This window comes from Erythrolamprus reginae, chromosome Z, assembly GCF_031021105.1.
Source record: "Erythrolamprus reginae isolate rEryReg1 chromosome Z, rEryReg1.hap1, whole genome shotgun sequence".
Classification (NCBI taxonomy): Eukaryota; Metazoa; Chordata; class Lepidosauria; order Squamata; family Dipsadidae; genus Erythrolamprus; species Erythrolamprus reginae.
In genome coordinates, this window is record NC_091963.1 from 116,579,266 (window position 1) to 116,651,354 (window position 72,089).

The window sequence follows — 72,089 nt, forward strand, 5'->3', positions numbered from 1 at the left end:
CCTCACGACGGAATTAACAGTGAGGGGAGACGCCTGAACGTGGGAAGCAACCGGCGGGCTGCCGCCCCATTTTGCTTGGTCAAGACCGGGAGACTTGGCTCCTTTGGGAGACCCCCCCACGCGGGCCACTGCGCAAACCCCTTTCCTTTCCCGTCCGTCCGTACCCATTTGGGCCGCCCTTGGTGCTGCTCTCGGCGGTCCTACTTGGGGTAGATGCTGAGGTGGAAAGGGACGGAGGTGAAGGAGGTCGGTTTCTTTAAAGCCTCTGCCTTTGGCCGGACTCCAAGTCCTACCCCCTTTACCTGGCCAAGAAAGTGGGGAAGGAGGTAGGCGTCAGGCAGGCACGAACTGGGTCCACCGCCACTCGGGAGCCACGGAGGCCCCTTTCTGCTCAGGGTCTGGGCCGCACGCTCTCCGCCCACAGCAGAAAAACAGAAAAAATAAGGGAGAGAGAAAGAGAAAGAAAGAGAGAGAAAGGAAGAGGAGAGATAGAAAGGGGGAGAGAGAAAGAGGGAGAGAGAGAAGGAGAGAGAGAAAGAGAGAGATACAAAGATAGTGAGTGAGAGGAGAGATAAGAGAAAGAAAGAGGGACAGAGAGAAAGAAAGAGAGGGACAGAGAGAAAGAAAGAGAGGGACAGAGAGAAAGAAAGAGAGGGACAGAGAGAAAGAAAGAGGGACAGAGAGAAAGAAAGAGGGACAGAGAGAAAGAAAGAGGGACAGAGAGAAAGAAAGAGAGGGACAGAGAGAAAGAAAGAGAGGGACAGAGAGAAAGAAAGAGGGACAGTGAGAAAGAAAGAGAAGAACAGAGAGAAAGAAAGAGGGACAGAGAAAGGGAGAGAGAGAAAGAGAAAGAAAGGTAGAGAGAAAGAGGGAGATATAGAAAGAAAGAAAGAAAGAAAGAAAGAGAGAGGGGGGCTTGTTTGTATATTTTCCCAATTCCCCTAGGGCAGTGTTATTGTAATAAATATTTTAGCCTACTTTTTGGCTCAAAATATTTTTTTTCTATTTTCCTCCTCTAAAATCTAGGTGCGTCTTATCAGCAGGTGCGTCTTATAGAGCGAAAAATACGGTAATTAAATTGAGTTTTAGCTCTAGTCCATAGATAACACAGAAATAAAGGGAAAATTAAAAGCTAGAGTTACTTCATGTACCATCAGGGCCATCAAATTTAAAAACTTCATGAAAGTACTTTTTGTCTTTCACACTCCCAAAACAATTCATAACATTGGTTTTTAGGGCAGGGCCAAAACATACATAAGCCTGATTGCATAAATAGAGATGCATAGATAGAATATTCAGCTGCATCCACACACACACAAATAATCTATAGTAAATGAAGCATACTAAAAGCTGAAGGCATCATCTTGAATTTTGACTGATGGTGGCTTTTTGGGACAAAAATCCTGGAAATGTTCAGAGAGCAAACAAAAACTTTTCACTTAAAATTCATCTCCAAGAAGGATAAGGGACATGCTGCTGGCCGTATGGACACTTCTGAGAGAGAGAGCAAGCTCTAGTTTCTTTATAGAGACCAGAATTTATATCCTTGTATAATTATTCAGGCATATTAGATTCCAATGGGGCTTCTTCCAAACTCTGCCCAGTTCAACGCTCATTCTTGGGTGGCACAAGTATTCAAGCTGGCAGCAGACATTGAGCACTCTTGATTATATGCACATCAACAGTAGTCTTGTTACCTTTCTAAATTGGGCAGCCCTAAAAAGGTATCATTTTTCCGACATTAGTGATCAAATTCATTCATTCTACAATTTCATGAGATAGTTTGTTTAGTTTTGACTTCGCATTTCTTATGACTTCTATCACTGTGATTAGTAATTCACTCTTCATTTATAGTTTATGCAAATCATGGTTAAATAAAGCATGGCTTAGCACATGAAACCAAGCATCAGGCAAGCAGGAGGCATCTGATAAAGATGAAAGTGCCAGAATTTAAATGGAAAGCAAATTCAAGAAAATAAATTTGCAGGGAAGGCTCAAGAATACCTAGTTGCATGTAAAGCTTACATACATCCCATCTCAGTGGAAATTTTGCATGAATTAATCATTGGGCACAATAAGGCACAGTACCTAGGACCAAGGTATAGGGTAAGCTGTAGCAATTGTTTTATGCAGGACATTAAAAGTGTAATTCTTCACCAACTCTTCTCCCTTGAACACTTGGAATCATGATGGGTAAGTTTACACTCTCTCTGTTGCATATATCATTTATCCTCTTCAAAGGAGTCTACAATCCATCATCCAGATGCCAAGAAATTATTCTGAGTTTGGGGCGTACAAATTCAATCTGCCCCAAGCAAAGAAAAACTAAATTTAAAACCAGACAGACCTTGTTACTTTTCTTTGTTTAGGTTTCATTTAGTTATTGTTGAACCAAGATATTACTTAAAACAAAAAGACAAATATATAGAGCATTTTATTAACTTTATCTTATTTGTCCTCACAACATCCCTGTGAGGTAGGTTGCCCTCCCTTGAGAATTGCCTCATTCGTTCAAGGAGTCAATGACTAGGGCAGGATTTGAACCCAAATCCCAACTTTTGCTCTCAAAATGGCAGACCCCGCTGCCTTTTCTCCAAGGCTTCTGTTTTTGCTTCCAAGAGCCAAGGCCACATTCTATATGGATAACTGAGGGGGGGGGGGAATAAACCCTCCCTTTTATCGACCTGGTAATACCTTAATTTGGGAGAGTCAGGGCATCTGGATAAAGCTGAGCACTTACTGGCCGTATGCCCTTCTTGATGCCATGAAGAGATTACAGCAGAGATATCTGCTGCTACCAAGGATTCAATTCTCAAACCTTGAGAAATATATTTTATACATACATGCATGCATACATACATGTATGCACGTATGTATGTTTGTACATACGTATGTATAAATATATACAGATACACACACAAAACTCTCCCAGATGTCATTTGTCCATTCTACCGTCGGCTAGTATGTGCAGCTTCTCCCATAAGGCTGGGTACCTCCCAGACCTGACAGATAGGGAGCATTTCCATCCAGGTGTGACAAAGGCACGGTGTCTTCCTCGCTGACATGCCACTCCAATTCAGACTTCAGAGATGGACGCTGATTGTCAGGAAAAGCTAGGGAGAAGAGAACCTCAGGCTCACAGACGAACTTGTACACGTAACGCTCGCCAGCCACCTATGTCACAGAAGAGGGAGAGAAAACCAAGCACTAAAGCAGGTGTTCTGTCCTTTGCAAATCCTTCCCACCCCCTTATCACACACATACGTCCCCAAAAGGGACAACTGTCTTATGTTGCTTCTTCGTTCGACCCCTATTCTGAGCTCAATTCGGTTTCCTAGCAAACCAGGTGATTTCCAAAAGAGTGGGATAAAGATATGGAATAAATACTGGAAAAGCACTGGCCCAGACAGACTTTGGGGCATGCCGATGCCCTCAGCCACTGTCCCCTGCCAGAGCTACTGGAAGACCCCACATTTGAGACCCTCGTGCTTCTAATTGACTGCTTGGACTCTGGCCCAATAACCTGATTTGAGGTTGCACGCCCCTCTACCAAGGGGGGACACACACAAAATATAATATAATGTGCAGATGTAAATGCTGTGTAAAAATTAGCATTTGCAAACATTAAAAAAACAATCCAGATGGGAAGATGCTCAACCAGGATTTTCTTAAGGTGGATTTATGTCTCTCGTGAATAAGGAATAAAATCCAAGAGCATCAAGTGCTCCACAAGATTATTAAAACAAGCACTACAAAAAGGACAATGCTTCGTTATATCTTCCTGTACTCTTGAGACAATTCTTATGTTCTGATTGAGCCCCAGTTCACGGTGCTGCGTGAGACAGATCTCTTGACCTTCCTACACACCAAGACCTAATCCCTGCCTGAAGCATTAGAATTTTGCATTGTTGGTGGTCCTTCTCTTCAAATGTATGCCAACTTAGATTGCAAAATGTGCCATTCCAACTTGTATTTTTAATCCAATGATCAATGTTATTATTTTGGCACGTAGCCCTCCTCAAAATATTGAATAAAAACAATGAATAGATATTTAAAACTAAAATCATCTGTGTTCAAAATGCCCCTGCTAGAATTGTTGATGAGATTCTGGCAGTTCTCAGACAGATGAGTGCCCCCTTCCCAAATTTAAATGGCATGTGCCAAGCACGCAAACTCTAGACCAACCTTTTGCATAATGCCTTTTTCATAATAGTAACGAAGGGAGCGACTCAATTTGTCATAATTCATAGCTGGACGATTCTTCTGAAAGCCCCAAAGTTTTGCCACCTGCAGGACCAATCCATAGTGAGATCACATTTATATGCAAAAAAATTGGGACTAGGTTTTAGAGAGACAAATAAAAACTTTCTATTCATATATGGGCTATTTCTCTTAAACATCCAAATGACAATTGATAGACTATTCTGTGCACAATTACTTCCAGCATATCCATTTTTATTTAGTTTCCCCAATATTGACACTTTTGTCTATGGAGATTCTCAATTATCCAGATCATGGTTGTCCCCACCCAAAAGGCAGCTAGATTTTCTTGATATTTTTCTTTTGAAAAAAATTAGACTTCTCATCAAAGAAGCTTCTAGAAGCAAAAGGTTTTCCAAGAAAGTCCAGTTGCCTTTTAGGAGGAAAAAAAACCCTTTTTGGGATTAGCAGTTTTTGTAAGTAAACTTCTCCAATATAATGATTTTTAGGCTATCTACTTTGAACTCATATATATGGGCTTGAGTTACAACTGAAGTAGGAACTTGAAAAAACATAAGATTAGTTTATAACTGGCTTCATATCTGCCTGCCTGCCTGCCTGTCTATCTACTTATCTACTTATCTACCTATCTACCTACCTACCTCTATATCTATAGATAGATAGATAGATAGATAGATAGATAGATAGATAGATAGATAGATAGATATCTCTATCTCTATCTCTATCTCTATCTCTATCTATCTATCTATCTATCTATCTATCTATCACATGTTTTTTGCTGAAATTTTTATAATTAAGGGAGACTAGGATGGCACCATTTCGGCCTTATATAGAGATATAGATATAGAGATATAGAGAGATATATAGATATATCTTTACAAATAACATTTGTATTGAAGAGTCAAGTAAACAAGTCTACTTTTTAATTCAGAAAACCCTCCTCTTTCCAACAACTCCATTTTTGTAGGGTTCCAAAGCTGGTTTTCTTCAATTAGAAAGTTAGATATGTGCAACTTTTTCTGAGCCTATAGCCCATATGTGGCCAATGACCTGATACTGCCGTCAGCAAATAAAACTGTACTCTTTTTTTTTATCACAGTATAGTTTAACAATTTGAGGAGGATAGTGTCTGCCCTGCTCAATATTCCAAGATCAGATAGGGCTTTCACTAGGTTCCTGTAATCCACAATCAATGATGTGTAATATAAGATCATTTCCAACTTAATTTTTTTTAAAAAGTAAAATAAATTCTGACCTCTTCTGGTTCAATGAGTTTGAATTCCATTCCTCGACCTGTCCAGGCGATAAAATGGGAATTGCTTGGATCATCCAGCAAAGTCAGCAGGAACTGCCAAAGCTGCAGAGAACCACGCCGTTGATAAGGTGGGCCCTCGCGGTATCTTTCTTGCTTAACATCCCCTATTAAGGGCAATATATACAGTACAATAAAAGGGAAAAAATAAATTATTTTAAAAGCCCTTGCATTTTCTGGAGAAAATTCACAGGGAGCATCAATGCCATATCCTGAAATCAAATTTCTACATTTTGCTTCCTCTACAGGCAACCCCCCCCCCCAAAAAAAAAAGGGATTCTATTGTATCTACCAGCTTTCTCCAGCCTTTTGCTCTCCAGGAATACTGAGATGACAATTCTCAAACTTCCTAACAAACCTGTCTAGAGAATGGTTGGAAATTACAATCCCAATTAATTTGGTGAGGCTGTTATATTTCAAAATATTTCTCCTTTATTATCACACCATCTACGAGGAAACTTAACTGGAATTACAAATAGGTACGTTGATAAAGATATAGAGCACGGGTGTCAAACTGGCAGTCTGCGGGCCAGATGCGCAAGCCACGTCCACACCAGCTCCGCAAATGGAGAAAATGTTGTTAAATGTTATGTGACAACAACATAATGTGGCGAGTTTGACATCCATGATATAGAGGCAGTTAGAAGCAAGAGGGAACTATCAGAAAGTGAACCCCCAAATTGTCAAAAGTTAAAAAAACAAATCTAGTGTCAGCCCTGAATTCATCTTTAACTTGAAATCTTCAGAGCTGCCACAGCAGTCAATGGCCAAGCTGTGGGAACTGGAAATTAGGGGTGGACACAGTGTGGGGTGTATAGCCATAGCATTTTTCCCTTGGGAGTCAAGGATATTCAGCCTGCACCTGGGGAGGCGTGACTGGGAGACAGAGTTGGGACAGAGGCCTAAGTGGACCGTGTGGAGGCAGGGAAAGGAATTTTGACTTTATTCTGGGTGGGGTAAACCCAGGGGCTTCAGATTCGGATTTTCCCGGACATCTCTAATAAATTTAAGCTTTGAGGAAAATGCCTGCCTTGGAGTTTTGATTTTGTTGGGGGTGTTACTTGGAACCCTGACATGTAAATTGTAAAGTTGATATTTACAAATCTAAGTTATTATGCTTCACAAATAGCATGAAAAAGTGGATTCCATCTTGGATAACGAACAATCCAAATATCTACTGTACCTGTAAAATATATAAAGCATGATGTAAGCCAGTGATGGTGAACCTATGGCACGGATGCCACAGGTGGCAAGTGGAGCCATATCTGCTGGCACATGAGACGTTGCCCTAGCTCAGCTTGAACGTGCATGTGTGTGCCGGCCAGCTTATTTTCACACAGAAGCTCTGGAAGGGTTTTTTTGGCTTCCAGAGAGCCTCTGGGGGGATGGGGGAGGGTGCTTTTACTCTCTCTTGGCTCCAGGAAGTCTTTGGAGCCTGGGGAGGGTGAAACACAAGTCTACTGGGCCCACCAGAAGTTGGGAAACAGGTTGTTTTTGTTGGCGGGGGAAGCTGTTTTTGCCCTTCTCAGGCCTTGAATTATGGGTGTGGGCACTCGCACATGCACAATAGCGCACACCCATGCTCTTTCAGCACCCCAGGGAAAAAAGGTTCGCCATCACTGATGTAAGCTGAAGTCTAGCATCTGTAAACTTTGCAAAATTAGAGTGGGGGGTCTACTATAACTGAAGAAGTAATGCTTAGTCCATTGGTTCCCAATCCTTTTTTCACCATGGATTCCCTTTAAATATCTTTTGTGGTCATGGACCCCCCAAGACAAGGTTTAAATCTTAACATTTCTTCAAGCCTTCACGAATTCCTCTGCAATGGCATTGCTGAACCCTTTGGGTCTATGTAGCACAGGTGGAGAACCGCTGGCTTAAGGGAATACTATATTTATGAAAGATGTATTCTTAGTTCAAATGCTACTGTGTCTGACCTTCAGACCTCTCAGGAACAACACAAGCATCTTCTGCAAATGGTTGCATTTGTTTCTCATAACCATAGCCTGCAAAATAAAATAAAATAAAATAAAATACTACCCCAAAGAATAACAGGTAAATATCAAGAATCTGATCTGCATTTCTTCTAAATATATTTAAGTCCCTACCATTGAGAGATTAACTACCCATGATTGATCGCACAGTAACTGCTGGTCCTTAGGCTTAACCATGTGAGACTTTCTTATCAATATAAAACCTTCCATTGTTAATTTTACTAATTATTCTCCCAGAAGTTAAGATAACTGTATATTCAGTAGGTGAGCTTTTTCTTTCATTGTTTAGTTGTGGGTGGGGAGGTGATGCTTTATAGATACTATGGCTGAAACCAGAGTAGGGAGAATTGTCTCTTTCCTAAAAGTTTGAATCTGCCTCTTATAACACACATCCCAAATCCCTTTTGATATTGTTCATTCCAACTAGCAATAAGTCCATTAGCAAACAACTCTGTATCTTTTCAAAATGAATGTCTACCTACAAGTCAGCATTTGGTGTGGAATATACTTAAATATAATTGATGCAACCCTCTTGTGTGGATATTTGCACTCTCTTAGATAAAGTCTGAAAGAAACCGAATTTATTTATTTATTTATTTATTTAATTTATTCAATTTTTATGCCGCCCTTCTCCTTAGACTTAGGGCAGCTTACAACATGTTAGCAATAGCGCTTCTTAACAGAGCCAGCGTATTGCCCCCACAATCCAGGTCCTCATTTTACCCACCTCGGAAGGATGGAAGGCTGAGTCAACCTTGAGCCGGTGATGAGATTTGAATCGCTGACTTACAGATCTACAGTCAGCTTCTGTGGCCTGCAGTACTGCACTCTCCCTGCTGCGCCACCCCGGCTCATTCTAAGAATAATGTGGTCCATAATGCTAAGAATAATGTGGTCCATGTGCTCTTGTAACTAGTGATAGGCGAACCCAATGGTGTTCGGGTTCGGCAAGTTTGGACGAACTTTACGCAAAATTCGGCCGAACCCGAACCGAATCTGAACCCGAATGGGGAATCCCACCAATAGATTCCGGGGGCGGAGCTTTGACGTCATGTATACCGGCATGTTGCTAAGGACAGCAAGGTGATCACTTCCTGGATTCCATGGAATCCAGGAAGTGATCACCTTGGCATCCTTAGCAACCTGCCGGTGACGTCAAGGCTCCACCCCCGGAATCTCTTCGTGGGAGGGATTCTCCAGCACCTTCAAAGGGAGGTCTTCACGTAAAAATAAACATTGTTATTTTTATGTGAAAGGACATCGCAGTGGCGCTGCAAGCAAAGGGCGGTCCTTTCACGTAAAAATAAACATGTTTAATTTTATGTGAAAGGACCGCCCTTTGCTTGCAGTGCCGCTGCGGCGTCCTTTTTCGTAAAAATAACAATGTTTATTTTTACATCAAAGCTCCGAACGTGACCCTGAACTTTGCCTGAAGTTTCAAAAAATTTCGTGTTCGTGTTCGGCATACCGAACACCGCAAAATTCGGAACGGACCCGAATTGTGAGGGTTCGGTTTGCCCATCACTACTTGTAACTGATTGTTTAGGAGCTTGCCTTGCCTCCTAGGACTGAGTCTTAGAATCAGTTACAAGTTCAAGCCCTTTTAGGAACCCTTCAGGGTGGAACTCTTTTAGATTGTCTTGTCTCTGCTATACCTTCTACTTGTTTGATGTCGGATAAAAGAAAGGCTTAAGCTCACTTCTTGCACTCCACAGATTTTTCCATGCAAACAATCAAAGCAGTATCCACTAAGAATCTTGCAAGATTCTTACATGAATCCTACAAATTCACAGAGCATGTTTGCTTTAAAAAGAAGTGGATTTTTTTCCCTGTGAAATAATATAAGCTGGAATTTGTTCCCATTATCCACTCAAGCATCCAAATCTACTCCCAGAACAATCATAACTGGTCATATGGTCAGCCAGATGTTTATACTGGATTTGGCATTTTATCCACTTGTCATGTCATTCCTTGGGACCTGGAAAAGGCAGTTGTTGTTATTGTTATTGCCATCTTAAAGAGAAAATTATACCAGGAACCCTAAAATTATTTTTCTCACCTAATATGCCTTCAGAACTGGAACAACTTGGTAGTCCTTCTGTGTTCATATGCATTGAATGGCAACTTGCCACATCTGTAACTCAAACAAAAAAAATGAGCATGGAATAAATAGGATTTGCTGGTCTTGTTTCAGAGGTATAACTGTTGAAGCTGTCAATGCTTTTATTGGATACCATTTTGGGAAACAAATAGGATATGAAATCCGAAATGAATTAATTCTTATTGGAACTCACTTCCATCCATATTTTTATAATTAAGATATTTTAAGGCCAATTTTACTATGGTTTTTCTTCAGGACACTTTTTTTTGTTCTAGCTTTTTATTTTTAAGAATTTGTTTGACATTTGTCTGATTTGAATGAATGAATATTATTAGTTTAAGTGGAGAGGAGTTTTTTTTAAAGTGGAATATAAAATGATTAAAATAAATTACAATGTATGAGAGAAATATGCCGTGCCTTTTTTATAAGGTCTGGAGATCCTCTGATCTCTCAATTGCTGTTGAACCATTACTCTCAGAAACTCCATCTAAACTAGCTTGCTATAAGGGGTGCTGGGAATTGTAATTGATCAACATCTGGAGGGCCTTGAATTATCCATACTTACAAAAACATCTTTCAATAGCGAAATCCATGATTCACTGGACACTTTCCGCCTAACAGGGTTTTTTTTATTTACAAGTATACAAAACATAAAAGACAATCATAACAGTTGACAATTGAAACCTAATACATTACAATATGTCTGGATGTAAAAATATAACAATCAATAAACATATAGACTTACAAAAAGAGGATAGAGAGAAAGTAGAGAGGAGAAGAAGAAGGGGGAAAAAAGAGGAGAAGCAAAGAAGAGGAGAGAAAAAGAAAAAGAGAGAAGGGTGGGCGAGTGTACAGTGGAGCTGTGTTAAGAATATGAACTAATTTTAAATTTATTAGCTCATTACCTTAGATCAAGATTAGTCATATAGATGGGAAGAAGCAAGCCTTGAATTAATCACAGCATAGAGATTTTGGAACTAGAAGTAAAATTTCATATTTATATATCTAATATCTCTTGCAACTATTGAAAAAGAAAAGGAAAGGTTTTATACCAGATTTCTGTCTGATCTAATATATACCCATTTTGCACACAGCAGGAGGGAAAAATGAAAGCAAGTAAACATTTATTCAACATTAATGGGTTAAGTCCTGAAAAGACAGCTCTGGTGGATAATTCAATCTTATTCTTTTCCTAATCGCTGACACTTTAAGAAGTTTACAGCAGGAGCAAAAGCAAGTGAGGAAAGACACTAATGGCAGTCCCTGGGGAAACGTGGAGCTGTAAAAAGGGTCAGGGAGGGTGTGCATTTCTCCTCGATAGCCAAAGGCTTTCCTACTTCAAACGCCAGTTGGATGCTTCCCTCCCAGGTCTGCAGGTGTCGTTTTCTGTGCATGCTCCCACTTTCTCCGGGCAGTGAGCCAAGCTTTGGCTTGTGTTACTAGCCTGCCGGCTGATTTCAGTTGCACCACTAGGAGAGCATGAGCGGTGAAACCCAAAACTCCTTATCCGGAGCCCAGTTCCTGTGCATCCATTTTGTGAATGAAATTCCTTTCCATTCCAGCCAGCCACAGAGACAGGCTCTGGGCCAAACCAGCAGGAAGGTAGAGACTCAAGGTTATGCAATGCTTTGCCAGCCCTGGGGAACAGAATAGTTTTTCCTCTTTCTTTCCAAGCATTTAAAGGTCAGGGAATCCATAAAAACCTCTCTTTTATAGGCAGAGGTGGTAGAAAAAGAAACATACTTGAAGTTTAATGGGTATTTTTTGGGGGGGGAGGCAAGCAACTTAAAACATTTTAACATACAGGATTTCTCATGAGCTGGAGAAGGGTTGGCATTTTTCCCTCCTGCCAAGCTACATCAAGCTAGATAAATGGATTGGGCAACTGCCCATGAATCAAGGTAAACTCCATACAGTTTTCTTGCCAGCCTTATGGAAGAGATTTCCCATGGTAATCTTTTGCATTTCAAAAAAATTGTTAAGTTATGCTACAGACCTGGTGGTTCCTCAACCAATGAACTCACTGAGGTTTCAAGATCAGCCAATGGAATTAAGGGTGCTCTATGTCCCCTGTACCACAATGGCAAGAGAGCATAACACCAGAAACAAACATCCCTCTGCATGATTTTTGTTCTTTCATTTATGTATAAAACTACTACAACAATATCAGGTGTGTATGAAAGAGAATCTGAACAAAACGTACAATATATTGGGAATACACAAAAAATAGTAATATAGTCAAACCTCGTCTTACGAACCTAATTGGTTCCAGGGGGAGGTTCGTAAGACGAAAGGTTCGTAAGAGGAAACATTGTTTCCCATAGGAAACAATGTAAAGTCAATTAATCCGTGCAACCAAAAAAAACCCCCGCAAAAAAACCGCTGCCGTCCGGCTGTCACCTTTTAAAACAGCCTGGGGGCTTCTCAGCGACCTCCCGAACGCCGAACGCCAAACCCGAACTTCCGGGTTCGGCATTCGGGAGGCCGCCGAGAAGCCCCCAGGCTGTTTTAAAAGGTGACAGCCGGGCGGCGGGGCTTCCCAGCAGTCTCCGAACGCCGAACGCGGAAGTTCGGGTTTGGCGTTCGGCTTCGGGAAGCCGCGCGGCTGTTTTAAAAGGTCACAGCCGGGCTGGGGGGCTTCCCAGCAACCTCCTGAGCCCCGAACTTTTGCCGAACTTCCGGGTTCGGGGTTCTGGAGGTTGCTGGGAAGCCCCCCAGCCCGGCTGTGACCTTTTAAAACAGCCGCGCGGCTTGCCAGCAGCTTCCCGAAGCCGAACGCCAAACCCGAACTTCCGCGTTCGGCGTTCGGAGACTGCTGGGAAGCCGCGCGGCTATTTTAAAAGGTGACAGCCAGGCTGGGGGGCTTCCCAGCAACCCCCCGAACCCGGAAGTTCGGCAAAAGTTTGGGGTTCGGGAGGTTGCTGGGAAGCCCCCCAGCCCGGCTGTGACTTTTTAAAACAGCCGGGCGGCTTCCCAGCAGCTTCCCAAAGCCGAACGCCAAACCCGAACTTCCGCGTTCGGCGTTCGGCGACTGCTGGGAAGCCGCGCAGCTGTTTTAAAAGGTGACAGCCGGGCTGGGGGGCTTCCCAGCAACCTCCCGAACCCGGAAGTTTGGCAAACGTTTGGGGTTCGGGAGGTTGCTGGGAAGCCCCCCAGCCCGGCTGTGACCTTTTAAAACAGCCGCGCGGCTTCCCAGCAGCTTCCCGAAGCCGAACGCCAAACCCAAACTTCCGCGTTCGGCGTTTGGAGACTGCTGGGAAGCTGCGCGGCTGTTTTAAAAGGTGACAGCCAGGCTGGGGGGCTTCCCAGCAACCTCCCGAACCGAACCCGGGGTTCAGAAAAATTTTGCCTCTTTTTACGAACTTTTTTTGAGTTACGAACCGGCATTCGGGAGGCTACTGGGAAGCCCCGCCGCCCGGCTGTCACCTTTTAAAACAGCCGCGCGGCTTCCCAGCAGTCTCCGAACGCCGGTTCATAACTCGAAAAAAGTTCGTAAGACGAGGCAAAATTTTTCTGAACCCCGGGTTTGTATCACGAGTTGTTCGTAAGATGAGGGGTTCGTATCTTGAGGTACCACCAGTGTTCCCTCTAATTTTTTTTTGGGCTGGGCGGAAAAGCATAGTGTCTGAGCGGCAGGCCCTTCGGGACTGGGCGGCACAGAAATAATAAATAAACAAATAAATAAATAAATAAATGCTGTGTGTCTATAACAGTGAGCTCATAATAGGGCAACTCTATCAATATCAAAATGCCACTTAAATAGTTGAGCTAGTTTCAAACTAGATTTTGATTTTCTTTCTCTCTTCCTTACTCCCATTCTTTTTCTTTCTCTTTTCCTTCCTCTCTTTTTTCTATCTGTTTCTCTCTCTTCCTCTCTCTCTCCTTCCCTCTCACTCTTTCCCTCTTGGCTTCTGGGCAGGTTTGGAAAACTCTGAGTTGATGATGATTTTTAAGTGAGCGATTGCTCACTGCTCAGCTTAGAGAGAACTATGGGTACCACTGTACTGTGTGGAAGAAAAAGATATCTTCCAGATCAAGTCCCAGATACACTGGATTATGACTTTGCTCATCCCCTACCAGAATAAGGGGGTGGTAAGCATTGTAAACCACCATGTATGGCATGCCTGTGTTTGGCAGAAGATTTAAATCCACAATCCCAGAGTTTCTGGCTGGATGTATCATTGGGAAATACAGTTACATACAGATATAAATCTTGTTCTATGTGCTCAGTTTTAGTATGTTCATAAGTGAAATCAACAAATGGCATCTTTCAATAGCAGCAAGGATCCAAGGTTTTGGCAGGACCAGTATTGAGGCCTCCCCACTTCTTTTTCACTTTTTTTGGGTGTGTGTGTGTGTGTGTAGTATTACAAGTAATGGCAAGTAAACCCAAATGCTTTGATTGTTGATCAGCGTAGCTGCACCAAGCAAATTTCAGACTGTTTCTGTGGCAGGTAAAAGATAAACCAGGTCCAAAGAACTAATGCTAGTCCTAAACTCATGCACACACATATATACACACTATATCCCCACTTTCTTGCACTCTACCTGTGTCAAAGGCATAGTCCACTTGCTCCTGTTTTATCACCACATCAGTTGCATACTGGGAATTGTCTACATCTCCCAGCGTGTTCACTTGATCAAAAATGGGGTCGTGGAATTCCTGCTTGAAGCCCTGTGGGGGATATGGCACACATGGGGCAGACCATGGACATTGATAAATGGAAGGATTGTCTGATACCAAGGCTTGAGAGGCAGAGAAGGACTGGCTGGTCTCACCATGCAGCTGGTACAAGGAACTAGAAGGAATGCAGAAGAAGCCATAATTGTACAGGCAGATAAAAAAAATTTAAAAACCCAGTCATTTAATCACCTGATCATCTCTAACAGTACACAAAGGAACTGGGGACCCAAAATTGCTTTGAAAAGAGTCCCAAGATCAGGAAATGGAACACTTATGCTCAACCAAGTTTACCAAAGCAAAGTTCCCATCATCCCCTTTTCAACATGCACTTGAGATTATGGGATCCTTTTGAATTATGAACCAAGGTAGCTTATTTAGTACCCTCCATTGGACATGTCACATAAACAGGGGTGGGTTACTGCCCGGACGAGGGGGAGGGAATGCAGTAGGGTAGCAAAAAGGGAGCTCCACCCCAGAGTACCCAATTTGCACTGGTAGATATTGAAAGAAAATGCAGGGCATCCTGTATAAGCCACACGCACAGTGTGGTAGTAAAAAATTTGGTAGCCCTTCACTGCATGTAAATTGCTAAATTCAATCGACATAGTTATATTCTTAGTTCTGTTTGTGCTAGAACTAACTTCTCCCCCATCAGCTGTGTCATCTGAATAACGTTAATTCTTTCGTTATTCTTCGGAGAGGGGCGGCATACAGATCTAATAAATTATTATTATTGTTTTGTTTAGTAGCTGCTATGGAGGAAAATTCCTAGAGGTGGGGGTTGTCAAAATAGGGTTGCTGCCGGAACTCTGTGTCTCTATTTGCTTCACTGTCGCCATCTATGATATTTGAAGCATAGTTGGAACCAGAATAGAAAGAGTGGAAAATGTCTCCATCTGTGGTAGAACCGGCTCCTCATTTGGATTATAGTGTTCCCTCGATTTCTGCGGGGGATGCGTTCTGAGACCGCCCACGAAAGTCGAATTTCCGCGAAGTAGAGATGCGGAAGTAAATACAGTGATCCCCCGTTTATTGCGTCCCCAACCATTGCGAACAGGGTACTTCGCTATTTTTCAACCCGGAAGTCAAAAATACCATCTACGCATGCGTGCCGGGCACGCATGCGTAGATGGCAGCGGCTTCCCTGGGTCTTCCCCCTCTTGCTGGCATCAGCGAGGAGTTTCCCCACCGCCCACGCAAACTCCTCGCTGCCGCCCGCCCTTCGCCCGCCCACGCCGTTCATTCTCGCCGCTTTTGAGCTGAGTCCGGGAGCGAATTCGCTCCCGGACTCAGCTCAAAACCGCCGATAGCAAGCGGCAAGGAACGGCTTGTCTCGGCGCTTTCGAGCTGTCAGCTCGAAAGCGCCGAGACAAGCCGTTCCTTGCCGCTTGCTATCGGCGCTTTTGAGCTGAGTCCGGAAGCGAATTCGCTTCCGGACTCAGCTCAAAAGCGCCGAGAGCCAGCGCCCCCCGGACCCCCAACCCGGGTTTGGGGGGCTGCTAGGAAGCCCTCCATGCCGGCGGCAAACAGCCGCCCCGCCCCCAATCTTCGGCTCCTCGCTAGCGCTGTGGGAGTAAAAACACCGTCTGCACATGCGCAGACGGTGTTTTTACTTCCGCATCGCTACTTCGCGAAAACCCGCTCGTTGCGGGGGCTCCTGGAACGGAACCCTCGCAACGAGCGGGGGATCACTGTACACCATTTTTGGCTATGGGCAGTATCACAAGCCATCCCTTAACACTTTAAACCCCTAAATTACCGTTTCCCATTCCCTTAACAACCATTTACTCACCATTATTACTGGTACTCACCTTTGAATAAGGCACTTAGTGATCCTGATATTTATAAACATAATTATTTATTAACAAGAATTATTATTTTTTGGTTATTTATTTGCAAAAATTATTAGTTTGGCGATGACTTATGACGTCATCGGATGGGAAAAACCATGGTATAGGAAAAAACCTGCAAAGTATTTTTTAATTAATATTTTTTGAAAAACCGTGGTATAGGCTATTCGCGAAGTTCGAACCCGCGAAAATCGAGGGAACACTGTACTGCGTATTTCGTAAAGTTTTAAAAATGGCAATGATGGTCTCTGAACTACTGTTGTGAGCTGCCCCGAGTCTACGGAGAGGGGTGGCATACAAATCTAATTAATTAATTAATTAATTAATTAATAATAACAACTGTAGTAGCTTAAACTCCAATTTTACAATGTGTGCTGACTGATTCAATCAACCCTGTTGTACCCAACAAGCACCAAGTCATAAAAAAAAATCAATCATATTTTAGCCTAACCCATAATATGAACCCAGGTACCAGGTGAGCATAATGTTGTTTAATGAAAAGGAGGACTAGGGATAGCAGTGTTCCAATATTTCAGTAGTTGCCATAAAAAAGAAATAGTCAATCTATTTTCCAAAGCATCTGAAAGCAGGACAAGAAGAAATAAATGGAAACTAAGCAAGGAGAGAAGTAAACTGGAACTAAGAAGACATTTCCTGACAGTTAGAACAATTAATCAGAAGTTGTGGATGCTCCGACACTGGAAGAGTCTTTAAGAAGAGATTGGACATCTATTTGTTTGAAATGGTGTAGGATTTCCTGCCTGAGCAGAGAGTTGGACTAGAAGACCTCCAAGGTCCTTTCCAACTCTGTCATTCTATTCTATTCTTCCTGAAAGGTAATTTTTGAAAGAGCAACAGAGTTCTTATAATGGATTAAGCTGCCCTAAACCTTTCAGATAAAGTCCGAGTTATTAGAATTTTTATCCACAAAAATGATATGCAAAACTGCAAAAAGGATGAAGATAGATCATGATATGTGCTGTTATGTCATGTTATGTGAGTTTTTGTCTGTAAGGTTGATGTTGTTATTATGATTTTTGTGTTTCAATTTTGTATATTTGTACGTATGTGTCTTTTTCATTTTTTTTCCTGTTTTTTTTTTTTTAAATGCTTAATTTTTTTTAAAGAAAAGACTACTGGTGCACCACAAAGGCACTATATATGGAGGATGAAAGAGAAAGGATACATTTTTAAATCATCTGCATACATATTAAGTTTTTACTATCCAAATGTGTGGGTGTACGTGAGAAAGTTACTGTACGTTAGTTCTAAAGTTAGTGTAACAGTACATTAGCATTGTAAAGCACCCAAAACCACCTATGTGTGAGTTCGGTGGGCTTATACATTTATTTAATAAACATATTAGCAGAACATTAAAAAAAGGAAGAAATTTTATCTGCCCATTTCATTGGCTTACCTGTGTTCCATACAATACGCCTGGCCAGGTGCTGCCTGGAGTGGGCCGTGGTGGCTCACATTGTTTGAATCTTGCCTAGAGAAAAGTACAAGCATCAGGTGCAGCAAGATATAACCCTCTCCCCCCTGCTGTTTTTTTCCCATTCCCCCTAACAAAACCCTGATGCGTCATAATAGATAGGCTCTGAAGAGGTTATTTATTTAGGATTCGAGTGAGACTTTATTTTTATTTTGCAGTTAGAAACATAGAAACATAGAAGTCTGACGGCAGAAAAAGACCTCATGGTCCATCTAGTCTGCCCTTATACTATTTTCTGTATTTTATCTTAGGATGGATATATGTTTATCCCAGGCATGTTTAAATTCAGTTACTGTGGATTTATCTACCATGTCTGCTGGAAGTTTGTTCCAAGGATCTACTACTCTTTCAGTAAAATAATATTTTCTCATGTTGCTGGACAAATGCACCGATAACCTATATTTTTCAAAGGTAACAGGGCTTTTTTTCTGGTCTCCGACTTTTCTTTCTTTCCTTATCACACATACTAAATTAAACTGAGGGCTACACATGATTCTTAAGCCACAGGTTGCCATGCTGATGATTTTAAAGCAGAGCTCCACCTGTTTGGCTACTGAAAGCTCTGGATACTGATACAACCACAGGGGAATATTCATTCTATGAAATTTAAATTAAACCAAAATTACCTTTTGATATCTTCTGATCTGGCCTATTTTTTTGGGAAATAGGCTTCTAATATGCAACTCATCAAGACAAAAAATGCTCCTGCTTTAAAGGAGGTGAAACAAAAGGGAGCAGAGGAAATTGGATAGCACCATTTAGATGTGATATGGACTTCAGGAGGGGGAAGAGAAGTGGAAAGAGCTCTATAGGTAAGAACATAACAAGGAACATGGCAGTGGTGGGCGCCAGATTGCGCAATTTGCACGAAACCACCATCTTCGCTGGTCCATCTTTCCCCCCGGATTTTTGGGCCTTTTTTGCTTCTTTTGCATGCACGGAAGCAAAATCTTGCAAGGGGACACACGCATGGGCTCACCTGGGGGCGAGTGCCCAAATCAACAGGATTTGTATGCACCGCACCAGTATGCGGGAAAGTGGAACCCACCGCTGGAATAGGGGTAGGAAAACAAGTGAGAGGGACCTAGGAGATCTTGATGGTAAATAAGGGCTAGGAGATGGCATTTGAATCCAAGACCCTAGATCAGTGGTAGGCAAACTTGGCCCTCCTATGACTTGTGGACTTCAACTCCCAGAATTCCTGAGCCAGTCATGCTAGCTGAGGAATTCTGGGAGCTGAAGTCCACATGTCATAGAAGAGCCAACTTTGCCTACCCCTGCCCTAGATGTTGAAGTGGCAAGTGTAAGGGAGGAAAATGAGGGAAGAGGAGATACTGAAATGTGGCAAGCAAAGGCTAGAGAACAGAAAGTTACAAAAAGCAACGCAAGGTGTGTCAGGACCATTAAGAGAATTTATGAATGGTGAGACAGATTTTTTTTTTTATGTGTGGCATTTTTTTTTTACAATGTCACACATAAAGAAATATAACATGACTCAGTGACAAATTGTTCCCTGGTTTCTAGGAAATGGATGAATTGACATTAAAACTGCATACCTGCCCTAAAGGGCAGGTATTCTTTGTCTAAGGAACAAAGAATCAACAAGGATTTTAAGATTGAAGAGATAATGTAAGAGACTGAAACAATTAATCTCCACCCAACAGTATCTTAACACAAACATAAGGGATCATCCACAGTAGTGTTTCAAAGAGGAAATACTTGATTGGACAGGAGCACCAATATTTGGGCTGTTTTTCAAATTTTATTTATTTATTTTAGGCACCTACACTATCGTACACCACAGTGTGTGATACTGCCTGGTATGTTAGAAGGAGTATGTCCTTTGAAAATTCATTCCCACACCTGCGCCTTTTGCATTGCTACACAGCTTTGTCCAAGTAAAGGCTTAAGCAAATTAAATAAATACCTAACGGCTGTATTTTAAGCTAGGTTTGACATGCTGGTCATACTTTTTTTTAAAGCTTTCTGTTAATCTATTTTTACAGCTTCCAATCCAGTTAATAATTTGTGATTCAACATGGCAAACCAATTCAGAAAATGGGATAATTTAAAAACTAAATTAAATATGTTAAGCATGTTGGATTAAAAAAAAATATCAGAAAATGGGATAATTTGGGAAACTAAGTTAAAAGGTTAAGCATGTTGGATGAAAACAACCAGAATGTGCCAGCCAACCCACTTAGCTGCCCCCACAAGCTAAATTCAGAAGTGGAAAAAGGGAGTTGTAAGGATGAGATTTGCTCATTTCTGCCTATGTGTTATTCCCTGAATCGGGAAAAATCCAAGGTTTTGATCCAACTGGATCAAGAAGAGAGAATCAACCAAGAAAGAAGGCCTGCCTTGCAGTAGACTCAAGGTTGACTCAGCCTTCCATCCTTCCGAGGTGGGTAAAATGAGGACCCAGATTGTGGGGGCAATAGGCTGGCTCTGTTAAAAAAAAGTGCTATTGCTAACATGTTGTAAGCCGCCCTGAGTCTAAGAAGGGCGGCATAAAAATCAACTGAATGAATGAATGAATAATAATAATAATAATAATAATAATAATAATAATAATTAATAATAATAATAATAATAATAATTAATAATAATAATAATAATAATAATAATAATAATAATAATAATTAAAAAAAAAAGAAGTGTGAATCCTGGAGATGTGGATCTTGGAGAATTTGTTGTCACAGTGGACAACAGAACAGTTGGTGTTGAGGATTGTTACACAACAATTAATCAGGGTTCCTCCATTCTTCCAGCCCAATGCTATCATACGTTAACCTGTCTGGTATTCTTGCTGAATGAAGGCAATTGTCATTCAACATTATTTACATATTCAACAAGGAGCTACTTCTGATTATCTTCACAGAATCATAACATTGGAATGCGTCTAGGAGTTCATCTAGCCATCTCCCTATGCTCAATGCAACATCACTCCAGATGGACATTTGACCTCCGCTTCAATATTTCCAAGCAGACGAATGCTTATCAGCTCCCTTAGGCAGCTTTGTTTTCTCTACTGATTAGCTCATGCTTCTTCCAACAGTATGTCAAGATCCCCAATTCCCATCCCCTGAACCCCTTCTGGCAGCAGATAAATTTGGTCTATCTGGGTAAAATGAATCATTATTATAAGTCTTTTTCAACCATCTCTCCAAATTAAACTTGTTGAATAATTTCAGCAGCAACTTCCCATCTGCATAAATTTTGTATGTGCTTTTTCAAATTGAACATAATGCTTCAGAGGCAGTCTGAATAATTCTTATTAGAATTATTATTAGAATTCTTATTAGAATAAGAATGCAAATTAAAACTGCGCAGACTATGAAAACGATGAAGGGTTTCAGATTTTGCATAAACTCCAAGCACCTCTTGGCTATACATCACTACATACTGATTGTTTTCAAGATTTTATACAATCTGGGGGACGGGGGGAATTAAGAATCACAAATCTCACTGATTCCTTACAATCAGTGACTTTTTTCCCCCAGGTTCATACAAATGTATGAGAAAATTCAGGACACTTTAATAGTCAAGAGATGCTTTTATGAGGCCCTTCACTTGGTTCTAAAACATGTAGTCTTCATGCATTCTAGTCTAATCACCCTGCAAACAGAAGAATAAAAAGACTGGGTATTATTGAACCAAGAACTGAGAGCAAATCTTACTTAGAACATGTCCCTCTTCGTTAATTTTTAAAGCAGAACCTTGTTCAGCTAACTTCACTTAGTCTCTTTGACACTTCGCTCGTTTCGTCCCCAAAACACAATTTCAATAGTCTTATTTTATTTTTCTGAACTGCTAAACACCCAATTTGTTACTTTTACACCACTGATCTGTGAAATTCAGTTTTCTTTTCCCCTTTTCAATAACTGAATTTACACGATCAATTTGATGGTTAATGGATAAATCCCTACATCTGGGTGAGACCCATATTCTCCAATGGCAGGGTGGTATTGAATATTTATCAACCTGTCAGCACTACCAACCAAGCGGGGTTCCCTACTTACCACTACTGGAACGATGCACATGCAGCTTTCCGTTGCCAACATGCACACATGCTCATGCCCAGCAAGATCTTCCTTTTGCGCATGAGCAGGAAGCAAAGTCTCCCAAGAGGATATGCACGCATGAAATTTCAGCAATTTTGTTTTGTTTCCACGCATGTGCAGAAGCAAAAAATAGCCAAAATCTCTTGCACATGTCCTCTCACAAGATTTTGCTTCCTACGCATGCTCAGAAACAAGTTCTCATTGGGGCATGTGTGTATGCACACCAGCGATGTGGAGCTTCATGCACAGCTCCATTTTCACTATCAGTATGGAGTGTGGCCCATACTGGCTAGCATGGGAATACAGAATAGAGAATACAGACACCAGCTTCAAAATATGCAGGGTAGTGGTCAGTTATTGGACAATACAGTGTTACAAGGCTTGGATATAGTTAATTTCTGCATGTCTTGGCCTTTTTCTCAAGCTTGCCTGAACCAGCAAGATCTGAAGGTAACCTCTACTTAGCACTCTTGGCAATAGAGCTGGGGTGGCGCAGCAGGTAGAGTGCTGTACTGCAGGCCACTGAAGCTGACTGTAGATCTGTAGGTCAGCGGTTCAAATCTCATCACCGGCTCAAGGTTGACTCATCCTTCCATCCTTCCGAGGTGGGTAAAATGAGGACCCCCAGACAATATGCTGGGTCTGTTCAAAAGTGCTATTGCTAACATTTAAGCTGCCCTGAGTCTAAGGAGAAGGGCGGCATTAAAAAAAAAAATCGAATAAATAAAAATAAATAAATAAATAAATAATTCCTAACAAATTCTCATGACTGCAGGAACACAAGGTGATCAGCATTTGTTCCGTGGCAGCATTACCTGGCGTATAAGCATTGCTCCCTGGGTTGGTAATGAAAAGGCTGTGTGCGTCTGCAGGAACTGAAAGCATTCACACATGGGCTTTGTAGTTCCTTTTTTATCTTAGCTGGAGGACTGTGAAGGGCCACTGGGTAGGAAAAAAGTAGAGTAAGGACATCAGGATACTCATCCGTCTGAGTTTGCATCAACCAAGCATAACAAGGGGGCAAGGGCTTCCCTCCCCTCCCAACCCCAAGGAAGAAATTGAGAACTAGATGTTCCCTCTGATTTGAAGTGGGGGTGGGGTGGGGGGAGAAGTGCTTTAACCTGCATTGGAATTGTATTTGCAGAGCCTAGCTAGAACGGAATCTGAGCTAGGACTTTGTACAAGAAGACATTCTTAGCATGCAACACTCCCAAGATTTAAACTTCTTGGTTAAGAGTACACCAATTGATTATGAAAATGGCCTAAGAGCTTGGTTCCAGTCCAGGTAGGCAATAGTTTGCTTAAATAGTCCTATATGAAATAAGGCAGTTTCTGTATTTCATGCAGCTCCATCCCTCCTTCAACAATTATTTAGATTAGTTCTCAGTTATATCTGAGAAATTCCTTGGAATGTTGTGTTTGTTCATTAAATTTAGATTTACAACCTGACCTTTCAAAAGGAGCTTCATACAGCTCCTTTTTCATCCTTGTCCTCCAATTTTCACCCATATTATTAACCCTTTAAAGGGTAGGTTAAGAGATGGTAACTGGCCCAGAATCATCTAATCATGCTTCTTTCTTCTAAATGCTCACTTTGGTTGGATACCTATTGAGTTAGTCATAAAGCCATGGGTTTTGTGAGTTTTATGAGGTTCTCCTCCATGAATTTCTATGATGTTCTAGGAAAGTGATGGCAAATCTTTTTTTTCTCAGGTGCCAAGAGTGTGGGCGCGCACTATCGTGAATGTGTGAGTGCCTACACCCATGGTTCAATGCCTGGGAAGGGCAAAAACAGCTTTCCCCACCTCCCGGAGGCTCTCTGGAGGTCGAAAATGGCCAGTTTCTGTTGGGCCCAGTAGGGTTGTGTTTCGCCCTCCCCAGGCTCCAAAGGCTTCCCTGGAGCTGGAGGAGGGTACAAACGACCTCCCCCATCTCCATGGAGGCTCTCTGGAAGCCAAAAACGCCCTCCCAGGGCCTCTGTGCATGCCAAAAATCAGCTGGCCGGCACACACATGCACACTGGAGTTGAGCTAGGGCAATGACTCACATGCCAGCAAATATGGATTTGCGTGCCACCTGTGCCACCCATGCCATAGGTTCGTCATCACTGTTCTAGGAGTTTTTATGAGAAACTATGAGAGGAATATTCTATTCTAAGAGTTTTGGGCATTTTTCTCATTTACTTCCTATAAAAACATTTTAATCAAGGAAGAGCCACCATACAAAAAAAACCCCAATTCTGTTTTTAGTGTGTCACGCACAAGTTAAATAAAAAAAGTTTGTAATTATGGGCTCATGGTCTTCATCTTAATTACTTTTCTTTCTCCCCACAAATGCCCCTGGCCTTATTATTGGGGATGGTTTAGTTTTGGGGAGATGCCTCACCCAGCCACCTCCAAGTTGTGCCCCACTGAGATGCGTTTCCTACCTGGGACTTGTAGCACTGTCACATTCCTCAGCATTATGTCCAGGAAAGAAATCCCATTGCACTGGTAAAAAAACTTCTCATGAGTTCAATCAAACTTCTCAAACTCACAAGAAGTTTTCTTTTACTGGTACAATGGGCCTTCTTCCCTGGCCATAAGGCTGAGGAACGCATTGGAGTTACAAGTCGCAGGTAGGACACATGAAGAGGCAGTGGCAGAGCCAAAGGGGCTGTGGGAAGCGAGTGAAAGAGGCGGTGGCAGGAGGCAGAATTGAAGGGGTGGCGGGAGGCAGAGCTGAAGGGGCTTGCTCTCACTCTCGTGGCTAGAAGCTGTTGTGTTTGGGCCTGGGCCAGCCGTTGCTCCCACAGATGGGAGAGACACGGCACAAAGTGAGTGCGAAAGCCTGGCTGACAGCCAGGAAGATGTGGCAGACAGCCAGGAAGATGTGGCAGACAGCCAGGAAGACGTGGCAGACAGCCAGGAGGACGAGGCCACTGGTTCGCAGGATTCAGCAGACAGCCCAGGGGATTTGGCATGCAGTCCCTCAGACAGTCTTTCATCCTTGGATTCTTCTGCAGATCAATATATTGATCTGCATAGCCGAACAGCTATGCAAAGAAGGGATCGATTGAAGGAGTATTACAAGTCATCAGAGTAGCACCTGGGCTGGGTGTGGTTCTTATACTGAGGGCTGGGTGTGGTTCCCTTAATGAGGACTAAAGGTATAAAAGGGAACAAAGGCACAAAGCAAACTGTGGCTGTTTATCTGTGTTATTTTGTGGTTCCTGCTCTGAAGTTTTTGTGCCATGCCTTTGGAGTTTTCAACCCAGCTTTTTCAGACACGTGGGAGGTGAAACCTCTGGGACTTGCTGTTTGCTCCAAAGATTCAAAAGGACTCCTGAAATGTCTTTGCTCATTCCAGGTTGTCTTTGTTTGTTTTTTCCTGTGTTTTTGTATGTGGCTGAAGTAAGCCTTGCACTATCATTATTTCCGGACACTAAGGACTGTTTTGAGTAACCCTTTTTTGTTTATTTAATACAGGTTTGCTGATTAGCAGAGCACGTGTGTGTTTGATTTCTTTTCCTTGGACTGTTACGCATTGCCTGAGCCCAGTCAGGCAGAACAGGAGCTAGTCTTTCTTTGGTGGGTGAGCGAGCAAGCAAGGGAAGCAGCGGTGACAGGCACAGCCAAAGGGGCAGTGGCAGAGTCGAAGGGGTGGTGAGAGGCGAGCGAAGGAGGTGATGGCAGGAGGCAGAGCTGAAGGGGCAGGAGGAGGCAGAACTAAAAGGGCTTGCTCTCCCGGCTGGAAACTGGTCTTTCTATAGCAGGCGAGTGAGCGAGCAAGTGAGGGAGGGAAGCAGCGGTGACAGGCACAGCCAAAGGGGCAATGGCAGAGCCGAAGGATTGGTGGGAGGTGAGCGAAGGAGGTGACGGCAGGAGACAGAGTTGAAATGGTTTGCTCTTGCTTTCCCGCCCAGGAGCCTGTCTTTCTGCAGCGAGCACTCTTTTGACTAGGGGAGAGAGTGAGAGAGAGGGAGGGAGAGAGAGAGGGTAAGAGAGAGGTGGTTACGTGCATCCCCCTTGCAGGCCTGGCTCGGCTCTTCTGGGCTGCCTTCAGCAGCATTTTGAAACATTTTCCTGCCTGCGATGAAGGGATTGATGCTCGCCTCCTGTTCTTCACAGGCAGAAGTGCATTTGAAATTGACGTAGGCACAGCCCAGATCAGTCGAGCTAGTCCCGCAGGCATAGTTCCCTCTAAGCTGAGCAGTGAGCAATCGCTCACTTAAAAATCATCATCAACTCAGAGTTTTCCAAACCTGCCCAGAAGCCGAGAGGGAAAGAGTGAGAGGGAAGGAGAGAGAGAGGAAGAGAGGAAGAGAGAGAAACAGATAGAAAAAAGAGAGGAAGGAAAAGAGAAAGAAAAAGAATGGGAGTAAGGAAGAGAAAGAAAATCAAAATCTAGTTTGAAACTAGCTCAACTATTTAAGTGGCATTTTGATATTGATAGAGTTGCCCTATTATGAGCTCACTGTTATAGACACACAGTACAGTATTTTATTTTGAAATTCTCTGAGGCAAAACAGGGTGGGTTTCTTATTTATTTGTTTGTTCATGTATTTATTTATTTATTTATTATTTCTGTGCCGCCCAGTCCCGAAGGGACTGCCGCTCAGACACTGTACTTTTCCGCCCACCCCCCAAAAAAATTAGAGGGAACACTGCCCGCAGGGTGTATGTGTACTACCTGTCGCTTTCCCAGTCAAAAAAATGCCCACTGGAGAAAGAGAAGCTCCCGGCACCTCCCCAGAAAGTATTTGAGGTGGGTGGGTATTTGGGGGGACTTATTTCAAGGCACGTCCTGAAAAGCCCTGTCAGGCTTATTATCAGGACATGTCTTATTATAGGGGAAACATGGTAATAACAACAGTATTGCAGGCACAACAACAAAAGAGAACAGCCTAATATGGAATGCAAGCCTTGCGCCACAAAGGATTTGCAGTGAAAATATAGTAGGCTAGAGATGTAAGAGAGATTCAGTTTGGTGTAGTAGTTTAGGCATTGAGATAGGAATTAGGAGGCCATCAGTTCTAGGCCTGCCATGAATCATGAAGCCAGTGTATGTGACAGAGGCAGGTGAGGATGAATTAACAAAGTATGGGGAAATCTAAAGAGACAAATTTCACTGGATCTATTCAGGTACACTTTGCACTGAAAATTAATAACAAAGAACAATAGGAATAATCTTTTTAGTCACATCCTATCTTTTCTGATCTTGGGAATAAAAATTCTCTGAAGAGAATTTTGTTGTTCATGAATGTTGTTCATAATATAATCTTAAATTTCCAAAATTAAAAGCACTAGAAATGGGCATTTCGATTTATAATTGCAAAAGAATCTGTGTCTAGGCAGGAAGAGACCCCTGTAGGTAAATATACTCAGAGGAATAAAACACTTGGCGGGACCCAGAGGAAGAGCCTTCTCTGTGGTGGCCCCGACCCTCTGGAACCAACTCCCCCCAGAGATTAGAATTGCCCCCACCCTCCTTGCCTTTCGTAAGCTGCTTAAAACCCACCTCTGTCGCCAGGCATGGGGGAACTAAGATACACTTTCCCCCTAGGCCTTCACAATTTTATGTATGGTATGTTTGTATGTATGATTGGTTTTTATATAATGGGTTTTTAACTGCTTTTTTAGTATTGGATTTTGTTGTACTGTTTTACTGCTGTTGTTAGCTGCCCCGAGTCTGCGGAGAGGGGCGGCATACAAATCCAATAAATAATAATAATAATAATAATAATAATAATAATAATAATAATGCTATCCCGACCCCAAATGCTCTCCAAATTTTTTAAAAAACTATTAAAATGATTATATCATTTAGTTTGTAAGCAAATGGTATTCAGGATATAAAAACTAGCTTGCGAGGAAAACTCCCAGAATTCTCCAGCCATTGAAGTTGAGGTTCACAAGTCTCAAAGTTGCCAAGTTTGAAGACCTCTGAGCTAAGGAGTGTGGCCCCTCATCTACCCTCCCAAGGGGAAGAGAAGTCTTAAGGGTCCTCCCTATGTTCAATCACTGAATGTCAAACATTAACAAGTTATTTGGCAGCTTACAAAACTTCCAACTATCACAAATATTACTAATTGGACTTTTATGCCGCCTCCTTTTGTTTGTGGAATATGCTTCCGCAAACAAAATTTTAAAATAAAATATTCAACAGGAATAAATCAAGTGTAGAAATATCGAAAAGAACAATGTCCAAGAAGCAGATTAAGCAGAAGAAGTATCATCGTTAGAATCAAAAACAGGTGGCCAGCTGATGGGTTTTTTTCAATCCTATCTGGCATCAGAGAAGTAAACTCAGCTCTGTTTTTTTCAGCACGAAGGGAGAGATGTTGGCATCATGTTTGGGTACTTTTCATCTTTTTTCCCATCAAAGCATGACCTTCCCACCTCTCCATCTCCCCAGTTTCAAGACTTACAGTTCTCTGAATGGAAGTCAGGCACAAATTGCTCATCACTGTCCGGAACCTGTGCTGCAAATTGTAATGGAGGAAGATAAGTAACATTTGGCATCTTATTTAAAACACACACATGCACACACACACAAATGAAAGAAAGAATAACAGAGGGGGGGGGGAACCCTGGCTTTGTATGAGATGGGAACAAATCACTGCCAAGAAACAGGAGGGAGTTTTTCTCTTGGGATTTCAGCCCTATCTGCGTAATCTCTCCCCCAGTAGAATTGCCATTAGCAAATAAGCAGACCCAGTTCTTTATTTCAAGAGTGTTTTCCTCTTTTCATGGTGCAATACCAATCTCTTAACACTTAAAGCCTAGTTAAAATAGGCACATCTACTGCAAACCAAAGCTTAAGAGAGTCCCTAATTTCCTAGTCCTCATAAATCACACTAAACGATCTGGATCACCATGAAATCCTAAGAAAGGATGCTCAAACAAGGTTAGCAGATTAAGCCAGTGATTTTCAACCTTTTTTGAGCCGCGGCACATTTTTTACATTTACAAAATCCTGGGGCACACCACCAACCAAAATGACACAAAATGACACCCTAAGACACTCTCCTCTCTTTTTCCATCCCTGTCTCCTCCCCACCCTTGTGTGTGTGTGTGTGTGTGTGTGTGTGTGTGTACACACTCTTGAACCATTTCCAAAAACAGGTGAGGGCTGGGTTTTTTTCTCTCTTATTCTTTGGGTGCTTTTTATCATATGCTTTAAATCAAGAGTCACTTCTCTCTCTCTTTTGTTTCTCTCTTTCCTCTCATTCTCTGTCTCAATCATTTTCTCATTTCTCTTTTTTCCTCCCCTTTTTGCTCATTTCTCTCTCTCTCTCTCTTCCTCTCCTTTTCTCTCTCTCTCTTGCTTTCTTTCTCTCTCTTTCTCTCTCACTGTTTCTTTCTCTCTCTTTCTCTCTTTTCTTTCTCTCTCTTGCTTTCTCTCTCTCACTCTCTTTCTCTCTCTCTTGCTTTCTTTCTCTCTCTTTCTTTCTCACTCTCTCAGCAAAAAGTTGCGAGACCGGAACCTGACCTTCCTTCTTCGTGGCACACTTGACCATGTCTCGCAGCACACTAGTGTGCCACGGCACACTGGTTGAAAAACACTGGATTAAGCAATAGCAAAGCGATCAAATAAACTACAAGTAGTCCTCAACTTACAACAGTGACCATATGAAGTTACAACAGCATTGAAAAAAGGAACTTCATAACAGTTTTTTTACATTTATACATTTCATATTTAAGATACTTCTGCAGACATGGATGAACTCACAGATACTGTAGCATCATATATGTCAGCTTCGGTGAAGACCTATGTGTACCGACCAGGAACCTGTATACCTGAGATGCAGACGGCACTGACTATAAAAGACCTGTCAAAGTAACAGGCGACTGCTGCTGTGTTAGCTGTCATTGTTAGCCAAATAAACCCGTTAGCCTTGAACAATGTCTTGCCTCAGTTTATAAGCTCCCATGCTGGGATGCTTCACCAACAAATTTGTATGCCCAGAATATTTATCATCATTATAATTCTCTTCTGGATACTTTTCAGATATGCCATTTTTCAGATCAGCAATAAAACAATTATTTGCATGGAATGTGTTGGAACTAAACTTAATGTTGATTGCACAGACATTTGTTAGAAAGGCAATCCATCAAGGAAAATTATAAAGTAATCACATGTATTTTACATTTTAAAGAAAATTCTACTGAATTATTTAAATATGCCAGAATGGCAATAATTGCAAATATAAGTAGCTCAGAGAGAATTATTGGTTCCCTACTGTTCTCATCACTTATGTTAATAAAATTATAAAATGTCTGCAAGGGGAAAAAAACCTGCCTCCCATAATTCCAAGACCTTAATAAATATCATAGAATTGCATTGTTTGTTTGTTTGTTTGTTTGTTTGTTTATTTATTTATTTGATTTGTATGCCGCCCCTCTCCGTAGACTCGGGGCGGCTAACAACAGCAATAAAAACAGCGTATAACAATCCAACATTAAAACACTTAAAAACCCTATTATAAAACCAAACATACATACAGACATACCATGCATAAAATTGTAAAGGCCTAGGGGGAAACAGTATCTCAGTTCCCCCATGCCTGGCGGCAGAGGTGGGTTTTAAGAAGCTTACAAAAGGCAAGGAGGGTGGGGGCAATTCTAATCTCTGGGGGGAGTTGGTTCCAGAGGGCCGGGGCCGCCACAGAGAAGGCTCTTCCCCTGGGTCCTGCTATCAATCATAGTGTACCAAGACATAAAAACCAATTATCTTGAAGCAAAAAAAATGAATTTTATTCCTACACTAGCATTTTCCCTCTGCTTGAAAGAAAAATGCAATTCCCTTTTCTTATCGGGGCATTTGTGATTTATAACTTTTTGTTTGGTCTTTTTGGACTAAGATAAACGGCAGCTGTTGACTTACCATACTAACCACCCTCTAATTTAGGTCAGCATAACCCCAGAGTTAACCCCACTGCATTTTTTACATAAAATTGATAATTTAGCAAGGCCTCACACATTTGTGGCATTCTTCCATTGGATATCAGTCCCCCTTCCAGTAGGCCTAGGGAAAAAACTCTCAAGGACTGTATCTTAATGTTTTTTTTTCTTAATAGGTTTTTTAAGTGTTTATTTAAAAGATGTTATATATAGTTGCATGCAAACGTTTACATACACTTCATCAATTTACATGTTCCAACAAATCTAGAAGTGAACAGAACCTGACACAGTCCCTATATAAAATGAAGCACTGCATTTTTCTAAAGATTTGGATACATGCTTATTTTTTATGTACAGTTGTTTGCATATTAAGAAAAAATGAAGAATGAATTCAGATGGGTGCAAAAATTTGGATACCCTTCCAGTCACTACATACTGTATTACCGTATACAGTGTTCCCTCAATTTCCGCAGGGGGTGCGTTCCGAGACCGCCCGCGAAAGTCGAATTTCCGCAAAGTAGAGATGCGGAAGTAAATACACCATTTTTGGCTATGGACAGTATCACAAGCCTTCCCTTAACACTTTAAACCCCTAAATTACCATTCCCCATTCCCTTAACAACCATTTACTCACCCTTGTTACTTAGTGATCCTGATATTTATAAACATAATTATTTAATAACAATTATTATTATTTTTTGTTATTTGTTTGCAAAAATTATTAGTTTGGCGATGATGTATAATGGCAGGAAAAACCATGGTATGGGAAAAAAAACCGCAAAGTATTTTTTAATTAATATTTTTTGAAAAACCGTGGTATAGGCTATTTGCGAAGTTTGAACCCGCGAAAATCGAGGAAACACTGTGTATCTTTTGGCAGAAATAATATTTTTCAAACATTTTCTTTAACCGGTCACAATTCTTTTTAATTTTTGCTTCTCATAATTTGGAAAGGTGGAAGGAAACAGGACAACCAAAAGCAAGATGTATAGACTCAGTTACAGTGGTGATGGTTGAACCAGAAAAATTAAGTGAGGAGCAGATTATCATCGAGAAAACCTATCTTTATGATTTCTGAAATATTAAAATAAATTCATTGACAATGATAATTAAATATTGCTTTTTATTATTTCACTACTTGTAGTACTGTATTTCATCCTTTCTAAAAGCTCCTCACTACCATCACATTTGTCTCCATGACAATGTAAAACATTTGGAAATAAGTCAGATGGATCTACTGCTCAGTTTCCAGAGTTCACCTCACTGCATCAACCTTTCCTTGTCTGTTATTTGTCCATCCTAGAGAGAACATTCTGATGACTTCAATAGTGACTCTTAAGTCTTTTAATGTGACAAAATATATACAATATATTTGATAATGATTAATTAGTAACATATTGGGTATACCCTCCAGAACAGTTTTGAATTCCAGGAAGACATTTTGCCCTGGAAGCGGAGCAAAGACGCTGAGACATATTGTGGATTAAATAAGGGTCATTTTATTAAATTAACATAAAATTAAATAACGTAACTTTAAATACGTAAATTTAAATATTTAAATTCAACCTAACTAAGGAACTGCAGAGGCCAAAACTAACGGGGCGGAAATTCCTACCAGAAATTTCCTTGGCAACATTGGGCAAAAACTCCTTGCTGAACCAGGTGAAGGTAGCCGCCTTCACCTGGATCCAAGCCACGCCCCTTCGTCGTGTTGGAGGAGTTCCCCTCCAATCCCCGTGGGAAATTGGATCCGGTGATTCCCATGGACATCCTCTCTCTAATCCCCGACGTTGTTCCAACCTCTAGTTCCTGGAGAGAGGCGGTCCATCACCCTTTAAAGGATGCCCAAAGGAGCATGTGCAGTCGCTTCTAATTGCCCATTTCCGCCCCTAACCTGCCAAACCCCAGTGACCAAAGGGAGGCCTATACTAACATCTAAGTGCGCCGCACCCCCTAACCAATCCAGTCTGCACCGTCAGTGTGGAATAGGCGAAAAAACGGCTGCCTCTAAAGGGGAGGCCACAAAAAATTCCTATTCGGCCCCAAGGCGACCTCCTTAGGACACACTGTTAATAGCGGAGGGTGGGCGGGTGTTCGCTTCAGAAGTGAAGAAAGTAAGGGGGAGGTCCTGTTCGGATCGCCGTTAAATAGGGCGATCCAGGACCTCCCCCAGCAACCAGCAGGCGGCGCGCCGACCTGGCGCGCTGCCAAAAGCTGAACTTCCCGGTTTTTTAGGAACCCGGAAGTTCAGGGCTCTATAGAGCCGCCCGCAGCGTCCCCCTGCTCCGGGGGCAATTTCGGCCGGCGGTTTAAGCCGCCGGTCGTGCATTTCTGTGAGGAAACAAAGCTCAGAGAGCACCTTTCTTCTATTCCTATATCTCTTCTTCTATTCTTTCATTGATATGTTCTATTACTATATCTTCTTTTCTATTCTTTCTTAGATATATTTTACTATGAGTATCTCCTCTGTAACCTTCATCATGTATTTTACTATGTGTGTGTGTGTGTGTGTATGTATATATATATATATATATATATATATATATATATATATATATATATATATATATACACCCACTAAAACCCTCATTGTGTTGGACAAAATAAATAAATAAATAAATAAATAAATAAAAAAAATAAATATGCCACAAAATGGCTTCCACTGTGAACCTGGCTGGGCACGTGGGGTCTCAATGGATCCAGAAGAATCACAATGAAGCTAAAACCTGATGCTCTGTTATAATTTAACCCATAATGGATGTTGGATAAATCTGTATGTAACATTACTTTGAAACAATATGTTTTTTTTTAAAAAAAAGACTTGCCACTCGCTAAGTTTTGCTTGCCCTTTAAATCCTCAATAGTCTGGCTGGCTGCCTCCCAGTCATTACACCCTCAGACTGTCTACTCCTTATTTCCTGCCTGAATAATATAAATAGAACCCTCAAATTTTCCAAGATATTGGCACTCGCTAATGTCTTCCACATGGCACTAAGCTAAAAGTGACACACTTGCCCATTCCAACCTGGCTCTGAATTTAGTGGAGCAAAAATGATTTTTTTTTAGAAACTAAAGCAGCAGAATGTATAAAAGCCATAGCAGATGTGCCACAGGAGATCCCAAATTGTGTCCATTAAGTAAGCCTTCCCAAAATAGCCACTTTCTTCCATTTCTATCTTGCCCTTGTTCCATTAACACCAGGGAATATTTCTCTTCAGATTTTATTCAACATCACTGCCTCGTCTTTTTTTTCCCCCATGTCCTCCCCTCCCAGGAATGGGGGATGGTTAAATTGAACTCTACATCTCATTCATAATAGCTTGCCCATAGGTAGTTATTAAACTACGGAAACATTAAAGGAGAAAGGCCAAGCACATCTTACTCTTACATCTCAGGGATCTCTCCTGCCTCTGTCTATTTGTTGTACTTATCTTGATTTTTAGAGTCAAGATATGGCTGCGCTACTTTTAATTAAATGGGTATGGGGGAGTGATGGACTGAGACAGGGGAAACTAAGGTTCAATTCCTGCCAACCTTGAGTAGCTGATATAAGGGGGTAAATTTAAGCACCAGATGTTCTCAGCTACAATTCCCTTAGAGGTACAGCCAATAGAGATGAATGCCAGGAGTATTCTAGTAGTTAGTGCTGTCAGGAGTGCCACAGTTACTTCCTATTGGAAATAGCTATGATCTTGTAACTGTTCCTCAAGGCACATAGAACACAGAGACGACTGAAATGAGCAAATTAACACACAAAGTTTATTTCCAATTTAACATTATGTGCAAACCTACAGTAGAACCTGTATCTCAAATAATCATAACAACAGAGTTGGAAGGGACCTTGGAGGTCTTCTAGTCTAACCCCCTGCTTAGACAGGAAACCCTACACTACTTCAGACAAATGGTTATCCAACATCTTCTTAAAAACTTCCAGGGTTGGAGCATTCACGACTTCTGGAGGCAAGCTGTTCCACTGATTAATTAACTGCCAGGAAATTTCTCCTTAGTTCTAAGTTACCGTACTTCTCTCCTTGTTTAGTTTCCATCCATTGCTTCTTGTTCTATCCTCAGGTGCTTTGGAGAATAGGTTGACTCCTATTTATGATTTAATTATGATTTAACACCTCCGTCAAAGAAAACTATGATAGCTTGCAGAAGTAAAATAAAGGAAAAAATAGAAATACTGACCAAATCTGAGTGTGGAAGCACAATTGGCATATAAATACAATAAATAAATGAATTGTGGATCCAGCCCAATGTCAGAGTTCTGGCTGAAGCCAGAATGCTTGGAGGTCTTGGCCTGCCATCCATATTATTAGGTTAATCATAAAACCACCATCTTTTGGAAACTTTCAAGTTTGCTATCATTTTTTCATCTATTTGGAAGTTAAACAAATGGGAGGGAAGGACCAAAAAGGAGTAAAAAAAAATCCCCTGAACTGTAACTTACTGTGAAATCACAGCCTTTAATTAAACAAAGAAGGAAGTACAGTAATACCTCGTCTTATGAACTTAATTGGTTCTGGGACGAGGTTCGTAAGGTGAAAAGTTCGTAAGATGAAACAATGTTTTCCATAGGAATCAATGAAAAAGCGAATAATGCGTGCAAGCCCAAAACTCACCCCTTTTGCCCATTATGGCCGGCATTCCTATCCTTGTTCAGGTGCAGGGGACGGGGTGTGTGTGGACCTGACATTCCCGGCGCTGCTGCTGCTTCTCAAAGGGAAACTGCTGATGCCGCCACTATCCTCTTGTCCAGGCAAGAGGAAGAGGGTGGCCGCCCCACCCTTTGGGAGGGCGGGGCTGGAGCAGAGGGGCGGCTGTGAAGGGGCTGGCTCGGCGAAAGCGCTCCCAGCGAAGGGGCTGTGAGAGGGTTTTCTCCAAGCGCTTCGGAAACGCCTGCTCCGCCCCCTCTCGCAGCCCCTTCGCTGGGAGCAGGGAAATCCCTGCGGCAGTAAGAGAGCGCACACACAGTAACAGAGCACACGCATCCGGGCTCGGGTTCATAAGGTGAAATGGTTCTTAAGACGAGGCAAACGAATCTTAAACCCCGGGTTCGTATCTCGAAAAGTTCGTATGACGAGGAATCACTGTAACAGACATTCTAAATAGGTTTTAAGAGGTGCTGGAAATGGTTCAGGGTCAGGTTGTACAAAAGACTGCCCACTAAATTGTTGGAAGATGAAGCAGAAAATGATAATCCCTCTTTGGAAATTACATCATCCAGTTGTAGCTGAGATGTGGCCTCTCAGCAAAAGATTCTTTAGTAACATTTTGAAATGAAGCATTATTCTTAATAAAGGAAAAGAGAAAAATATAGCTTACTAAATCCAAACTTTTCCTCAGATGCAATCTTTTTCTGTGCAGAATCTACTTTTGGAAGATCTGAGTAGAAAGAAAGAAAAGCTGCACTAGATACCAAAGTCAATAGCAGAGACACGAAGATATTTATAATAGCATCTTTATGTGATTGCTTACCAATCCTACATAAACTTTTAATTCAGGTTTTTTCATGGTATTGTTTTTCATCATAGCAGTTTCTAATGTCAGCCTTTTCCCCAGACAGAGTAACTGAGGGCTGATCTACAACAGACTGTTTGTTTTGGGGTTGGCATGGTGTACTCATAGTAGATTAATGTACAGATAGTCCTGGACTTACCAGTCAACGTTATGATAGACCTTTCCAAAGCTACCACTCAATTTTGAACTTTCCACAGCCACCCTAGACCTCCCTGACTATATTTTTGGGCACTTGGTAATCAATCTGCTTTTGTAGATATTTGTAGCATTCTACATTCACATGATTGCAATTTATCATATTTTTTGCAAGAAACCAATGTTTGCTTCTGGTTTCTGGAAAAAGATGCCAAGATGGTGTAATGTGCATTGTTTTATGTTTAACGACTATTGCTCTTGCTTGGCGGGACCCAGGGAAAGAGCCTTCTCTGTGGCGGCCCCGGCCCTCTGGAACCAACTCCCCCCAGAGATTAGAATTGCCCCCACCCTCCTTGCCTTTCATAAGCTACTTAAAACCCACCTCTGCCGCCAGGCATGGGGGAATTAAGATTCCTTTTCCCCTAGGCCTTTACAATTTTATGCATGGTATGTTTGTATGTATGTTTGGTTTTTTATATTAAGGGGTTTTTAATTCGCTTTTAGTATTGGATTATTATTGTACACGGTTTATGATTGCTGTTAGCCGCCCTGAGTTTTCGGAGAGGGGCGGCATATAAATCCAATAAATAATAATAATAATAATAATAATAATAATAATAATAATAATAATAATAAACAACTATCCTGCTTATTTTATAATCAACACTCTCCCACCAAAAAAAAAAGATCATAAAATGACCAATGCAACATATTTATCCCACACTCAATAGTCGTATGCCCAGGACTACTGGGCCATTAACCCTAAAAAAATTTGACTTGTGGCAATTAGTGAATGTAACTAAAGCTCTTATTTTGTGGAAGAAATATCTCTAGCTGAGATTGAAAAATACATTTACGCTTTGTTGAAACAGGTTAGGGGAAAACATTCCAACAGAAACTAAACAAAAAATTATTAGATCTTCCTTAAAAAAATCTTATTTTAGCAAGTATTTTATAGATTTACATGTAGCCCATAAAATGATTGTTTGATTTATATTTAATGTATTATATAAAACCAGTTTCCTTTGTAAATCATGATATATGCCTTATATGTTATTTGAAAGCAGCCAAATGTAGTGTATTCAATTAACACGGGTAAATAAAACATGACCTAGTACTCATTGATTGGTAAGTAGTCAGGACTCTACTCCAGCATTCCCCAGCCACTTCTACAAAAATCCTGAGAAAGTAGAGGAACCACTAACAATGATTGAATATTTTCCCAATTAAGTTTCATCATCCACCTCATTAATTTCTAGTTTCTCTCCATCTTACATTAATTGCTTTTGAATCTTACTTGCAATTAACAAAGTTGACTTAAAACAATGGCTGCATTCACATATTATTCTAAGATATAATATAGTTTATTTGGCTTAGATTTTGCATGCTGTGAATGCATCCATTATTGTTTATTAATTAAACCATGCTTAAACAATGTTAAATGTATGATTTTTAGGGTTTTTTAGCATAATGTATGATTTCAGCCAAAGTTTCAGTACATTATTGCTGCGCATATTCTCATAATATTGTCATAATTTTTATGGAATATGATCCATTAAGTTTCATTTTCTATATCAAAGAATAATACTGGAATAAAATGTGGTCAGTCCAGTGAATGGCACATCGTATTTATTATGTATTCAACTGAATGATTTATTGTTAAATCGTTTACAAACCTCAAACAGACTCTGGAATGGAGCCAATTAAAACTGCAATGCTGAAACACATTTACTAGACAGCAAAACATAATGTTAAGTACTGAAGAAGTGGCAGAACAAGTTTTAAAATGATCTCAAATTTAAGCCCTTTCTGATCCAGGGACAAAATTACCATTGTATTACAGTGAATCCCAGACAGTCTGTCTTCTTTTGCATTATATTCTGGCAGAAGGGGGAATTATTTTTATTTATATAGCACTATTCATATCACTTGACCTGCTGTAGGGAAATCTGTATCTCCCAAAATGTTGAACTCCCATCACCCTAGATCAGAGATGGTGAACCAATGGCACATGTGCCACAGGTAGCACGCCAAGCCATTTCTAAAGGCATGCGAGGTGTTGCCCTATGTTCCAGAGCATATGCTCCAGTGTGCATATGCTTGATTTTCAGTTGATTTTCAGCCTTCTTTTTCAGCTGATTTTCAGCCTTTGTTTGGTCTATTTTCACTCTCCTCCTGCTTCAAGAAAGCCTCCTGAACCTTGAGGATGGCGAAAAACGGTCCAACAACCTACCGGAAGTCTGGAGGCCTGTGCGCATGTGTGTGTGTGGGGGGGAGGGAATGGCATTATGGGTGTGGGCATGTGTGGACATGCTATCACGTACATGCACCACCCTTTTGGCACTCAAGCCAAAAAAGGTTTGCCATTACAGTGTTCCCTCGAACTTCGCGAAAAGTCTATAAAGTTAATAAAAAAATATTTTGCGGGTTTTTTCCCTATACCACGGTTTTTCCCACCTGATGACGTCATATGTCATCACCAAACTTTCATCTGCTTTTAATAAATATTTTTTTTAATAAACTTTAATAAATAAACATGGTGAGTAATAATCTAAATGGTTGGTAAAGGAAATGGAAAATTGCAGTTTAGGGGTTTAAGTGTTAAGGGAAGGTTTGCGATACTGTTCATAGCCAAAAATAGTGTATTTACTTCCGCATCTCTACTTCGCGGAAATTCGACTTTCGCGGGCGGTCTTGGAACGCATCCCCCGTGAAAAGCGAGGGAACACTGTACTGCCCTAGATCGTAACCACTTGGCTGGGACTGATGGGAGTCGGACTTTAAAAAGGCAAAATATTAAGGAAATCTACAGTGAAGTAGAGACTTAGGAAAAGAAGCCATAGTCTTCACAGAAAAAGCTGGGTCTTCTAAGGAAAAGAAAGTTTAACTCTTTCCTTGTTGCCAATAGTTATTTCCTTCATAGCTGTTTTTTATTCCTATTGGTATCCAATATTTTTTTAGCAAGATAAATAGGTAAGAAACACCAGCAGCATGAAAGCGGGGGTGGGTGGGGAGAGAGAAACTGCATAGATTATAAGACGCACTTAGTGTATAAGACGCACTGGTATATAGGACACACCTAGATTTTAAACGAGGAAAACAAGGAAAAAAGTATTCTGAACCAAATGGTGTAGTATTAAATAGTAATAATAGAATAGAATAGAATAGAACATAATTCTTTATTGGCCAAGTGTGATTGGACACACAAAGAATTTGTCTTTGGTGCATATGCTCTCAGTGTACATAAAAGAAAATATAGATTTGTCAAGAATCGTGTGGTACAACACTTAATGGTTGTCATAGGGTCAAATAAGCAATGAAGAAACAATATTAATAAAAATCTTAGGATAGAAGCAACAAGTTACAGTCATACAGTCCTAAGTGGGAGGAAATGGGTGATAGGAATGATGAGAAAAAAACTAGTAGGAATAGTAGTGTAGACTTAGTAAAAAGTGTGAGTGTTGAGGGAATTGTTTGTTTAGTAGAGTGATGGCGTTTGGGAAAAAACAGTTCTTATGTCTAGTTGACTTGGTGTGCAGTGCAATAGTAACCTCTCCAGGGGGTGGGTTTGTGGCTCTTGGTGTTTTCTGTGGGAAATGTCTCCCTTCCTTCTTTCCTTCCTTCCCTCCCTTCATCCTTCCTTTCTTTCCCTCCTTTTCTCTTTCCCTTTTCTATCTTTCTTTCTCTTCAGTTCTCTCTCTTTTCCCTCTCTCTCATTTCTGTTTATCTCTCCCTCTCTCTCCCCCTTTTTGCTCTCATTTCTCTCACTTTCATTTCTGTTTTTCTCTCTTTTCCATTCCTCTCCCTTTTTCTTTCTTTCCCCTTCTCTCTCTCATTTGTTTCCCTCTTCTCCCTCTCATTCTCTCTCTCTCTCTCAATTTTTCCCTCATTTCTCTCTCACTCTCTCCCTTTCATTTCTGTCCTTCCCCCTCCCTCTCCCTCTCTTTTTCCTTCTCTCCCCTTCTCTTTCTCATTTGTTTGTTCTTCCTCTCCCCCATACTTTCCCTCCAGCAGTTTCTCATTTTCCTCTTTCTCCTTTTCTCTCACATTCCCCCCTCCTATCATTTCCCTCCCTCCTCTCTTTCCCTCCATCTCTGGGGACAAGCCAGCAGCCTACCCCACTTCTTATTAGCTTGTCCTCTGGTTTCACGTACAACTGCACCAATTCCCGGTTTTACAGCCAGCCAAACAGGATCACCTCTTCTGCACTGCGATCTGCCTCTGGCCGGGCTCTGCCCCCCAAGATGCAACGAGGGGATGTTTGCTCGGTTCTCCATAGCTTAGGAATGTTGCAAGGCTGCCTGGTAGCCCCTGGCGGGAGGTGGGCGCCTCAGCCCTGGGGATGCCCCTGAAGGCGGGAGATTGGAGTGGGGGCTGATGTGGCCAAGCCCCCTCCTGCGGGACGATCAGTGCCACAACGTGGGCCTCCTCTGTGGATGGATGTGCGGAGCGGCTCCCTCCGGGTGGCAAGAACGAGGGGGATGTGCCTGAGTTAGCCAGTCCCGGTGGAGACACTGCTGGCGGCGGCGGCAGGGGGGGCGTGGACATGATGTTCCTGGTGCTGCTGCTGCTCCTGGAAGGGAAACCACCACTGCCACTGTCTCCACCGGGACTGGCTAAGTCAGGGGAAGATGCTCCCCTTGTTCTTGCCATCCTGGAAGGCGATGCTTTGCTGCTGGGTGCAGAGTGAAGCTTCTGGGAGCCGCTCGCAAGGAGGATTCCCCTAAGCGCACCCAGCCACAGAGGAGGCCCGTGGTGCAGTGCTGATCATTCCATGGGAGGGAGCTCGGCTCCATCAGCCCCCACTCCAATCTCCCGCCTTCGTAGGTATCCCTAGGGCTGAGCCGCCCGCCTTCCGTCAGGGGCTACCGGGAGGCCGCAACATTCCTAAGATATGGAGAACTGGGCAAAGCGTCCCCTCATCACATCTTGGGGGGCAGATCCTGGCCAGAGACAGATAACAGTGCAGAAGAGGTGATCCTGTTTGGCCGCCTTCGGGGCCATCCCCAGGGCTGAGCCACCGGCTTCCCGCCAAGGGCTGCCTTAGCAACATTTGGTGTGTAGGATGCACCCAGTTTTTGATGCACTTTTTAGAAAGTGTGTCTTACACACCGAAAAATATGGTATTCCCTTCTTTTTTCAATTATTTTCCAATGCACTGCCATCCTTTTCCTGCTAATGCCATCATGCAAAAAAAAAAAGCTGCCAAGACCTTTTCACAAAGCGTAGTGCATAGTTTGTTAAACAAATGCATTTTTTTCAAAGATAAGATGATCACAGTTGCATAAACTATTGATAAAACATTTGAGAAATCCACATTTATGTTTGAGGCACAGGGATTACACTAATCATCCCCTTGGGATGATATCAGACAGTTTGATCTAGTGATTAAAGCACTAGGCTATAAAATGGGAGGTGGTGAATTCTAGCCATGAAAATCAGCTAGGTGACTTTGGACTCTCTCTCAGTCCAATCCACCTCACAGGGTTGTTGTTGTGGGAAAACAGGAGGAAAGAGGACTATTAAACATGCCACTTTGAGTTGTTTATAAAAGTAATACAGGTGGGTCATAAATAAATGCTTTATCTGTTTAATTTATGTTGTGGTTAGCTCTGGCCCAGCTCCTGCCCCAAGGACTGTGGTTGTGGGGGAGACATCCACATGCTGCAGGCCTGTTTTGCCCCCCCCCCCCGGTGGAATCTGATGATAAAGGCTCCTCTGACCAAGAAGACATGAGTGACAGGGAGGAGAGTGTGGCAGACAGCTGAGAAGGAGATCAATTATCTAGCTCCTCCTTGGATTCAGAACAAGAGTTAATGATACAGCCATGCATGTGGAGAGCGATGCATAGGCAACAACAACTGGGAGATTGAGAAAATGAGGCCACCTGTGGTTGGGTGGGGCTGTGGTAATTAGTGAGGCTGTTATAAATAGCAGCCTGTGGGTTTGGCCATTGTGGAGGACTATCTGATCGTTTGTTGTGTTTCATGACTGCTTTACTGACTTTGACTTTTTGTGTGCTGATTTTTCCCTGCTTTGAAACTAAACCAGAGCAAAGTGTGTTTCACTTTGTGAAAGAAGGACTTTGAATTGCCTCACAGCTGCAAGCTAAGTATCACAGGACTGATAAGGGACTTGTACAAATTACCAGTTTGTTTGGAGACGAATGCTCTTTGCTATACCAAAAGAGAGCTTAGTTTAAGTGAATTTTCATTATAAAGAACATTGTTTTGAATTTTCAAACGTGTGTCTGAAATTTGTACCTGTGAATTTTTGGGAGGAGTCTACCAGAGAGCCCGACAGAACAATTTATTCGTGGAAATAATTCATGGAAATAATTCATGGAAAATAACAGTGGTCCCAGCCCTTTTACCAAAGGCTAAATAAAATACAATTTTTGGTCAAAACCTGGAAGCAAGCAATAGAGAATTTTTACATCCATCATGTCCTCCCTGTAAATTTTCAGAGAATTTGACCATTACTAGATAAGTCTTGCTAGATAATTCTTTATTCCAACCAGTTTTAATGTAAATTTACACTTCTTTTATTTTAGATAAAATAAAGCCTCAAACTCATGCAGGAATAATTTCAAAGTATTTAGCATATCCATCTAAATTCAAGTAAATAATCTAATCGGTGCTATGTATGTCTTTTATGAGGATAAACAAATATAATCTCAGGTAAAACTCCAGCACATTCTACCACCCATCCTGGACCACACAGTCCATTTCAGTAATATGCTTGGCTCAGTTTGGGAAGTAAACAGGACAAGACATATTTAACAAGTGGCTAGATGGCACCCATTATTCAAGTCACCGCACCAAAGTAGCTCTCAGCCTTTTCTTCCTTTGATGTTGTCAGAGCAGAATTTTAAAAACAGATTTTTAAAAAACCCCACCTGTTTCTAACTTCACTGAATAAAGACAAAAGCTAGCAGTCAAGGCCTAGCCATTGCGCTCCCTGTGGGTTTGGCTTGTGGCCAACACTCCCATCAAACACATACCTCTATTCTTTCAGTAGCCTCCCTGGCACATCCTTGCTAAATAGGTTTGCAGCCTCTTTCCCAATAGATCAAGAATACAATTTCTGCAAGATTATTCAAATTGTAAGGCAATCTTAACTGAGTACTACAGGGGATCACCAACACCCCATCAAGCCAGCGCTTTGCGTGTCAAATGCAGACTCTACCCCAGAGGTTCCCAAACTTTTTGGGGGCATGCCCCACCTAAGCATCTCTAAATTCCTGAGGCCTCCCCTCCCCCATGACATATAATTCTTATTATTCAAAAAACGAAGTACTCACACAGAGGAAGCCTAAAAGGCCATTAACTAGGTTTAAACAAGGTTCCAATTGCCCCCATTAAATTTGAAATTGCCTCCCTATGGTGCCTGGGCCCCATGTTGGAAACAAGGGCTCTACTCCCCCCCACGCCCCCCCCCCCCACTTCTCTGCTCTCCATCTGACCATCTTTCTTTTTTGGTAATCATTGCTGTATAGGTAGTCCTCAATTTCTGACCAGAATTGACCCCAAAATTTATGTTGCTAAGTGAAACTCTTGTTAAGTGACTTTTGCAGTGAAACTGTTCATAAGTGAGTCACTTCAGTTGTTAATTCAATAACATGGTTGTTAAGTGAATCTGGCTTCCCCATTGACTTTGGCAGGTAGCAAAAGTTGATCATATGACCCCTGGACACTGCAACTGACATGCGAGTCACTTGCAAGCATCTGAATTTTGAAAACGTGACTATGAGGATGCTACAATGGTTGCAAGTGTGAAAAACAGCCATGCTATTTTTTTCAGTGCCGTGGTAACTTTGCTTGATTATGATTATTATATTCACAAAAAAACAGTAATACACAGCAAATGAGATTTATATGCTGGATTTCGTATCACAATATTACAAGTCAAACACTTCCCAAGCATCTAGGACTGTGTGATGTATTTTCATATGATGCGCGCAGATCCAAGTACGGTGGCCTTTTGCAACTGACTATTATTATTATTATTATTATTATCATCATCATCATCATCATCATCATCATCATCACAATAAACATTACATAACATACAAATATACATGCTTATTTGTTAAAGTTTCCTGTGGTTTAGTTATGGATTCTTATTTTTTGCAGAATTAACTGCATGCAATGCATATTGATTATTGAACTTGTTTTATCAGTCCCTAATATTGTCTCAATCAATCTTTGTCCAGAGGATGCAGGTTAAATTACAGCTGGGTTTAATGTTGTTTTCTTCCCTGTTTTTGTTATTACATTTGTACTTGTCATTTTTAAACTTTGTACAATCTTATCCCAAATATTGCTCATATATCAAATTTCTATACATTATAATATATCTCATAACCCTTTTACCTTACTAATACATACATTTATTTTTTATCAGTCACTCTACTTTGTTTTGATTTCTAATTCTTAACTTGCCTTAGTAATACTGTACTATATAACAGTGATGACAAAGCTTTTTTTCCTCGAGTGCCGAAAGACTGTGTACGCACGCTATCGCGCATGCGTGAGTGCCCACACCCATAATTCAATGCCTGGGGAGATCGAAAACAGTTTCTGCACCTCTCAGAGGCCCTCTGAGGGATGGAAATGGCCTGTTTCCCAACTTCTGGTGGGCCCAGTAGGCTTCTGTTTTGCCCTCCCCAGGCTCCAAAGATTTTCCTGGAGCTGGGGGAGGGTACATATCTGGAATCCAAAAATGCCCTCCCAGAACCTCTCTGTGAGCCAAAAATCATCCGGCTCGCACACACACACACGTTGGACCTGAGCTAGGATAACAGCTCATGTGCCAGCAGATATGGCTCCGTGTGCCACCTGTGGCACCCGTGCCATAGGTTCGCCATGAATGCTATATAATATCATGTAATATAATATTTTTCTATGACTTTAACTAATTTCTTATAACTAAATTGATAAAACAGTTTTTCTGTAACACACCACCTTAATTCTATAACAATTATAATATTATCTGGAAAGATATACTGTATAATATATTGGAAAAAAGTAGAAAAAGTGAAAAGATCTAAGAAAACATAATTCTTCTCTATCCTTTTTGTCAGTTAGTGTTGATCAGAGTTCTATTACTTGCAACAAAAATTTTGCTTAGTCATTTATCAGTCTTCCGTTGTGTATAACAGTTACTTTAAATTGCCTTTCTTCAAATCAAATACTCCTTCCTCTTTTGTATTTTTAGGTGCAAAGAAAAAAGTCTAATATCAAGTTTATCCCCAAGTCCAGTTCTGTAGATTTCTTTTTTCTTTCGATCTAAGCTGTTTGAAATTCACTTTCTTTAATGCAGTGTTTTTCAACCAGTGTGCCGCGGCACACTAGTGTGCCGTGAGACATGGTCAGGTGTGCCGCGAAGCTCAGAGAGAGAAAGAAAGCAAGAGAGAAAGACAGCAAGAGAGAGAGAGAAAGAAAGCAAGAGAGAGAAAGAGCAAGAGAGAGAAAGAGAAAGCAAGAGGGAGAGAGAGAACAAGAGAAAGAAAGCAAGAGAGAGAGAAAGAGAAAGAAAGCAATAGAGAGAAAGAGAGGGAGGGAAGGAGAGAGAGAGAAAGACATAGAGGGAGGGAGGGAGAGAGAAAGAGCAAAAAAGAGAGGAAGGAAGGAAGAGAAAGAAAGAGGGATGGAGAGAAAGAAGGGAGAGAAAGAGGGAGGGAGAGAGAAATAGAGCGAAAGGGAGGAAGAGAGAGAGAGAATTTTATTGTCCAAACTTTTTTTAGCCCCCACCCTCCCCCCGCTCAATGTGCCCCAGTGTTTCGTAAATATAAAAAATGTGCCGCGGCTCAAAAAAGGTTGAAAATCACTGCTTTAATGGCTCCTCTTCTGGAAGTGTGACACTTTCATTTCCTCAATTCCTCTGTCTTTAGTGCTTATTTCCTCTTCTCACAACATTTAAAGTTTAAAGCCAGAGATCTCCTAATTTAGTGCTTTGAATGTTCACTAAATGAACTGTTGTATATGTAGTCTCATTGTGGTTTTTTCACTGTTTATTTTATTCTATTATCTTGCTTTGGTTTGCACTCTTTTCATTTCTTGCTTAAGTAGCCCCATAGTGAGATAGGCAGCAAATTGATTTAATAAATAAAAATAAAATGAATAGGCAACTGAAAAAGGAAAATTACTCTGCTAATCCATTTCATTAAAGGTATTTTTTAAAATGAACAAATAGTGCCTTGTATTTTAAAGCTAATTGTAGAGCACCTTTCTCCCTTAGCAAGTAACTTAGAAATGGAGACAAACATTATTTTCACAGGTTAGTTTTTAACAAAGATTTATATTAAATGGCCTGGGAGAGAGGGGTAGAGCAATGTTTGTCCATCCCAACAATGTTAAAACTTGTGGACTTCAACTGTCAAGAATTTTCCAGCCAGCATGCTGGTTTGAGAATGATGAGAGTTGAGGTCCACACACTTTAAAATTGTTGAGATTGAAAAACACTGGAGTTGAGCAATCTCTCTCTTTCACTAGATCCGTTTAAAACCTTAGACTGATATCCAAAATGCAATTATGCATGTATACAATTGCTTCAGTTTACTTGAAATTGTTTTTATTTAAGTAGATCTGGACTCCAGGGAATACATCAACATATCCTGTTTCATTTCACTGGCTCTCTAAGCTTTGCATATCTGTGGCTAGATAACTCATGATTATCATACATTACAATTGTGAACCATATGACCTGTAGATAATTCTCCAGCAAGACACAATTCACAAGACAATGATTTAATCCCGATTTCTATTTTATTTATTATTTTTTGAAACTGCTGAGCTGCTAAAACAAACAGTTCCCAAGTGTTAATATCCTTATTAAGGGATATAAAAGAACTTGGTTATCAATTGGGTTCTTTTCAGATGAGTTGGGTAATACAGCTCCCTGTCTTGGAAGGGAATGAAGAAAGCTTAAATCTCACATATCTGGATTTCAGAATTAACATTATTCTGTTTCAATTCTTTCAACATAAAAAATTAATATTGCGGGGAAGGGGAGTAGCTTTTCTAGGAACCTTAGTTTGGATTGTTTAAATGGCTATTTATTGCTGTCAGAGTTATTCCTATCAGAGTGACAACCATATAAATCACTTAAACAAATCTAAATATATAAAGTATCAAAATAAAGAGCAAATTTCTCCTACTTCTAATAATATGCACCAGGAAATGTAAGAAAAGTCTTGATTTGAAATAAAGATTGTTTTTTATTTAAATTAAGATATTGCAACTCAAAAGAAATCATAAATAACCATTCCATTTTTCTTAGCTTTGTTCTAAATTATTTGCTGCCATAAGCAAATCTTAAGATCTCAGAATTCAAATCCAATTCTAAGCATTTGAATGTTTTTTTGTTGTTTGTTTACTTCTTTAAGGAAAAAAAGAAGGAAAGCAAGCATTTAGTCTTCATGGTTATTTGTGAGAAGTCCTCAAATTATAACCTATTGCTTAGGTATTGTTTGAAACTATGACTGAATTACAGCCTGAATTTAAAATTCAAACAACCATGGAAAATGTATAGCTGTTTGCAGTGTCTTGCAGTCATGTGACCATGATTTACAATTATTTTTTTTGCTAGAAAGTGGCATTTATTCCACAAAGAAAAGCACAATTTTTTTAATGGCCACCACGAAAAAAGTTTTAAAATTAGGCATGATTACATGATAATCTGCTTAATAACCAATATGATTCAATTATAGTTGTGATTTTGAAGACTACAGTATGTGTTTTCAATTCTATATCTTACCATCTGCTACCGGTTGCATTAGTGTGGCCTTAGTATTTTATACTAAGATTAGGAAATAAAATGCTATAATTAAATGTTCTTGCTTAAGTTGGGTCAATTTGGAGTTATCTTCCAGGTTTTTCATTAAAATCACGAAGCTTACTTTCAAAATGTAGCATGCAAAATATATGCAGTGTTTTAGGATTTTCCAGTCATAACAGCAAATTCTCAATTTTTAGGCACCACAACTGCAAAAAAGAAGTTGTCTAACAATAATCTAAGTTAGCCATCACCAAACTGTATTGGAGCATCACTTGGGCTGACAAGTACGATACTTAACTTGTTTTTTAAAAAAGAATTACACAGGAACATATACATGAATATGGAATTCCTTCTTCCATATTATATACTTTAAAAAAAAAATCTGACTGCTGATCAGCTGCTCACTTTACTCCATTTTTGCTCTGGTTTCAGAGACCACCAGCAATTTCAGATAAGCAGAGGAACAATAGATGTAAACACGCAGATAGCCTCTGTAACCTTTTCAAAATGCCATGTCCCCAGGTCCACACTTTCAAGAGCAAAATGCAAAATCCATTTCCAAATTGCAATTAGCTACTATGCATCTTAATTGGGCACTTAGGGAATGAGCAGATTTGAGGTTTCTCATCCCAGGTTAACCTTAATCAAACTGGGAGAAAGAGCAGAAAGTAATGAAAACCAACAAGATTCTAAGGTAAGTCCCATTTTCAAACTACCCTGTTTCAAAAGCTTCAAATCAGGGAGGGGTTCCATAGGTTTTTGCAAAGGGGGAAGCCGAACTCGACTGGTCAACAGTCATCACTCCAGAGGGCTGGAAAGTTTGAAGGCCCTTTGCCAAGTTCCTTTCATAAGCAAATACCAACACAATGATGCTATTCATATTCTTTAATTTACTCAGGCTTAGTTACACTGAAAGCAGATGGAAGCGAAAGGAAAGATACTTAAAAGATGATGAGAATGGTCATGGCAAGGAAAAAGGCAGCAAACAAAGAAAGATCCATAAGATAGCCTTACCTTCATTCGGCCAAGTTTCCTGGAGCTGGTTTAGATCGAGGAAGAGATCTGTAAGGAAATGAAGCAGAGTGTGAACAGAATGAACAGTAATTCTGGGAGCAGTGAAGAATGTTTGAGCAAAACAGTTAAAGTAGCATTTCTCAATCTTTGCAGCTTGAAGCTGATGGACTTCGAATTCCAGAATTCTCCAGCAAGCAAGCTGGACTTCAGGCCCATCCATCTTGAATCTACCAAAGTTGAGAAACACTGGGTTAAAGGGAAATAGCAAGGAGGCCCAATATGATCTAAGGATGTCATGACACAAAATAGTTTTGTTTCAAACCTTTAACCAAAATAGCCTCACCAGGAACAACCCTTAAGAGACTACATTCTGAAATTCAGGGCATTTTATTCTAAGCTCGCCATCCTAAAAATCCAACGCCAGCTTGAGTAATAATGTTTAAGTCCTGTCCCAAAGGGTAATAAAAAGAGAACTTTTCTCAATTCTAGCAGAAGTTTAATTCACAATTGCACTAGTCCGGCAGGGGAAAAGAACTGGTCAGGTAAAACTGATTTTTCTAAACTAATCTGTTGTTTTCAAAACTTGCTCACTAAAATAAGAAAGCTGCTATGTAGCCTGCAAGCATCCCGAATTGTGGAAGATTCATTTCAAAGTTGTTAAGAATAAACTTTTTCCCAATCTGTGATGGGACTGTGTAAAGTTCTGATAGCTGCACCTTAGGAATGCTACAGAGCTAGTAAAGTTGCAAAAAAAGAAATAACTATTTATTAGCTGTTCTTTTGCTAAGTGTATATACTGTATTACCTAATAAGTGTTATTGTCTGTCCTTATCAATTTTATATGGCCTGTTGTTATGCCCTTTGCTAAAAGGGCATTATAAATATTATTATTATTATTATTATTATTATTATTATTATTATTATTATTATTATTATTATTTTAAAAGGGGGGAAAGGCATTTTGTTCCCAATGAACCCATTAAAAAATCCCAATCCCCAAAATCCCAGCATTCAAGCTAAATAATGTTAAACCTTTTAAATATTTTATATATGGTGGCTGACAGTCAGGGAAGATGGAAGTTAAGAAAATTCTCTAAGTTTGTGGTCCAAGGACTTTGTAGTATGGAAGCAAAGAGTTGCTTTCCACCAAGAGGGTTCTCTAAAAAAAAGAAGAATCTGTATCCTCAAGGTGTAGCTTTCCCAAGACAAAGGAATTGTCTCCAAAACATTCTTTATCCTATTCATTAGGTAAACACTGCAGCAATTATGACTGTGTTCTCCATCCAGGCTGCAGGCAAAGACTATATAAAGAAAGAAGGTTTATGGCTTCTGAAACCATCATTTTTGATTATTCAAGTGTGTTTCAGAGTTATCCAAAATGAAAGAAACAAAAATGGCCTTTAGTGGATCATTATTCTTAAGGAAAATGGGTCCATGATAAAACTATGTTATTCTCTGTTTGCAAAACAGGAAGCATGATTACACTGGGATATCATTACATTCCTAAGTCAGGTTGAAACTTCAAGCTTGAAGTACTGTAATCTGGAACAGGATCGTCTTTGATGCCCTCTGTCAGCATTCCACACTGAGCCAAAACCCAATGATAGAAATACTGTATTTAAACCAGAGTACATGCGGCAGAGGTGGTTTGTTCAGGCAACAACACAAGCCAACGTACAGTAAAGGTATTATTTATATTACACAGTAATTATAATACAGTCCAGAATGTATAGTACACACATAGCAATACCATTTAGCACATTGTAATACCTTTTAGCACATAGTAGGTACATTAGATCAGTGTTTCCCAACCTTGGCAACTTGAAGATATTTGCTGGCTGGGGAATTCTGGGACTTGAAGTCCAGATATCTTCAAGTTACCAAGGTCGGGAGACTTTGTATTAGACCAAGTAGCACACAAATACAGTATCACATATTCCCTTATTCGCACACAACAGATATAATATTCCATTTAGTATTAGCACACATCTTATTCTCTTATTAATACAGCAAATACTTTTACAACAGTATAATATATTCTACACAGTATCTGTATGCCGCCCTGAGTTTTTGGAAAAGGGCGGCATACAAATCTAATAAATAATAATAATAATAATAATAATAATTATTATTATTATTATTATTATTATTATTATTATTATTATTATAATTATGATAATAATCATAATAATAATCTTGCACACAGCTCTTAGATTACTACTCAACCAGCATATATAAAGAACACTAACCAACAATATAAGATAAGGCACACAGCAGACGCAATGCAATGAAAGGTAACCACAGAATATAATCTCAGAATGTAACAGAGAGCAGCACATCTGTCTCCGTTTATTACTAAATTGCAGCTTAGCCCATAATTACTGCTTATCTCTTAAAGCAGTTATCACAATTTCCCCCCCCCCAAGGTCCTATGCTGCCTTATCTTAATATATTAGAAACCCAACCAAAGCAGTACGTGACACTGGCACCCTCAATATCTGCCTGTTTCCCACACACACACACACCTTCTGCATCTGTGACATGGGGCATGCCTGGGTACATGGATTTCTTTCTTGAAGCCATCACAGCTTTGCTGCCCATAGTTCCATTCCCCGTTGGTTTCTGTAAGTAGACAAACAGCACTAAAATTAATATAAGACAGATCACTGTACCGGGTGCTCAAAGGTGCTCAAAGTACTGCTCAGAAAAAAAAACCCAGAAGCCTTACAGGGCAAACTCTCCGCCATCACTCACCTGTGCAGAAGTGTAAGGCACTTGTTGGTCCAAATATCCTTTCATCCTCCCATCAGTCATGGATGCAATTTTCTCAAAGGCATGAAAGGCAAATGAAAGATCTACCAGGTAGCAAGAAAGAAAGAAAGAAGGAAGGAAGGAAGGAAGGAAGGAAAAAGAGAAAGAAAGAAGGAAGGAAAGAAGGAAGGAAGGAAAAAGAGAAAGAAAGAAAACACATCAATTGATTGAAGTTTTAAATTTTTAAAACTTAAAAACAAGTTTGCTACTTGTGATAAGTTCCTTATTGCACACAATTTGCAACAGCATCTACAAGAAGGGCCTTTTAAATGTATTCCCAAGGCACAGATTCTTTTCCCTGGACCCTCCTGTTACTGTCGCCTGCTGGAAAGCCAAAACTGTAAAGGTGCTTTTTTATCCCTTCCAAAAGAAAAAAAAAATGCTTTAATCTGATGCTTTCAGATCTGTTGGGATTACAACTACCAACATTTCCAGCCTTCATGAGCCATGTGCTATCTTGAAGATGGACCCAATGTACAGCAAGGCATGGCTTAGCGAAATGCCTAATGATGCAACCCTGAACCAAAAGTCTACTTTAAAAACTCATCACCTCTACAGAGCGGCATACAAATCTAATAAATAATAATAATATTATTTATTCTTCTGTGTTCCTGCATCCCTTCTCCCTTCCTGGGTGCTTGAATATTATTATTATTATTATTATTATTATTATTATTATTATTATTATTATTATTATTATTATTATTATTATTATTATTATACAGTATATATATTGCTCCCTTAGCTTTATAATTTCCTCTACCCGTTCCTGAGACTTTGCCTATCTTGATGGAAATGAGTTTAACTCTCATTAACAACAACTGCCCTTTATTTTCTCCCCTTCACAAGTTCAAGAAGTCAGTCTTCGTTATTCATCTCCCTGCGTAAGCCCCGTTGACCTCAGTGAGACTTCGTTGCAATGTGAATAAGATTAGGTTTAAACCTGTTTGTTTGGGCTGCCCTTTCCCCCAAGGCTTCGACCTTTAGAGTTTCTTATTCGCCCGTGTTTGCTATACCATTCTCGCTCTAAAAAACAGCCCTGCTTCCTCAGCACCCACTAGGCCCCATGGCTCTTCTAAAAAAAATTGCTCCGTTCCCCCCTCCCCCCAACTTCTGTAAAAGTATATGAAATAAAGGAGTTTCTATGAAAACTTACCTTTTCTTCACCTCACTTCAGATTGGAAACGCCGCGGTCAGTTCAGGTCCTTCCTGCTGGCCCCCACCTCAAGGCAGCTGATTTCAAACAAGGAGTATATATAGCTTCGCGGGTAAAAAAAATAGAGCCGTGTGGAGTTGGTCCCGCCTCTAAGCCCGCAGTCGTTTCCTCTTTTTCACAGAAACAAGACTCTTTTCTGTTTCTCTTTGTTTCATTGACTTTGTGAATGAAAGAAAGGAGGGGGGATTCCCTAGGCTCGCTGGGACACGCCCAACCAATCAAGGCTCAGCGTGCCCTCAGCCCGATTGGAATAAGGCGTGGTTTGAATGCTTTGAACCAATCAGCTCGAGATGTTCCAAGATTCATTCAGTGTTGGAACTCTCATTCATAAAAAAAACAAGAGCGCCCAAAGTTCATTCATAAAAAGCTGGCGAGGGAGGGAATATGTCACGGGTTGTAGGTTCGAAGGCTTGGCTTAGACCGGATCCGTTTTCTAATTGGCCTGAAGCTGGTTTGAAGTTACGTAAGTAAGGGTGTAAGTACTGTATAGTTGTTTACTATCCGTTCTTAAGCCCGCCATCGACGCTGAAGGCAGGGAAGGTGTCCAGAGAAAAATAAAAGTTGCAAATTCTCATAGATATGTTCTATACTGAATTTGCTTGAACATATCAATAAGCTGGAGAGGGGGCAGGTGTTTCCCTCTTCTCCCTTCGAATTTGGAACTCAGTTTCTAAGTGGAAGAGATGGAAAATAAGTTTTTGTAATAGGTTCAAAGATATTTACGCTTTTTAAAGGTGTATTAAACGTGGAAAAAAGAAGACAATCATTTGCTTAAAAGATACAGTTGTTTATTTTATAATATTCGGAGGCATAAATATTAGGTTGAATCCAGATATGGTTGACTTATCATAGCATACAGTGCTTCGGGTGCATTTCATTAATTTATGGCAATGCATCTCAATTATTTTTTATTAGAAACATAGAAACATAGAAGTCTGACGGCAGAAAAAGACCTCATGGTCTATCTAGTCTGCCCTTATACTATTTCCTGTATTTTATCTTAGGATGGATATATGTTTATCCCAGGCATGTTTAAATTCAGTTACTGTGGATTTATCTACCACGTCTGCTGGAAGTTTGTTCCAAGGATCTACTACTCTTTCAGTAAAATAATATTTTCTCATGTTGCTTTTGATCTTTCCCCCAACTAACTTCAGATTGTGTCCCCTTGTTCTTGTGTTCACTTTCCTATTAAAAACACTTCCCTCCTGGACCTTATTTAACCCTTTAACATATTTAAATGTTTCGATCATGTCCCCTCTTTTCCTTCTGTCCTCCAGACTATACAGATTGAGTTCATTAAGTCTTTCCTGATACGTTTTATGCTTAAGACCTTCCACCATTCTTGTAGTCCGTCTTTGGACCCGTTCAATTTTGTCAATATCTTTTTGTAGGTGAGGTCTCCAGAACTGAACACAGTATTCCAAATGTGGTCTCATCAGCACTCTATATAGCGGGATCATAATCTCCCTCTTCCTGCTTGTTATACCTCTGGCTATGCAGCCAAGCATCCTACTTGCTTTCCCTACTGCCTGACTGCACTATTCACCCATTTTGAGACTGTCAGAAATCACTACCCCTAAATCCTTCTCTTCTGAAGTTTTTGCTAACACAGAACTGCCAATACAATGCTCAGATTGAGGATTCCTTTTCCCCAAGTGCATTATTTTACATTTGGAAACATTAAACTGCAGTTTCCATTGCTTTGACCATTTATCTAGTAAAGCTAAGTCATTTACCATATTATAGACGCCTCCAGGAATATCAATCCTATTGCACACTTTAGAGTCATCGGCAAATTACCTATTACCCCCGCCCCCCGGAAGAAGTAAACATTTCCCGTGCCCCCCTCCAACTCTCTGATCTGGACCCCAGTGGAATTTTAGTGTTAATATTTATTATTTTACTTATAAGCTGCAAGCAAACTATTGGCTGTGGAATGCTGCTCTACTCACTTACTTGGGAGTAAGTCACACTGAACTGATAATTCACACTGCTACTTCACCAGAAGAGCCCTTCACTCCTCTACGCGAAACAGAATTCCCTACGAAACTAGACTTACAATCCTAGGTCTTGAAAGCTTAGAACTATGATGCCTTAAACACGATCTAAGTATTGCCCACAAGATCATATGCTGCAATGTCCTGCCTATCAAAGACTACTTCAGCTTCAACCACAACAACACAAGAGCACACAAATGATTCAAGCTTAATATTAACTGCTCCAAACTTGACTGTAAAAAATACAACTTTTGTAATCGAGTTGTCGAAGCGTGGAACTCATTACCGGACTCCGTAGTATCATCCCCTAACCCCCAACATTTTACCCTTAGACTGTCCATGGTTGACCTCTCCAGATTCCTAAGAGGTCAGTAAGGGGCGTACATAAGCGCACTAGAATGCCTTCCGTCCCCTATCCTATAGTCTCTCCTATATCTCCTATATCTTCTCTACTATATCTCTATAAGCTTCATTGTATATTATTGTGTATTGGACTAGATAGATAGATAGATAGATAGATAGATAGATAGATAGATAGATAGATAGATAGATAGATAGATAGACAGACAGACAGACAGACAGACAGACAGACAGACAGACAGACAGACAGATAGACAGACAGATAAACAAACAAATAAATAAACAAACAAACTCAGTGGAGTATGTTCTGACTAGGCAGGATAGGCTACCCTTCATGGCACCGGACCAGGGTATCTACGAGACCGCCTTCTGCCGCACGAATCCCAGCGACCGGTTAGGTCCCACATACTTGGTCTCCTCCGGGTCCCGTCAACTAAACAAAGTTGTTTGGCGGGACCCAGGGGAAGAGCCTTCTCTGTGGTGGCTCCGACCCTCTGGAATCAGCTGCCTCCAGAGATGAGAACTGCCCCCACCTTCCTTGCCTTTTGTAAACTCCTTAAAACCCACCTCTGTCGTCAAGTGTGGGGGAACTGAAACATCTCCCCCTGCCTATGTAGTTTTTTGTGTATGATATGACTGTATGTATATTTTGATATATTGGGGTTTCTTGTTTTTTAGATTTTTTAAATGTATTATTGTTATTTTAGATTCTAACTATTAGATTTGTCATTATATATTGTTTTTATCATTGCTGTAAGCCGCCCCGAGTCTACGGAGAGGGGCGGCATACAAATCTAATAAATAATAATAATAATAATAATAATAATAATAATAATAATAATAATAATAATGGTTAGGGCCCTCTTTGGACATGGGGCCAGGCTAGCTTAATCAAGCCGATGTTTTGAAGTCGCCAGCCTGGCCCATAAGCACCGCCTCTGCCCAGCACTCATAGCGAATGGTGTGGAAGGAGGGTTTAAGGTGTCATTCAAAGCTTTTGCCCAGCTACAGAGGATGCTCCTCCTTGTCTACGCCATCCATGGCTACCGCAGCGCCCGCCGAGAACAACAAGAACCCATGCTCGGAATAGCATGCAACTGGGAAAACACTCCCCATCCAGGGGAATTGATCAAGGGGGACCACGCATACTCCCCAGGGTCAGCCACCCTGGCATTGCTCTGAGTCCCCCCCAGGGGGGCCATGCCCCACTATTTGAGAAGCAGTGGTTTATGGTAAAGAATAAATCCTTCATCCACTTGGCCAAGAGTTTGCATGAGCCACACAGTTTTTCTGGAGGATTAAAACAGGCAAAGTCATAATCTACCAATGCCCAGTTCACCAGAAAGACAACCCGCACCCAGCTTTTCCTGTTGTGTATTTCTGGAGATCCCACACACCAGGGATGGGCAGCAGCTGATGTGCTCAGATGCTCTGTCCCGGTAGGAAATTCCACGCATGTGCGGAAGCAAAAGAAATAGCCAAAATTGTGTGCATGTGTGCATCCCCTTGTGAGATTTTGCTTCCTGTGCATGCGCAGAAGCAAGATATAGCTGGGACGTGCAGAATCAAAACTGCATGTGCAGCACATCAGTACTGGCAGAATCAGGAATCTGCCCCTGGGTGGGAGGTAATCTTACCAGCAGAGGGGAGAGGGGCAGGGTCAATGGCGACGGTGGCACGGAGTTCCCCTTCACTGGGGGAACCATCTGAGGGGTTCTGGTTCCGATGGAACCAGACTGCATCTTCCCTGAAGGGGAGAAAATGCTTGGGACACTGCCGGGGGTCTGGTTTGGGGTCGGTATACCCCACTAGACAAACTAGCTTGTTTCGCACTAGCGGCAGTGTGAAATCGGCTAGGCTGCTGTGCCTAAGCCGATGAAGCCGAGACGATACCTCAACCAAAGGATTTAAAAGTAAGCTGGGAGTCACCTGGAGAGAGAAACTAAGAAACGTGCTGGAGCGAGAGGAACTGGGTTAAGAATGGTGCTGGTGAGTGATTCGGACGATCAGAGCTTGGATTGATTTTCTTGATTTTTAAATGGGAACAAAAGCTTGGGGGAAAAATGGAGAGGAAGTGGCTAATTGGCAATTGGATACAATAGCGGAAAGTTTCTGAAAGGACAATAAAAGCCCAAGACTGTGAAGTTTAAAATTGGTCCATCTGAATATTGAACAGTTTTCATGAATTTTAGCAAATTGGCTTTAATCTGTTGAGAAAATTAAGTTTATATTATATAAATAAGTTTAAAATATTTTTGTGTCAAGATATCCACCTGCTGGTTAGAAGAATAATGATAGGAGAAGATTTGTTGAACACATAATCTGTTTTTTGACCTTGGCTCTTGAAACATCTTATCTATGCTGACTGTGGTTGTGAACTTTTTTAATTGTTTCCATCTGGAGGCTACAACATGCTCAGGAAGCAATTATACCCAAAATCTTACCAGCAGAGGGGATGATCCTGTACATCGGATCACTACTTGTTTTCCTGGGCAGGACACAAAATAGGAGTACAGTGGTACCTCTACTTAAGAACTTAAACCAGGTTCTTAAGTAGAAAAGTTTGTAAGTAGAAACAATTTTCCCCATAGGAATCAATGTAAAAGCAAATAATGCGTGCAAACCCATTAGGAAAGAAATAAAAGCTCGGAATTTGGGTGGGAGGAGGAGGAGGAGAAAGAAAAGTAGGAGGACAGTCACTGCCCAGAGCAAAGGGAGCATTTCTTTTCTATGGGTAGAGGTTTATTCCCTCTCCAAGCACCCAGAGAAAGGAAAATTATTATTTATTAGATTTGTATGCCGCCCCTCTCCGTTGTTGTGGTTAGCTCTGGCCCAGCTCCTGCCCCAAGGCATGTGCAGGTGGATGTGGGGGAGACATCCACATGCCTGTTTTGCTCCCGATGGAATCTGCCGATGAAGCCTCCTCTGACCAAGGAAGCATGAGTGACAGGGAAGAGGGGAGTTTGGCAGACAGGCCAGGAGGAGATCAATCATCTGTATCATCCTTGGATTCTGAACAAGAATTAATGACACATCCACACATGCGTAGAGTGATGCATAGGAGACAACAACTGAAGGATTATTACAAGAGAAAATGAGGCCACCTGTGGTTGGGTGGGGCTCCAGTAATTAGGGCTGCTGCAATAAATAGCAGTGTGTGGGTTTGGCTGTTGTGAAAGAGTATCTGATTGCAGTTCTTCAGGAATCTTGTCTTGCTGTTTTCTGGACTTTGTTGATTTTTCACGCCTTTGAAACCAAAGCAGAGCAATGTTTGTGTGATTGTGTGTGTGTGTGTGTGTCTCACTTCGTTGGAGGAAGAAGGGGTGTGAAGTTTCTTCACATCTGCTAGCTAAGTACTTAATGACTGCTTAAGGGAAATTGTACAGACTACCCGGTTGTTTTGGGACGAGTGCTCTTTGCAATACAAAAAGAGTGCTTAGTTTATTTTGAATTTTGTGATAAAGAACATTGTTTTGAATATTCAAACATGTGTGTGTGTGTGAAATTTATATCCTTGAATTTTTGGGAGGCTCCTACCAGAGAGCCCGGCAGAACCTCCGTAGACTTTGAAAATGCTTTGTTCACTCTGGACTGCCAAAGCCTCCTTAAGCGCCACCGAAAGGCTCCTCTGGCAGCCCAGAAAAGCCCGAGATGGCCAGGATTAAAGGGGAAATGGCAGGAAACTGACCGGGTCTTCGTGCCACTCTCAAATTTCCAGGGAAATTTTTCTGGGTTTGGGTTCTTAAGTAGAAAATGGTTCTTGAGAAGAGGCAAAGAAATCTTGAACACCCGGTTCTTATCTAGATAAGTTCTTAAGTAGAGGTACCACTGTATTAGGAACAAATGAAAGTGGAATAAAAAATAAAATAAACAAATAAACCTACCCCATGTGGGACACAATAAGATTCCGCAATGAAGGAGGCAGATAAATATGCTGGCATAACAGCTCTGTGAAATAATTTGTTTGAAAGGCTCCCATTTACAAAATGTTTCTCCAGAAATCCAGATGTTTGGTGGAAGGCGGGAAAAGCAAGAGAAGCAACATTAATTTTACCATCTACAATTTGCAGCCTGATTAGAGTATCCTCTATAAATACACTTGGTTCTTGATCCTCGAATTTCTATTGCTAAGCGATGCATGATAAAGGGTGATATAAAATGACTTCATTGCTCAGAAATCCTTGCAGCCCTGCAAACCATTCCCAGCTTTGTCCCTCCCAACCCTGAACTTCTCTTTGACTCCCCCCCCAACCAATTATCCCTCTCTCCCCACTCACAATCTCTGGGATTTTGGATACCCTGCCCTCAGGTCAGTTCTGCTATCCTGCCCTCTGCTGGCCGTGCCAAGCTTGCACCCTCAACTGACCTTCACTGCCATCTTTTTTCCATTGCTGATGGAAGGCTAGTTGCCCCAGGTTTTTCTTCCTCAAATGTACGCAGCCTTCTTGCAACTTCTGCAGCCTTCAAAAGCCTCACAAGAAGGCTGCATGCCATTTGGAGAAAGCCTCGTACAGTTTGGACACATGCACACTCATTTATTTTATTTATTCTTATTTATTTCTTTTGTCCAATACACAATACATATTGAAGAGAATAGACATGTAGTAATATATATAAAGAAAAGGATAGAAGAAAAGATATAAAAATAGAGAAGATATAAGAAGGAGGAAAATATATATGGGATAAAGGAGAGACAGTTGGACAGGGGATGGAAGGCACACTGGTGCACTTATGTACGCCCCTTACTGACCTCTTAAGAACCTGGAGAGGTCAATCGTGGATAGTCTAAGGGAAAAATGTTGGGGGTTAGGGGTTGACACTACTGAGTCTAGTAATGAGTTCCGCGCTTCAACAACTCGATTGCTATAGTCTAGTTTGGAGCGGTTAATATTAAGTTTGAATCTGTTGCGTGCCCTTGTGTTGTTGCGGTTGAAGCTGAAGTAGTCATTGATAAGCAGGACGTTGCAGCATATGATCTTGTGGGCAATACTTAGATCATGTTTAAGGCGTTGTAGTTCTAAGCTTTCTAGATCCAGTATTGTTAGTCTATTTATTTATTATTTGTTTGTTTGCTTGTTTGTCAAATATGTACAGGATAGTAGTAGTTTGTATAAACATAACATAAGTTAAAAGTAATGATAAAAGAGGACCATAGGACAGTAGGAAAGGGATGGTAGGCACAGTGATGCGTTTATTTCAGTGGAGTAGTTTTAATTCTGACTAAATGTGCATCCAGTCATTTAACTGATTGGCATAGTTTTGTTGCCCAGATTGCTTTGTCCTGTTCTAGCCCACTCATGGCAAATGAGATGCAGTGGGGTTTGGGGGTGGGGGAGGAAAAGGAGGAGTCGATGTGGGCAGCATCACAGTGTTGCAATACGAGTTCTGCCTGTTTGTCCAAAACTTGCCTCTCCTGCAGACATTTGCAACTGGACTCCCTGTAGTCCTGGTCCTGCCTTGGTTGCTGATGACTTTAGTGGGCTCTCCTACTTTCTTTTTAAAAAAAATATTTTTTATTATTTTCAAAAAGGACAAACAAAATCATACAACATTGAACATTTAAGGAGCTACCATTGCTCCGCTTATCGTTGAAGTCTAACTAATACAGAATATAAAAAACTCTAACTGTTACCAGATCTAAGCAGAAATGCCACACTTGCAAAGTACATTATCATTAAATTTAATTCTATGTTTTTAGGATTAAAATTATTGATCAAATTTCTTTATGGGTTTTTTTAAAAAAATGATACACTTGTGTATATATAGATAAAAGAGGACCATAGGACAGTAGGAAAGGGATGGTAGGCAATAAACAAATAAACAAATTATTAGTAGTACAAAAAGAAAACAAAATAAAAGCTTCTAGGTTAGTTATCATATAAACTATTTAATTCTATCTTATAATTTTTCAAATAGTCATTTATTCTTATATATTTAATTTTTAATACTATTTTTAACATTCCACCAATCATATACTTTATCCCATATTTTGTAAAATTCCGTTTCGGTTTGGTTATTCAAACGTTTAGTCATCATGTCTAATTCTGCACATTCTATAATTTTTTTGAATACCTCCGTATCTTTCGGTATCGTCTTTTCTTTCCATTTCTGTGCAAATACTATTCGTGCCGCCACCAGTATGTGTATTATTAAATAGTAAATTTCTTTTTTATACTTTATATTTGAAATACCCAATAAGAAAAATTCAGGAGATTTTTTAATCTTCCCCTTTGTTATTTCATTTATCCAATTCTCTACTTTATTCCAAAATATTTTTGTCTCCGAACAGGTCCACCATGCATGATAATATGTGCCAACCTCTTTTTTACATTTCCAACAAATAGGCGATACAGATGGAAACATTTTAGAAATTCTATATGGTGGAAGATGCCATCCTACTTTCTAATCTGGAAGCAGATCTCAGCGGGAAAGAAACTCTGCAAAGTGAAACACTAATCGGGACACCCTGCTACAGGGAATCTTGGAGACATTCATGCCAACGGAACTTCCTCCCCTGCATGGTGGGGCCCTCCAAACCACACAAAGGAGGATGACTCAGAAAATATATTTGGTATCATAGACAGGCTTCACAACAGCAGGAAAAAAGATGCCCTTTTAAAACTTTTTACAAGAGTGAAATCATAGCTAAACTTCCCTGGTCCCACCATCACTCCCACCCCAATTTAATGAGGAATTGGCTCATGGAGTGGCAAAACCTCCCTGGCTGTAGCTGATCTCAGAAAGAAATTCAAGGTCGATCCTGGTTTCAGGACTAGAAGGAGGATTGCCTGTGAATTCCAAGGCAGTGGAGTAAGTAGCCTGACCATGGAAGAAAAGGAAAGTGCATATAAAGGCAATTGCAAACCACTTCTGTAGCGCTGCCAAGATAGCTTCAGGGATCAGGAAGTGAGTCCAACTTGGAAGTGGCTTTACCTTTTTTAGTATGGAACGGAGGAGGTGCAGTAAGACTACTTATTTTGTTAAAAATTGCCAAATGCACCAATAAAGGGTTAACTCAAAGGGTGCGTGGAAAGAGTATTGCCCCAAAATGGCATTAAAAATAAGCAAACATTTATTTTAATCAAGTAAATAATCAATAGAATCATCTTTTTTAAAGAAAAAAGCAGAGGTGGTGGAGTTTAAGCAAGGGAGATGGTTCATATTAGAGAACGCTGAGAAGATCTATTTTCTGGCTCTTCCCAAAAGAATCTCTGCTAAAGTAGCAGCTGTGGCTGCAGTTGTGACTGCAACAATCATCAAGCACTAATGCTGACTTCTGCCTATCCCCACAATCTCTCCCAAGTTGCTATCAATCAACTTCAATCAAAATAGAAATGGCACAGACTTTGGAGGCATAGCATTTCAGGCAGGTGGCTGTCCAGTCCCTTCTTTAAAACCTCCAGTAATGAAGAAGCACCCCACAACTTCTGTTAATTGTCCTGTTAGGAAGCTTTTCTTTAGTTCCAGGTTGCTTCTCTCCTTGTTTAGTTTCCATCCATCGTTCCTTGTCTTGCCTTCTGGTGCTTCTGAAAATAAGTTGATGCCCCATTCTTCTTTATGACAGCCCTTCAAATGTTGGAATACTGCTCTCATGTAACCCTTAGTCCTTCTTTTCTCTGGACTAGCCATGCCCAGTTCCTGCAATCATTCTTCATGGTTCTGCAACATTAGTCTTCATGCCTTTAATCATCCCAGTTGCTCTCCTCTACACTTTTTCTAAAGTCACAATATCTTTTTTGTAAAGTGGTGACCAGACCTGATGCAGTATCCCAGACATGGCCTTTCTAGGGCTTTATAAAGTGGTACTAACACTTCATGTGATTTTGATTTTATGCCTCTGTATATATAACCAAGGATTGCATTAGCTTTTTTAGGACACACTCCTATTGAAGTGATTGTCCACTAGCACTGAAGCATTCCAAGGTCTCTCTTACAGTTACTCCAGACGAATTCAGCTTTAACCTACATCAGACCTAAAACAACATGGATATTTGGGAGAGAGGGCGTAGATTATTAATAGCCAGTGCAATAGACAGTAGTTTGTCTTCCCCAAGTTAATTAACTGTCAGCCCTTTCAGGTAAACTAGACAGATGATTAGATGAGTTAATTATACTTTGTTATACGACATCATTAACAAAATATTGCAAGTGAGAAAGCACAAATGTTCCACCATCTCTTTTTGCAGCCTGATCAATTTAGGATGAATCCTTCCTAAGTTTTTTCTCTGAAATTTAAGTGATTGTAGGCTCCTCCCCTGATTGATTTTATTTATTTATTTGTTGGATTTGTATGCTGCCCCTCTCCGGAGACTCGGGGCGGCTAACAACAGTAATAAAACAATGTACAATAATGATCCAATAAATACTAAAAATGATTAAAAAACCCATTAATATAAAAAACCAAACATACATACAGACATACTACACATGAAATTGTAAAGGCCCAGGGGGAAAGAGCATCTCAATTCCCCCATACCTGGCGGCAGAGGCGGGTTTTAAGGAGCTTACGAAAGGCAAGGAGGGTGGGGGCAATTCTAATCTCTGGGGGGAGTTGGTTCCAGAGGGCCGGGGCCACCACAAAGAAGGCTCTTCCCCTGGGTCCCGCCAAGCGGCATTGTTTAGTTGACGGGACCCAGAGAAGACCCACTCTGCGCTACAGATTTTATCAAGACAGCATCTCTCGCCTTGTCCCTTAAGATTACAGTATATCCATCCACACACACCCACAAACATACATACATACATACATACATACATACATACATACATACATACATACATACATACAACATGTAAATCCATTTCCAGGTTAACCCATAAACAGATCCATCTGCAAGTTGCCTGGTTTTCCATCTCAAAATATAGTTTCAAAATTTCCTAATAGCTATTCTGGCAAAGGTTTTTCCCAAGTGTACCTGCCTTTTCTGGGAGTTCCTGGAAATTTTGGCAGTTGTGGGCTGGATTACTTTTTCTATATTATTTTAGCCAATAGACTATTTGCTTAGTAGTGCAGCAATATCATTGTGACATCACACAAATGGCACTTTGCATGCAGGAAGGAAACCATTAAACACTTAACCACTTTGAGAAATTAAATGCCATAACTTTATAGGGCTGAAGTCTCTTTGCAAAATGTTAGAATGCAGGAAAAGCAATTAAAAAGACTTATCTAAGGGTGGGCAGATAGTTTTATTGTGATAGACCAAGCCGTTAATTGATGCTATCTTGTAAGATAGAACTGGGGGCTCTAGCTGGGGGCACTAAAGGGCAGTGGCTCAGGAAGCAGTAAAACAAGGAAATGCAGAATCTTTGCAGTAGGGAAGAGTGCTGAGAAAATAATTTACGGCTTCAGATGGGGATGAACACCTTTTTTTAAATAAATAAATAAATCTGTGCTCTCAAGTTGTTCAAGGCAGAAACAGGTCAAAACTTCCCATAGCGAATTCCTTTATCTTTCAAAGACTTACATCCAAGGTAATATTCAAACCTTTTCCCCATAATGCCAATGTATGTACAGTATTTTGAAAATCCAGTACAACACAAATGTACTCTCAACCTCTTCTCCCATCTGCAGTGTATTTAAATGTGTTTTGGCACTACTTTGAAGAGAGTTCTTAATTTATTTTAAACTGGAATTATTTTTAACAATACATTCTACCTCTGTAAATCTTGGGTTCTTGTTATTAATATTGATTTATTGCTTTTTATTGTTATAAAAACAACAACACTAAATTTATTTCTTACACTTGCTCTTTCCCAGGACTAAATAATGTTTTCTACAAGTCCTCCTTTAATAGCTCCCTCATTCCTTCCACATTCCCAAGACCAGTGGTGGCCTGCTACCAGAAGGATAAGGGGCTACGTTCCGGTAGCGATTTTCTGGGATTCCCGAAGTGCACACACACACACCATGTGATATTTGGCTTCTGTGCATGCGCAGCAAGTGAAATCTTGTGTGAAGATGCTCGTGTGAGTGAGATTTTGGTGATTTTTGCTGATCTTTCGCTTCTGCGCATGCACGGGAGCAAAGATATCTGTGAAAATCGCTGAAATCTTGCAAGTGCGAGGGTCTTCACATGAGATTTTGCTTGCTGTGCATGCATAAAAACGAAATGCCGCTGCATGCATGCACACCCATGACACAGGTGGAGGGCGCACCAGTAGCACCAAAAATGGCAGGCCTTCACGGGCCAAGACCAAGTCCTCCAAAGCAGTGTTTCCCAACCTTGGCAACTTGAAGATATCTGGACTTCAACTCCCAGAATTCCCCAGCCAGCATTCACTAGCTGGGGAATTCTGGGAGTTGAAGTCCAAATATCTTCAAGTTGCCAAGGTTGGGAAACACTGCTCCAAAGGGTCATGTGTAGTTTATTTATTTATTTATTTATTATTTAGATTTTTATGTAGTTCTACTGCTGTAGGTCATTGGCCATTCAGATAATTCAGACACCAATCAGGCTTGGTGGGTGTGGCCTGGTGGGCATTGCAGTGGAAGGATACTGCAAAATCTCCATTCTCTTCCTACTCCTGGGGGAAGAATATTGCAGAATCTCCATCCCCACCCTACTCTGGCGCCAGTTCTCTGTACTACTCAAAACTTCCACTATCGGTTCTCCAGAATCTGTCACAACCTGCTGGATTTCACCTCTGACCCAAATGCTTCATTGGATCTCGCTGCTATCGCAAGGTTTTGACCAGCTGTTCTGCATTCCCCATGAATCTGTGATTACCAGCCGCTCCCCATGCTCTCCCTTGCTTTGTAGCTTTAAAATGGGCAGTCCAGCAGAGAACCTTTTTGAAAACTGGATCTTCATCTATGAAGTGTGTTGCCATTCCACTGGAAAATACACCTCTGGCAGGTGTAAGAAGACCCTGCCTTCTAATACCACTCCTCCTACCATCACCGTTTAGAGCAGTGTTTTTCAACCAGTGTGCCGTGGCACACTAGTGTGCCATGAGACAGGGTCAGGTGTGCCGCAAAGCTCAGAGAGAAAACAAGAGAGAGAGAAAGAAAGAAAAAGAGAGAACGAAAGAAAGGAAGGAAGGAAGAGAGAGAGAGAGAGAAAGCAAGAGAGAGAGAAAGAGAACAAGAGAGAGAAAGAAAGCAAGAGAGAGAGCAAGAAAGAAAGAGAGAGAGAGAAAGAGAGGGAGGGAAGGTGGGAGAGAGAAAGACATAGAGGGAGGTAGGGAGGGAGAAAGAGAGCAAAAAAGAGAGGAAGGAAGAGAGAAAGAGGGGTGGAGAGAGAGAGAGAAAAGAAGGGAGAGAAAGAGGGAGGGAGAGAGAAATAGAGTGGAAGGGAGGAAGAGAGAGAAAAAAAATTTGTCCAAACTTTTTGTAGCGCCCCCCCTCCCCCAACTCAATGTGCCCCAGGATTTTGTAAATGTAAAAAATGTGCCATGGCTCAAAAAAGGTTGAAAACCACTGGTTTAGAGGAACCTTCATTAAAACATAATGAATCACCCTTTAAGTTTCATTGGAAAAGTGACCCAGTTAATAGCTGTCTTGCTGAAGGAGGAAGTGATAGCCAATAAAGGGAAAAAATCAATGGGGGAATGAAGATCACCATTATGATAAGCCGTGAAAGGACTTTTCATTTAACAGCCACTTCTGTTTGGAAAAGAGCCATCAAACTGTGCAAAGGCATTTAAGGGCCCAAAGGATTCCATTAGAGATGGATGAACCCAGGATTATTTCTTTCTCCCTTTCTCTTTAGTTGAGAGAGCAATACCCAGGTAACATTCACCTGTAGCCACAGACTTTACACTAGGGTTGGTGGTTGTTTTTTGTTTTTTTGAGACGGAAAGCTACTTGATCCTTTTCTGTAGGCTGCATCAAAAATAGCAGACCAAATAAAGACAAACAACTACATTTCGTTTATTCAAAACCATCAATTTCAGTTAGTGTTGTTAGAAGTAATATTCTCCTGGGTTCAGTTCCAAGTGGGGAAAAAGACACTGGATTAATGGAGATTGCTTGGATAGAAGGTTTAATAGTGGACAGGAGCACATGGCATGAAAAGATGGACCACATGCTTCCAGATGTTGGGTCAGGAGGAAAAGAGAGCAGTTGCTAAGAATCTCTGAGTTTTTACAACTTCTGTAAAAACTTCCCCACCACAGAGTTTCCTGTCCCTGTATAAGAAATGCACTCTGATTGGTTGTCAGATTTCGATGGTACCATGCAACTCTGTAGGCTGTGATTTTGTGTTCAGGTTTGGCTGACCCTTTGCTGGGTGGTGGTGGAATGAAAGGGCTTTGGGCAATTCCTAATATGGCTGTTGTTTGTTATATAGAACAGATTGGTCCAGCTATTAACAAAGGTGAACTGGACCATTCCTTGATAGCATATAGATGGGGCTACTAAGAATGAGTTTTTTTCCTTACCTAAAAGCATCTTTCTAGAGATATTTTATATAAATATTTCCTAGGACATTTCATTTTTCTAGGAGAGGGGTAGGTGCTAACTTCCTAAAAGCTTTTTCTTCAAGCACAAAAACAAACCAATATAAGGATATTTGTAGAGATTGGGGGGGGGGATGCTCCCCACCCAGGTTTTTGCAGTTCACAAGATATGTTGTGCTCCTCTGTTTTAAAATATGTCCATCCAGTTTTCATAATGTTGCTTGAAAAATCCAAATTTAGACTCCCAATCATGTTGAGTTTGCAAATGATTCAAATCCAAATCTGTTTTTATGTGTTCTTGGATTTTTTAACTGATTTCTCTCAAATGAAATTCAACACAAAAAGAAATTCCTGTGAACTGGAATGAGTTGGAATGAAGAATTCTGTTGACTCTAAAGAAGATAAAAGTTTGAAGTTTCATTTGTTTGATTCAATTATACCTTCTTAGTATCACATAATGAGTGCTGCTATTTCTGAAAGCAGTCACTAAAATGTTTATTTGTGGAAATGTTAATCTGGGATTTGTAGTTACAATAAGTTACAATACAGCTCGATATACTGCATGCCAAAGGGCTAAATCAGTGATTTTCAACCTTTTTGGAGCCGCGGCACAATTTTTACATTTACGAAACCCTGGGGCACATTGAACGGGGGGGGGGGGGAGTTGGGACAAAAAAATCTCTCTCTCTCTCTTCCTCCCCTTCACTCTATTTCTTTCTCCCTCCCTCTTTCTCTCCCTTCCTTCCTCTTTCTTTCTCTCTCTCTCCATCCCTCTTTCTTTCTCTTCCTTCCTTCCTCTCTTTTTTGCTCTCTTTCTCTCTCCCTCCCTCCCTCTATGTCTTTCTCTCTCTCTCCTTCCCTCCCTCCCTCCCTCTCTTTCTCTCTCTCTCTTGCTTTCTTTCTCTCTCTTTCTCTCTATCTCTCTATCTCTCTTTCTTTTGTTTTCCCTCTCTTGCTTTCTCTCTCTCTCTTGTTCTCTTTCTCTCTCTCTCTCTTTTTAGCTTTCTTTCTCTCTCTCTCTTGCTTTCTTTCTCTCTCTTATTCTCTTTCTCTCTCTCTCTCTCTTTAGCTTTCTCTCTCTCTCTTGCTTTCTCTCTCTTGCTTTCTCTCTCTCTTGCTTTCTCTCTCTCTTGCTTTCTTTCTCTCTCTTTCTCTCTATCTCTTTCTCTCTCTTTCTTTTGTTTTCTCTCTCTCTTGCTTTCTTTCTCTCTCTTGTTCTCTTTCTCTCTCTCTCTCTTTTTAGCTTTCTTGCTCTCTTGCTTTCTCTCTCTCTTGCTTGCTTTCTCTCTCTCTTGCTTTCTTTCTGAGCTTCGCGGCACACTTGACCATGTCTCGCGGCACACTAGTGTGCCACGGCACACTGGTTGAAAAACACTGGGCTAAATTATATTTTCCATCTGATTGATATCGTGTTCCATTTTGCTTTTCATTTACTTTCTTGTAAGTGGGTAGGATCCTAACCTAGACTACAATTGTAAACACAGAAGAAGGGAGTAACTTAAATCTAAATTTTGTTTCGGTTAAATTGCACTCCCTGAAATTTCCTCAGTGGTATCCGGCTGAATAAAATGGTAAAGTATCTTACAATAGTTGCAGGAAGCCTACGATACTCCCGATATTGCTGGATTTCAATCAGGGGTGGGCTGCTGGGGGTTCACAGGGGTTTGGGAGAACCTCTAGCTAACACTCTATGCAGTTCGGAAAAGCCCCGCCCACCCAATCCCCCCAGGGGCAGGTTGCCATCACTGCCGCTACTGATGCACTGTGCTATGCGTGCATATTCAGTTCTCTTGCATCCCAGCATGTTTTAGCTTCTATGCATGAACAGAAAGCAAAAACATGCTGAAATCTCATGAGGGGACATGCACAAACGAGAGATTTTGGCATTTTTTTTGTTTCCATGCATGTACTAAAGCAAAAAAAAATAATAATCACCAAAATCTCACACACGTGCATCCTCTTGCAAGATTTTGTTTCTGTGCAAAAATATGTTGGAGTGGGCACATACACGCAAGGGAACTGAAGCTGCGCACACAGGGCACCGTGTGTGCTACCAATGCGCCATCCTCCCCAGTACTGCATTCTTTCCAGGAGTCCCTACATGGCCTGTTTTCGATGCAGGTAAGTGCAGGGTGTGTGAGGAGGCTCAGGGAGGGTGAAAAATGGGCCTACCGGAAGTTTTGGAAGGCCGGAAATGGGCCTGTTTCCAGCCTCCAGAGGGCATCCAAAGCCTGAAGAGGCTGTTTTTGGCCACCCAGAGGCTTGAGGAAAGTCTCTGGAGGCCAGGGAGGGCAAAAATGCCCCCCTTGCTCTGGTGCATGGCCACACCTACCCAGCAACTGGGCAGAGAACCCCTTGCTAAAAATTTTGAAGTTCACCCCTGGTTTCATTGGTTGTCATCCCTGACCATTGGCTATGAATTCAATGACAATTAGATTTCAGCACCTGGAAAACTATAGTCTCTTCAATCTTAAATTCTCTCTTCATGATCTTGCACCAAAATGTCTTCACTGTTGTCATCCTAATTTGCTAGTGTTAGCCATGGAATCTTTAACCCTTCTAATGCAAGCTGTACTCATTAAAATCTAAATTTCAAAAGGGCTGGTTCCATGATGGATAGGAATAATTCCTGGAGCATTATTTCATCTTGCAATATGAAAGGGTGGGAAATATGCTTGACTCAAAAGAAAGAAAAGGCTTTGTTTAAAAAAAAAACCGTTTTAGTTCCCTCTCTAACCAAAGCATATGCTGCCCCTCTCTCGAATCCTTGTAGAGGGGCGACATACAGATCTAGCAAGTTGCCATTATTATTATTATTATTGTTGTTGTTGTTGTTGTTGCTGCTGCTGCTGTTGTTTTGTTGTTATTGTTATTGTTATAATAATAATAATAATAATTATTATTATTATTATTCTGTTAAAAATATTTGGATTATTAGCACTGATGATCCACAAGAGGGCAGCATTTCAATAGCTATGATTTCATCCTGTTTATGGTTTCCCATTGGGTCTCCCTCCCCACTCCTTATGTTGAAAAAAGTGGACAAAATTAAGGCCACCAAAAAAAAAAAAGATTCTTTTGGGCCCCTGGTCTCTGCCCAGGCTATGTCCATTGTTTATTAATCAGTTGAATGAAGAAGGATCACACAAGCTGGCCAGGTTACTGCCGGCTAATTTCAATGAAATGACTGAATCGTTTACAGTTAGAAAATGCAGCATAGAAGGGATGTGTGGGAAAGGGGGAATAAAAGGTGATGCGAGACTGATACAGGTCAGAAACACAATTTTAAAAAATAATTTAACTTGATTCTCTGCAGAACATTGCTCCTCTAAAGTTCAGCTTCAAGCACTAAAGCTCTTATTTGCCTTCGCAAGCAGGAGGATAATATTTTGTGAAAAACGATAAATTTTACGACCATAATGGAGCCCAGAATTTCTGACATATTTCTTGATGATCATGAGGCTGAACTGACTTTATAACATTTTTTGTATAAGTGGTATTTGTATTGTGTTGGGGGGGGTGTTGCATAGAGGGAGCTCAACCAATCTCATTGTATAGATGTTGTGCAGTGACGAAAACATTTTTTGAATAAGCGGCTATTGAAAATGAACACCATGGAACAAAGTTCAAAAATTTTGGAAGCAAATTCAAATGGAAGTGAATAAAATTACGAATGTTAATTGGAAAATAACCAAGAAAGCAGCATTATTGATAAAAAATAGTGAGGTAAAAGGATATGAAGAAATTAAAACTGCAGCGATAGAAAGTGCCCAGGCAACCATAGTGCTTGGGTGGAAAGACGATAATAAATGGACAATAAAAAATTGGTGCAGGTACATGGTGGACCACATTCACTTTGAAATTATGGAAATCAGATTACATAATTATAATGAAGAGAAATTAGCAGCAACAATGGGGCGGTGGGAGAAGGTTAAAGATTATATATTAACAATATCGGCAAGCGATGCAAATGTAAAAAATAAAATTCAATCACTTTATAATGAATGAATAATGTAACCCAGAGAGGAAGCACATGAAGGATAAAAAAATTGAATCTTCCCTGGTGAAGGGAATTTTTATTTATTTTTTGTATGGTGATGGTACACTTTTATGTTTTATGCTTTCATTTTGTTTTTTGTAAAACTTTTTAAAAAATCAATAAAAATTATATTTAAAAAAAAAGAAAAGAAAATGAACACCACGGTCTTTAAGCAGATGCCACGGTTGTTAAGTGAATGTGGGGG

General features: G+C 40.8%; 1 protein-coding gene across 2 annotated transcripts; it reads right to left on the reverse strand.

Annotated features, from left to right (window-relative positions):
- Window positions 1–2,415: 2,415 nt before the first annotated feature.
- On the reverse strand, window positions 2,416–53,145 carry ETV4 (ETS variant transcription factor 4). 2 transcript variants are annotated; one of them, XM_070730170.1, is made up of 13 exons: window positions 53,024–53,145; window positions 51,811–51,911; window positions 51,582–51,678; window positions 49,057–49,104; window positions 28,131–28,184; window positions 22,537–22,663; window positions 17,580–17,654; window positions 14,177–14,427; window positions 9,587–9,661; window positions 7,471–7,539; window positions 5,477–5,640; window positions 4,186–4,287; window positions 2,416–3,174 (listed from the first exon to the last, which is right to left on the reverse strand). In XM_070730170.1, exons 2-13 carry the CDS (start codon window positions 51,868–51,870, stop codon window positions 2,959–2,961), a joined length of 1,338 nt encoding a protein of 445 aa, XP_070586271.1. In that variant the 5' UTR covers window positions 51,871–51,911; window positions 53,024–53,145; the 3' UTR covers window positions 2,416–2,958. The 2 variants fall into 2 exon arrangements, with proteins under 2 accessions (XP_070586271.1, XP_070586272.1); XM_070730171.1 differs by having other exon boundaries at window positions 51,811–51,922; window positions 53,024–53,087.
- Between the last annotated feature and the right edge of the window lie 18,944 nt (window positions 53,146–72,089).

What these genes read in the sequence shown, in the direction of transcription:
- ETV4 (XM_070730170.1), bottom strand. Translation starts at nt 51,870, where the DNA reads ATGACTGATGGGAGGATGAAAGGATATTTGGACCAACAAGTGCCTTAC. An exon ending in TGCCTTACACTTCTGCACAG is followed by an intron (nt 51,679 to 51,810) that starts GTGAGTGATGGC and finishes GTCTACTTACAG; the next exon opens with AAACCAACGGGGAATGGAAC. An exon ending in AACTCATTGAACCAGAAGAG is followed by an intron (nt 4,288 to 5,476) that starts GTCAGAATTTAT and finishes TTGGTCCTGCAG; the next exon opens with GTGGCAAAACTTTGGGGCTT.